This window comes from Pinus tabuliformis, chromosome 4_1 (genome assembly GCF_031772625.1).
Source record: "Pinus tabuliformis cultivar Carrire ecotype Pingquan chromosome 4_1, CPIR1, whole genome shotgun sequence".
Taxonomy (NCBI): domain Eukaryota; kingdom Viridiplantae; phylum Streptophyta; class Pinopsida; order Pinales; family Pinaceae; genus Pinus; species Pinus tabuliformis.
The window spans coordinates 627,000,346-627,072,434 of NC_142303.1; the positions used below are offsets into that span (position 1 = coordinate 627,000,346).

A 72,089-nucleotide genomic window follows, 5' to 3' on the forward strand; every position below is an offset into this window, starting at 1 on the left:
AGCTTTTTATTCAACAAAAGAATTGGGGAGTAGTGATTTAAATGGCATCGGTTACAAGCATTTTAAAATTTTCAAACATTTGGGTTGGGTGATGGAGAGAATGGATGTAAATATATCTATAGGTATAAGTACTGCATTTTCTTATAGACACGGTGGTTAAGGGTTTCATCAAGTTGGGGAGAGATGAGAACATCAAGAAATGGAAGTGATTTTTTATTTTGGGCTTTCATATTAAATTTGGCATGGGGGGATATTGTTACAATGACGAAAAAAATCAACAAAACAAAGCTACGAGGCTAGATGAAAAATGTATTACTAATCATATTTATAAAATTTTGGATAAAAAGAATATCAAAACTTTGTAAACCCTATAAAACCCTTAAGCAATTACTTATAATTGGTAAGAAGAAATCTAATACTATGATTGAGCAAGTTGTTTATCAAATATCATGTTCATGTGGAAAATTATCATGAAATTGGTAGATATTTCAAACCCTAACTAAAGAAGCATATAGTAACACATTCCACAAAGAAATATGTAAATTAGTTATTGTTGAATTCTCTCACTATTTTAAACACCTTATCTACTTTGATCAACCCATAAATATTTCCTCCACGCCTCTTTTCCCTTCTTAAATTATGTAGAAAGTGCTAGAAATTGAATAACCTCCCAACATTTTAAATGATGAAGATATGTATAAACTAAGTTAATCCTGGAAACCCACCATTTATTATTTTATGATCCATCAATTACTAAATGATTTGATTTCATAATATATGACCACATTACATATATTTTTCCACCTAGATACTTGTACATCATAATACATTTACCATTATCTCTAGATACATTACATGTAGGTACCATGAGATTTAGAGACATTATGCCAAATATTTTGAAATTTGACATAATTATTGAAATATATAAGAAGATAATCAAATTATTAATATGGAAAAATATTAAATCTTATATCTGTATGAAGTTTAAAGATAATATTAACATGCTAATAAAATCATTAACAAAGTGGTAGTTTAAACAATTTACTTTTTGACACTTTTTTTTAAATATATTTATCAAAATTTTAGTAAAATAATTAAAATTTGGTATTTTATTATTAAAATTGCACAATTATGATGTAATTCGTGGTTTTTTTTAAAATCAAGTTTATTTATACTTACCCAATATAATTAAAATTTACAATTTTACGAACAATTATGTATTTGAATTTTGGTGACATTTAATTAAAAAATAAAATATTAGAAATATTAAACTTATCCACTAATAAATGAAAATTGAAATAATAAAATTATTTTATAATGCTTAATTCAACTTTATAAAGATATATTAAAAAAATATTACTTAAATTAAGACTTTTGTAATACAAAAGATAGGTAATTAAGATTAGTATCACTATTTGTTAAACTATCCCAAAATCATTTTCGGACAATATATGAATCAAAATTTGTAATGCAACGGAAGATGACGTTGAGGAAGACCAACACCATTTCATTTTATAACTCTATCTTATTTCATAATTATATTGATACCTTCATCACAATGTTTAAAAGTTTATTGTAAAAATGATTTAAGACTTTTAATATCTTGATTAATATAGAGTTTGAGAGGTTGTCAATCTATATATACATTTCCTTCTATTTAAAATGATTCTTATTGAATTTCAATTATTTTAAATGAATGGAAAAAAATATATTTAAAATATAAATTTTAAATATTTATTTTAATTTTATGGTTTTATTTTAAATATTTCATTATTTTTTAAATCTAGATTTTTAAAGTGAAATTAGTGTAAAACATGAAAAATATTTTGCATCTCAAGAGTTTTGATCCCTCTCTATATTTGATCCATGGTTTAAACGCACACACAAAATATTAATAAATGGATTTAGAGTTGGGTTTTCTAAATTGCATAGCTTAAACTTGGACCTCCAACAAATATTTGCTAACAAATTTAACACAAAAACGTAAGTGGAAAAAGTCAAAATATAGAATAGTAAATCTATTTGGAATGTTTTAGCCCCCAACACACACATTTATATATAAATGACATTGTCCACATTAAAATATTTTTTTGTATTAATATATTTTTAAAAACATGTCAGTATTACTTGACTATGCATTTGAAATATTTTATGTATGATCTACAATGCATTTTTTATTAATATTAATATTTTTTAAATGCAACATATCAATTTTATATTAAAAACTGAATGAATTACTTGATTTTTTTAAGTTCCACTTACCCTTTTTTCTTTAAACATTGAAATATTTTATTATAATGTGTTTTAGAATAATTCTCTCTATATAAATAACTATAACTCTCATATCATCTCTGGTAGCATTGCTGGAGAATTCGAAATTAGAAAGTATGTGGTCGATGCAGTTGAGCACCAACTCTATTTGCTCATAACAATTGTCATTGCAGTATTCATCCGTTTCATCGCGAGGAACGTTGAGCGAGCCATTTGGGGACAATCATTTCTCCTTCATTCAATTCAACAACTTGGAAAACTTTCCACAAAGCCTCCATAAAACATTCCAAATAATTTCAAGCATCATAAGAGAAGGGTACATGCGCAATTACATGATCGAAACATTGGATTGTATTCCCTAGTATACATTCCAAATAATTTCAAGAATCATAAGAGAAGGCTACATGCACAGTTACATGATCGAAACATTGGCTTGTATTCCCTTGTATCTTCGGTGGATCACAGACACGAGCATCATTCTCTAGTTTAACATCCTCTATCACAACAATTGATTAGTCTCACATCATTAATCATTTTTAATAATAGTAAGTTTCTTGATTAAGGTATATATTAATTTGTAATTCATCTTTACTAGGGAAATTTTGAGGTATAAAATGGGCCTACTAAGAAAAACGTATAACATAAATAAACTTTATAAGCACTAATAAGATTTAAGATAATGATTCACCATTTTTGGAGTAAAAGTAAAAATATTTAAAAATTATAAAATAATAAAACTACTTTTTCAACTCATATTTTCAACTTATCTCCCTAAATGTTTACTCAAATTTCAAGCGGGAGTACTCATTGGATGCAAAATTTAGTTCCCCATCCAAGAAGTATCCATGTTGCATACTTTCAATGGACACTACTACATAAAAAATGAGAAATACATGAAAAAACATGATTACAATCACATTTTTCATGTATTTCGCATTTTTCATGTAGCAAGTCCCATCGAAAGTATGCAACATGGCTACTCCTTGGATGAGGAATCAAATCCTGCATGCAACGAGTGCTATTGCTCAAAATTTGAGTAAATCCATAGAGAGATAAGTTGAAAATACGAGTGAAAAAATAGTTTTTTCTTTTTTTCCCTCTAAAATTTGATGATGTAATCTAATCTTATTCTATTATTTCCACAATTATTTTATAATTTCTTTAGGAGGCACATTTTATACCTCAAAATTCTCCTAATTGTAGATTCGTGGTATTGAGATTCTTCCTATTGAAATTTTGTATTCGAATCAAGTGTTGTTCTAAATTGGTTCGCCTTTAGAAAAACAAATTAGAAAATCTTATCCAACCCAAAGAAATAAATAGGGGAGTAACCCTAAAATCTTTTTAGATTTTAGGGTTCCTCCCCTATTTATTTGTTGGGCTCCAAATTTGTTCGCAAGATGTGGATTGTCTGAAATGTTTACAATAATATCTCAATAAGATGATTTTCTTATTAATTATTATTATTATTATACAATTTTAAGGTCACCACCAATCCAGACACCAAATTGGTGTATGAGACCCCCTTGTTAGTGGGACAAGGGACCCACCTCTGCACAACCATTTAACTGCTAAGTCTACTAAGGCATACATACTCTATCCCCTATAGTTTCGAACTTGTGATCTCCTAAGAAAAAATGCATGCTCTTAAGCATTAAATCCACTCAAGCTATATAATTTGTTAAATTATATTTTTTACAGATAAATCTTAATAGTTTACAAGCTTCTATAAAAAAAATTATGACTTAAAAATAATACAAATTCTTAAATCCCACTCTGGGGCCATCCAACATTCACCCCCTCACTCCATTAAATGATCAAATACATCATTAAAGATTTCAAAAGAAGCATAAGGAATGTAAAACCTATTACTATTTATGAAGTCAAGTGGTATAGAAAACATATTCAAATTATTTGCAATTCAAATGGTATAAAAAGCTAAATTGAAAAAACATTGAGATAAGTAATGGTACATGCATTCCTCAACTAGCTTTTTTTAAGTAGAGGTTTATTATATATATATATATATATATATATATATATATATATATATATATATATATCAAAACTTTCAAAAAGACACAGCTAATTATAAATCTCTGCTTAAAAATATGTCTCGCACACATGCCTTAATGGGTTCAGAGTGGTAGTTGAATTGCCCCACAACATCTCCTTCAACATAATCGTTGTCTCTTTTGAAGTTTATATATATATATATATATATATATATATAATTCTTTAATGGGTTTAGAGTGGTTGTTGAATTGACTAATGACATTTTTTCAACAGGAAGTTTATAAGTCTTGTGGGTCTTATCTTAATTAGATTATTAATTTTACGAATGTTATTATAATTTAGGTTTTTTTTGTTTTTATTTTTTTGGGTTAATTTTTTTATATATATACCATGTTTTAATGGGTTCAGAATTGTTGTTGAATTAACTGATGACATTTTTTTTAACAGGAAGACTATAAGTCTTGTGGGTCTTATTTTAATTAGATTATTAATTTTACCAACATTATTATAATTTAGGTTTTTTATTTTTTTTTGGGGTTGATTATGTGTATATATATATATATATATATATATATAATATATATATATATATATATATATATATATATATATATATATATATATATCAATATCATGCTTCAATGGGTTCAGAGTCGTTGTTGAATTCACTGATACGACGCAGGTAGCGAAGATGACTAGGGTTTCAGTCTTCTGTTGCGGGTTTCTCTCCATGGATCGGCGCAGAGGAGGGAGCTCCACTCCCTCCTACAAGGAAGCGATGGCCAACAAGGGTAAGAAGCCTCCGAAAAAAGGAAGAAGTGATGCAGAGGAAGGAAGAAAAAATAAAGGGGAGGAATCAAAAAGCACCAAAATGAAGGAGAAGGATGGCACAAAAGGCAAGGAAGAAAATGACAAAATACAAGGAACAAAAGACAAAAATCATAAGGGTCAATGCAAACCCAGAGCTGAAATTACTCCTAGAGTACTTTTAAATGATCCAGTGCTACAAGAGCACAAAGATCACATGTAGACTTACGCAATCATATGCAAATTCATGGGGCTATGGCCCATTGAAAAAGCTTTACAAACATGGATAAGATACCACTGGAAACCCAAAGGAAGCATTGATCTACATCTAGGGTCCAAAGGATTCTTTACTGTGGTGTTCACAAACATTGAAGATAAAGACAAAGTGTTTGAAGGTGGGCCCTACTTCTATGCAGTAGCAGGGCTCTATATGAGGCCATGGATGATGAACTTTGTTTTGGAGCGGGAAACTTTTACTTCAATTCCAGTATGGGTAAGACTATATTCTCTACCTCTTGACTATTAGCAAAATGAATCCCTTGTAGCCATAGGCAATAAATTAGGATGGTTTATCAAAGCCTCTGAAGCCACAAGGAGGGGAAAATACACCTCTTTTGCTAGGATCTGTGTGGAGATGGACCTATCTGGAGCTCTTCCAAGTGAAGTTATCTTGGAGGTTTTTTATGAGGAATGGGTGCAAACAGTTGACTACGAACATATTCCATTTAGATGTCGCAGATGCCATGAACATGGGCACCTTCTCAGAGACTGCCCCCTCAGTAAAGTAGAGAACAAAAGAAAAAAAACACAATGAAAGACACAGATAGCTTTCACAAAGTAGTTCATAAAGGGAAAAGCGCAAAAAAGGGCCAAAGCAACACCAAGCTGAAGGACAAAAGGTTAGTCAGAACCAGTTCCAAGTTCTTGAAGAGGATGAAGAAATATCAGTAGAAGATCAAGCAATGAATGAAGATTACGAGAAGAAGGAAAAGGAAAAAGAAAGAGATCAAACACAGGAAAATCACTACAACAAAACCAGCGATTTGCGCCAGATTTAGCGCCAGATTTTAGTGCATTTTTTTTGTAATTGTGATGAGCAACCTGGTGCTAAATCTGGCTCTATTGTACAATTTTTAAAGCGTCCTTTTTTGCACCCGATTTTGCATCCTTTTTCACGCTAGATTTTGCATCATTTTTTACACCAAACTATGCATCATTTTTTGCGTCAAATTTTGAACCAAGATTTGCATCTTATTTTATGACAGGTTTTGCTTCTAGTTTTGTGTCATTTTTTGCATCTATTTTTCATTCTCTTTTGCTTCCTATTTTGTGTCATTCTTTGCTTCCATTTTTGCACCATCATTTGCATCAAGTTTACACTGTATTTTGAATCCAATTTAACGTCTTTTTATGCATCCATTTTGTGTTAGTTTTTGCATCTAGTCTTACGCCAGGTTTTGTATCTAGTCTTACACTAGTTTTTGCTTCTATTTTTGCACCAGCTTTGGTGCCTATCTTTGCACCATGTGTTGAATTTGATTTAGCACCAAATTTTGCATCCATTTTTGTGCCCATTTTTGCATCTTTTTTTGGACCATTTTTTACATCCACATTTACGTTTGATTTGTCTCCATTTTTTCCATCTCATTTTGCACCATATTTTGCGTCATTTGTTTCATCCAATTTTGCATCATTTTTAACACCATCTCTTGCATCTAATGTTACATCATTTTGAGCATCCAAATTTGCATTTATATTTGCATCTTATGTTGAGTCATGTGTTGTGTCCACCTTTGCATCTTATTTTGTGTCTAATGGTACATTCAATTTAGAGCCTTTTTTTACGTCTACTTCTGTATTTGTTTTTGCACCAAGTTTTGCATCCAATTTTAAGCTATTTTATGCCCCTTTTTGCACCATTTTTTTGTGTCTACTTGTGTCCAATGTTGCACCATTATTTACACCGACTTTTTCATCCAATTTTGCATTTTTTTGGTGTCTAGTTTTACATCGTTTTCACCATCCAAATTTGCATCTTTTTTTGCCTCATTTTGTGTCCACATTTGCATATAATTTTGTGTCTGAGTTCGAGCCTAAATTTGCATGTGATTAGGAATCATTTTTTACATCCAATATGGCATCCTTGGTTTCACCTTTTTTAAGCCCCATTTTGCATCTTGTTTTATGTCTTTTCTTACATCTTTTTTTTTTCCTTTTTTGCACCCAAGTTTGCATCCCAAATTTACACCATTATTTGCATCATCATTTGGCATATTAATTTGTAACGTTTTTTGCTTCTTTTTAACGCTCAACTTTGCATCTTGTTTTATGTCTTTTCTTACATCTTTTTTTTTTCCTTTTTTGCACCCAAGTTTGCATCCCAAATTTACACCATTATTTGCATCATCATTTGGCATATTAATTTGTAACGTTTTTTGCTTCTTTTTAACGCTCAACTTTGCATCTTATTTTACATCTAGTTGTTGTCCTTTTTTGCATCTAATTTGGTGCCCATTTATGTGTCCTTGTTTTTTCCCAATTTGATATCCTTTTGTATGCCATGTTTTGTTCCCTTCTTTGTGTCAACTATTGCACAATTTTTCACTTCTAATTTAAAACACTTTGTATGTCAATTGTTTGCATTTTGTATTAATTCCTAGTTTAACATCCAATTTTACTTTCAATTTTGCATCCATGGTTACATCCGCATTTGACTTCTTATATAGAGTATATTTTTGTTTACATATATGACCCCCTTTATAGATTCATAGTGAAATATATGATAGTTTCTAAATATCATTAAAGCAGATATCACAATTCAAAATCATTTGTAAAGAAATTTAAGAGAAATTGACAACATCCATCCAAAAAAATAACAATGTGTCATTAACAATTTTCAAAACATGTATAAAATAGCAACATAATACTAATAAAATCAGTATTATTTTTAATCAAAACAAGTAAAATTCAAATATGATTAACAAATCAAAATATTTCATGAATATTGTTATTCTACGATAAATTAACAACATACATAAATCAAACTCATCGTATGATTACAAAATCAAAATGTCTCATTGATATAGGGTAAATTCACAACACCCATCTAAACATAACAATGTCATTCTACACAATAATTTCTTCATAAAAAACAATGCATGTGCATGCCTAGCTACCACCACCAAGATCATCCTCATGATCATCTTGACCATCCTCATTACTCTGATCCACATCATCACCAACACCGCAACTATCATCATCATCTCCTCCTTCACCACCATCATCCTCATCCTCATCCTCATCATCTCCTGATATATGTTGAACATAATTTGGATCATCGTCTTGGCAATCATTACCTATAGCATTCTGACAAAAAAAATCAATATTACATGTTAGTATTAATTACATAACACAACGCATGTTTTTGTTATACAATGTTAACCATAAAATGAGGTAAGATATACTAGCATTTGCACCAGATGTTGCAAAGGAAACGCCGTAAGGCATAAATTGAAAAATACAAATACAACAAAAGAATACTTTGATAAAGAATAAAAATATATTGAATGCTCAAATCAATGCCCCATTAACTGGAAGCATTTAGTAGACATATCTATCAACATTAGGATTATACACAATGATCAAGAAATTTTCCATATACAAACAACAACTTCCACAACAACCTGTTGTCACATCCACATTTTAAGAAATGCCTTGGAATGTGATCGGAATCTTCCATATTGCCTTTTTCATTATGCAGATAAATCTTCCATATTGCTATTTTCATCATGAATATTGTTAGTTCATTGTTGTAAAGTGTTAGTGTGTTAAATTCAATACTATAAGTTCGACAAGTGAAAAACATTCCTCAATTAGCATAATATACATTTTTCTCTCACCGTGTATTTTTCAGTCAAAGAGCACAAGTAACATATTAACATGTATTTTCCCTTCATTATTTTCATCATAGAGCCAAGAAATCTACGCCTTATCTATAAAGTAACAAAAACATTTTGAAATAAGTTTAATATTTCAAGCCAGTGTCTAACCTATAAAGTAACAAAAACTTTTTGAAATAAATTTAATATTTTAAGCAATTGACTAACCAACTTTAATAATTGAAAAATTCTCAAAGATGAATTATACTCCATAATAAGAGAGCCAACATTGGAGCCCATACTTTCACTAAAACCAAAAGAAACACAACCACTTGTTAAGAAGAAATTCAAGTAATAATAATAAAACAATAATAAACATTAAAGTATAAAATGGTATTTCCAACACACAAGTATAAATATACATGCTCTATGTCCATTGTTAGATTAAATGGGTGTGGAGAAAATTAGTAGAGAACCCAAAATTGTATTTCTAATTAGGATGGGTGGAGAAATGCTTTAAATGCGGGTTGTTGTCATTCTAATGAAACCCTTTGCAAAGGGGATGTTAAGATTCTGAGAGAAAAGCTAGGCTTGGTAGAGAACACCTTCCTTGTTAAACATTCCCCTACTGTAACCAAAAGGAAAGGGCAAGAGAAACAATAATTAGGTTTTTGTTCACAAGTTGTACAAAATATATAGGTGCTATTGATGTTTGAGTGAATAATGGGAGAGATTATTTATGAAATTGTGATAAGGCGCACCTAGTTTTGTCAGAAAGAGGCATATTAATGACAAGTACATCACATTTAGGTAGCATTTCGTCAAGATTTGTCTCCAATGTTGCTCCAGTTTCCTTTTCCAATTCGGGTCCAATAGAAAGACGGTCGTGGTAAAGAAGCTTACAATTGAAGGGCTGTACAAAGGAACGCAATTCAATTCAACATCATGTAATGTTTATTATTATTAGATTGAAATTTTGAAACAAACAACATGCATGCGTAAGAATTATGGAGCACTGATTTTTGAAAAGAAGTTTGCAACATCATGAAGTAGTACTAGATCCTAAGAATGAATACCTTTAAACACTTAAGTAGTTCTTTGCCAATACGCCCTGCACCAATAGAACCAATAGTTTTCCCTTCTAGATCATATGACCTGTAAGAAATTGCTGCCACTTTCCAATCACCCTCAACAATTTGCTTATATCCAGGCACAAAGTTTCACATCAATATGAGAATGCGCATTAGCTCATCTTCTGCCACGGACACCACATTACTTTCGCTAATCTTCAACCAATGATGATACAAACAAATCAATGGAATTAAAAAATATATCCAATATAAATAAAATGCGTTTAAAAGTAACTCTCAGTTTTATTTACAGGAAAATAAAGAGAGTGTTGGTCTATCTGTGTTTCTCGAGATATAATGCCCCATATACAAAATACGAAAGCTACAGGAGAACAGTTATTACACAGTACAATCTCACCATTACAAAGGAGTCGATAAAAGACCAAATGCATTAAAGCTTTCCAAGAAATTGCAAAAACATACAATAGCACAAGTGAAGATCAAGGTAAATCTGCAGTACATGTTGGATTGGTGATAAAGCCAATATCATAGCATGAGATTGACAATTAAATGAGTTGTAAATAATAATGGAATGATATGGAATTGAATAGCCTACAGGCTGAATATAAACAAGAGAGTTATTATTTCATTGTTATTAATTTATTATAAAATCACATTTTTTAAAACAATAACTATTTTTATTTCAATACCAACCATTAACTAATTTCTAAGAATAATTCTAATTATTGTTGTCCACTTCATCTTCTTTCCATTTCTGTACCATGAGGGAAAAACCCAATACCATTCCTATATCTTAAAATTAACATTAAATATGTCAAAATAGCTCAAGCATATTTTTGCAAGCATATTTTGGAAAACAATCATTACAGACGGATTAAACAAAGAAGAGCGCTTTGAGATCTTCCGCAAATCTTTCAGGAATGTAATAAGAGCAAAATAAAACCCATGGGTAAGTACAGCCAAAAGGATAATGAATCAATCTAGTCACAGTAAATATCAATATGATAATCCAGGTAAGATGTATTGTCACTTTTCCTGATTTCAGCCCTCTTGGCACCGGTAGGTTACCTATATCCTCACCCAAAACCAAAGTAGAAGCAGGCCTGGCTGGGAGACTATCTTTCAAAATTGACAAGGTATTATTTCTATCAATTAGAATGCACATCCTCAGGTGTTCAAGAATAATTAATAGAACAGTCAGCTAGATGAGCAGATCCAATTTAGAGAATCTCACTCAGATCTACTTGACATCACCTCCATGATTTAAATAATGATTGGAGGAGTCTTAATACTCCAGAGTCCATATCACTTAACATAGAGAAACTAAGGCAGCCAAAGAACAATATCCCATCACTCCCATGCCACATATATATGTTTAGGTATAGTTGGAAGGACACATACCTTTCCTGTATCTAATTCAGCAAGGTTGTCATTACAAGTTTTGGGCTATGTTCACTGCCCTGGTATTGAAAGGTATACAGGTTGTTCACCTTAATTACACACATCAATGCATATGTATGTTCAGGGTTTAAGCTCATAGGCCTGTAGCTATTACAACAAAACTACAAGTGTAAATATATAATACAGTGAATTCATTTCTGAGCAAATTCCAAGTCCAGCGTTTTTTCAAGCCAAACAGTCATAAGGTTCTGAGTATCTTATGGTCAAGCATCTCATCAAAAATTCATTCCATCACATTTTATCAATACCCATGCACTATCAAAAGACACGACTCTGTTCCTTCTCCTTGTTATCAAAGGACACGACTTTCTATATGTTAATTTGTACAATCTTAATTCTTATTCTATTCTCTATGTACTTTCTAAATCCTAATCCAACATATCCTAGATCCAACTTTTGCAATATCCAAGGATCTTCATACTTCCACCTTCATACGTTTCTCACAACAAGACCCAAATATAAACCAAGGCTCTGGAGGAGAAACAAGAAGAGAGGAGTGTAGTGACCAACCTGATCTGATCTGCTAATAATACTACAAACTAAAAGATAACTCTCACTTTATTGTTTGTAGCTTCTTGGGGGTGAATGTGACAATGCTATATATATCATAAGGATCTGGAATCTGATATCTCCTCTTTGTTGTGGGCTGCTGGTTCCAGGGTGAGAAAAAGTGGTATAAAAGTCCTCTAAAAACGAAGGTGAAGGGTTTCATAGTGAGGTGGTTTTCCAGTTGCTTGTATCTATATAAACTATAAATGGATCTTTACTATAAAGTATTCTAAATAGTTTCTTCAACTTACTTTAATATCCTTTTAAATTAACTCGTCCTCTTCTCAAAGACCCATATATAAATAAAGCATTGTTCATCTTTTCAAAGCTCATGTCTTAAGCATTCCATTAATACCAATAATAAAAAGAAGGATGATGATTCCGATGTATGTAATTTGTAGTTCTTGTTGCCTATGAAGTCTAAGGAGCTTAATCCCTCAAGAGTAAAATAGTAAAAGGAATTTAAGTCTCGGTCATATTGTTAGTTCCTAATCTCCTACTAACAAAGACATTCCGCTATCTTTTTTCAGGAGTCAAGACTAAACTGTATGTAATCCAAAACATACTTTCTTTGTCCAAGATTTCCCTACTTGTAATAGATTACTACAACCACATATACTACAAAAAGAAACCAATAACTCCTAATTATTATTCTGATGCCTTTACGAGTTACTGATTAGATAATATAAACAAAGGAGTTATTCTTTATTCCAAGTGATACTAAACTAATAAGAAGACTAATCATACTATTCTTGTTTGTATTATCTTTGTATCTTTTCTATCTAAAGTAAATCTAAAGAGGAAGAATTGCTTGTCCTAATCAAGTGGGGTGAGGATCTAGGGCGACCAATGGGAGAGGAAGGCCTAAATGAGGCACACACTTCTTCTGCTGCTAGGGCATGGGTTTTTAATAGGATAACCACAGGGATATGTTGCAAGGACAGGGGAATAATTGGTTCTATGCAATGCCATGATCTTCTTTACAAGAGTCACTGCTAATCCCTTGAATGTATCTTGTTTTTTTTTTTTTTTGCTTCTAGGATGGACCTACTTAGTCCTTCAACAACTAGAAGAAATAAATAAGGAGACAAGGTACAACCTTGTTTTAAGTTTTAACCCTCTTGAAGGTCTTAAGAAATTAGAGGCTGAACCATTTATAAAAAATGCATAAGAAGCTTAAATTACACATCCCATAATCTAATTTACCAGTGGTAAGTTGAAACTAATATGGATAAAAATAAGTATCAGAAAGAGCCAAGACACCCTTTATAAGCCTTGGAGAGGTTCAACTTGATCACCATTATTGTAACATTTTTGACTTGAATAATATGGAGGCCCTCTTGTGCTGAAACAATTGCTTCATGGATCTGACGATCTTCTAGAGAACCAAGCGGTTCTGTTATATGAACTTACAAAGTAGTGCTTTCAATCTGACAGCCAAAACCTTAGCCATTATCTTATAAATACAATTAGACAAAGAAGTGGGTCTAAAAGCATAAAAGACTCAGGTTGATCCACCTTTGGAATGAGTGCAATAGAGGTCCAGATGAAGGAGCCAGGGAGCCTTACTAAAGCTTCTCATTTCTTCCACTACCTGAAGTAAGTTGTCTCCCAACACTTCAACAAATCCCAGGTAGAACTCCACAGTCCACCCATAGGGATTGGGACTCTTGTCCTTATGGAAAGTGGACAAACACATTCAAAAGTGCTTTTCTGGACAGATCACCATTGCTGGAACTTTGTTGACTTGAATAGTGTAGAGACCCTCTTGTGTTGAAACAATTGTGTCATAGATTTGACAAACTGTTCTGGTTAGATGAAGTTAGAAAGTAGTGATTTTAATCTCACAGACAAAACCTTAGCCATTATCTTATAAATCCAATTACATAAAGCAGTGGGTCTAAAAGCATAAAAAATGTTCAGTCTCAAAACTCTGAAGTAAATTTGTAAAGAATGTAGCATTAGCTTTCTTGGCTTAGTGAAATCCCTAATTTTCTATCCTATTTGCCTGTCTGAAAAATCTCACGAAAACCTGTAAAGATTTGCCGTTGTGTACGCTTAGCCTCTAAAAGCCCTCGCTTTCTATCTTCTTCTGTGTAATTTGAATAGAACACCATCAAATACCAGAATTATCAATTCCCATTCTCCAAAACTTTTAAATGTGCGGAACTGAGACAGAAATCATTCAATCAAACCACTCGAAATGCATCTGAATGCTGATCCATTAACTTAAAGAACTTCTTCCCAAACTCTGCCATTTTTTAAACAAAATTTTGAGCACAACCTTGTCTAGTCCATTTATAGAGAGCGTTAGTTTATGAAATCTTGCCTGTAAGCCAAAATAGAGCCAAAATTTTCCATTGAAAGCTCAGAATAACTGAACCAGAAATAACCCTTGTGAAATTTGTTGCTTAAAACATTGTTTTAAGCACGGCCTCTTTCTTCAGATTTATTTTAGATAATACGGTAGCTTATTTAATGAAATATTTCCAGAAAGTTGAAATATGGCAAATTTTTCCAATCAAGAATTCTAAATAATTTCATTAAGACAAGGCGTAGAGGATTCATGACGGCGACAAGAAAATAATGGCGCTTTGCAATTTAAGCACTCTCTTGCAGAAAAATACCTTTTCTGAAATCGTTTTGACCACGAAGAAACGCAGATGAACTGTTGGAAGTCGTGCAGAGAGAGATCTGGTGGCTCGTGGATCGATTCTGGGGCAATGTTTATGCGATTGCAAACCATGATTGTTCATATGCGAGCTACTGAGCTCGTTGAGAGGGATACGCGCAATGGCGCCAAACTACCAAGAGGATTTGAATTTAAAGGCGAGATAGAATATCTACCGTCCGATCATGTTATCGACGGCCATATATTTGTGTTTCAGTAAAACGGATTTTCAAAGAATTTGAAATATTATACATTTTATAGAATTTGAAATATCATACATTCTATTATTTAAGCTGAATAATAGTTTTACTTTGGAAAAATAATTGGGCACATCAAATAAAATATTGATGCGACCGACATAGAACTCCGAAACAATAATGCACCCTTCTCTTACTCCAAAACAATAATGCACCCTTCTCTAGCTGATGTGTCAATGCTTTCTTTGAAGTGGAACTTAAAGAATTAAGTAATTATTCATTATTAAATTGGGATTTTATATAAATTAATTGATTATTTATTAATGTTAATTTCATTTTATAATTTTATAGTAATTTTTAATAGATTTTTGTTAAAGATAATTATTTGAGCTATTATTGTATCAATATTTTTGTTGTGTCTTTTATTATTATATTTTAATCCACTTTAAACATGCTCAAAATATGTTTTCATCTTCATTTGTGGAGATTATCTACTTGCATATTCAAAAAGTTTTGATGTAGTTTTTGCCTTGAAAAATGATTATTGTGATTGTAATGGTGAGAAATTATTCTATAAACAGTGTTAAGTGTTATTTAGAATAAATGAGAAATTCTTTTTGAATATATAAGACTAATCTTTGAGAGAATAGATATATATTCCCTAATTATCACATAAACAAGGGGTTAATCTTGCATTTAGTGCTTTATCTCTGTAGAGTTTCGCTAAACAAAGGGAATACCTCCTCCTGCGTGACTTCGATTGTCCCTCCCTCTTACAGGATTGCAAAGAATTAAGAATTGAATCTTCTTTATTTTAAAGATGTAGTCTTGTCGAATATACCAAAAACATAGTAGGATTCTTTCATTATTGACAAAATCAAGCACATGTGCAAGGGAAGTATTCATCTATGGATGGTTAACAAGTTCATTAATAACTACAAGAAAACGCTTCAAACTATGTATTTAATGATCTGTAGTCATCATCTAAAGAGTTCAAGAATCAAATCAATTCCAACCTAAGTTCTAAGTATATGGTAAACCTCTACTCTAGAGGTTCTATTATTGTAAAATTTCACAACTATGGAAGTTGTGGCAAGGTCTCAAAGGAGGGACTTTCTTTTTGGGGCAAAACTAACCTTTTGTCAAAAGATAGTTTCTATAATTGAATCCATCTTCAATATCCATTTCTTCAACCCCACTGCCGGATTTGAATATTGAATCCCCCCTACTTATTTTGGGATGAGATGATCTTTCAAAAGCCAACATAAATATATTGGGGACTTACAACAATATACAAACTAAGCAAGGAAGGGTATACACACATGTGTTAGAATTTGAATTGAAGTTGACTTGAGCAAAGGTATAACAATGCATATTTAATTAAATATTGGTGATTTTAACAACCACGTCCATTAGATTAAAATAATGATACTTTATGTGTATCTATATGCAAAGACAAAATACTTGAAAGGCACCTTCCCAACAACAAAGGTCATTATAAGAAAAATGGAAAAATAACAAGTTGATGGGTGGTATGATTGAATGAAGAATCAAAGGGCAAGAAAGAAGAGACATCCAAGTTTAGTCCTAATAAAAGATTTTATGGCCCCTTCCAAGGAGTGCGTTATTAAGAGGGACACAAACATGATCATGGAGTCTGTGCTAAAGTCTTATGGGAGAAATAGGAAGCATGTGAATGAGATATTATGGATTTCAAAAGAGAAATCATGTTATTCAATCCAATAGAAGCAAGGGGATTGGTGCTACTTGAGACTCCATAAGCTCTAAATCAATTGGTGAAAGCAAGAAGTCTAAAAGATAAATGCAAAGAAAGGAATATCCATCTATGTACAAATCTACAATAAATAAATTCAAAATTATACAGTGTTTCCATATAGACAATGTTAGGTCCCTATAACATTAGTGATTCCCCCATTACTAGTGTCATTGTGGCCCTTACTGTTATTGTTGTGCCCTTATTGTCCCCATATTGTTATTATTGTGCCCCATAGAAGCCCACTATTGTTATTTTTGTGCCCTTATATTATTATTGTTATGTTGACTTTGATTATATTGTGACCCCTTAGACTCCTATATATAGAAATGAGGCTTTGTCATTTGTATCATCCAATAATTGCTCTTTTGTGTAATGTAAAGGAGGTTGCCCCCTCGAAGAGGCTGATTTCTAAGTTGTTGATCTATCTTTTCTATCTTTTTGTGAGTTGGTTTCATAACAGACAACCTAGGTTCGAACCCTAAAAAGTGTAGGGTCTTTGTGAGTGTTTGTGAGGGAATGTGTTTGACATCACATAATTGGATTCCCTTCATCATCAAAGAGACATGTGTCCCAAAAGTCAATTTGGTTTAAGTGGATGTTAATATGATACATTGTATATTTTCTGAGGGTAGTAGCACAATTGGAAAAAAGCATGTTGGCAAGCCCTTGTGTATCCAAGTGATTGAAATTTCAATCCCCCGGACATATCTCACCAATTGAACTTAAAAAAAATATGATACATTGTATATTGCAAAGCCATTAAGTTAAGTAATGACCTTGGCTAACCCAAATATTTAATTAGAATTTAAGCTCAAACACAACATTAGAAATGAAACCTTCACTCTAGATCTAAGGATATAGGGGTCAACATTGGATATTGGATACAAGACAAGGTGATCAAATGTATCTCTTGGACTAGCATTTTTTACAAAGGAATACAAATTTTAATGCTTATATTAACATGTATGTATAATATAATAATGAAATAGTCACTCTTTAGTTCATGGATAAAAGTGTTGGTGTGGAAGGAAATCTCGAGGGATGTGTCACTATAGTCATAAAAATTGCATTTATTGTGGCACATGGAGAACTTATTAATTGGGTGTAGCTTTAAAAATGGATAGGAGTGTTATCCTCCCCACCTAACTGCAATTCCTACAAATGACATATTTAGTGATTAATGAGTATATTGTTGTAATAATTTTGAACCCTGTGTTAAGAAATCCCTATGCAATCCAATTTAACTTAGGTACCATCCTCAAAATGAGGAGAATTCATTTGTGGGTTTCCTTAGAATGTGTATTTCAAGGAAGAATGTGTACTTTGTCGATATGTTGAAAGGTTTTACGGTCTTTGTGTTTTAGTGTACCATGTCATGTTTGGCATTGAGCGTTGGGTGTGTTGGAAGCCAACTCTTGGTAAACTCAAATACACTTGTCCTAAGGAGGGAGTTGGGGTTTTAAGGTTCTCTGGTTGTAAAAGCTTTCAAAGTCAATGTTTTTCATCCTCTTCTTGCATATTGCAGCCTCAAGGCCATTCGATGAGTTGGTGGTCATGCTTAAGGTTTTCATCCTATTCTTGCATTGTGCTTAAGGTTGATTGATACCTTGCTCCATGAATTATGATCAACTTTGGGTCCTCTTTCAGTAGACACCTCCTAGCCACAGTATTAAAGGCAACATATTGGTTTCCTTTACTAATTTTAGCTTGTAATAAATTTAGATGTAATGGTTGTCACACGCGTTCATATACAACTACCTCATAACAAAGCTAACACAAGCACTTCTACCCATGCCTACATCACATCACAGAGGAGGAATCAATCAATATTATTCAATATCCCACATTCGAGTATCCCTCCTTTGAGGATTCAATCCAACATTTATGGAGATCAGGTCATCCATTTACAATAACTAGCTTTGCCATATAGCATGTTTATATTCCTATTGTCATGGCCGAAAGTACCACCGACATATATCTTATGCAATACGAATAAATAATTAGAACGCCTCAATGGATGCAATTCATCCTATAATGCATAATGCATATATTAGATAACCCGAACCATAGGCTCTACCGTTTCAAAACAAAATCATTTATCATACATAATCAATAATCCGTCTGCCACAGTTGCATGACACGTTAACATGTGTATCTTAGGGATTATGCACAATTAATCAGAAGCGCAGCATTGGATGCATAGCACAAATAACTTGTACCATAGTTTATACAGTCGAGCCTTAACCACAGTTAACAAATTTGCATAGCGGCTCAAGCACGACTATTCACTATCTTAACAAAAGACAGGTTAACACCAATTCTACATAAGATCCACATACTGTGATTGTGATTAGAATTTCATTTATGTGCATCCATAAAATCATCTCATTAACGCCACATGCAGTGCATTTAAAACTCAAGCAAATTCTCTCATATGCTAAGGAATTTATAACATAGAGGGTAAGAAACCAACATACAGAACAATCCACGCAAGTGAGTCAAACTAGATCAAAAGAGAGAATGACACTTGGAAAATAGAGCACCGCTACCCAACCTAGAAATGACTCTTCAGTCCACCACCGAGTCGAGGTTCTTGCCATGGATCAACCGCCTCCAATTGATCTATGCAATGGGTATTTAATACCTTCTTTCATGATATGGTTTCCATTAGCAGTGTCTCGCTTTTATGGATCTTTTTATCCATTTGCGTAGGCTTATCTCATAAAAGCTCACCTTTCTCTCCCATGAGGATTTTCCTCATAGAAGATTGCCTTTCTCTCCCGCACAACTTTTATGTTTTTCTCAATGGATATTTATCTCCAATCCATCCAACTTATCTAGAATTAAATCGAGAAGCTTTACCATGAAAGAATTATCCTTTCCCATTCACCAATGTGATTTGGCAAGAATCTCATCTCTTGGTGTCTTGCTTTTCCAAGTGATTAATTTATTAATAATGTATTTACTTTTTATATTACACATCATACCTAGCTTTTCTTAGCTTAGGCTTGCAAAGTTTGACACACAAGGGAGGGGTGTTACATTTTGGATCCCTCTCTTTCCTTAAGATCCCTCCAACTGCAGCTAGAGTTCTTAGATGACTGTAAGGAGGAAGCCCCTATTGGAAAGGGACAGACAGTTTGAAGGTGTCTATCTTGTTGGTAATTCCTATATCAAAAAGTTGTATTTTCATAGTCCAGGGGTTGGGAATACACAATTCCCATCCACTTGAGCTCAATTTTATCTCGCAAAACTTCATTGCGATCTACCTAAACACATATGCAAACATAGGTGAAAATGCCTTTCAAAAGTCTTTCCATGTCTACTTTGACGAATCTTCCAATAAAATTGCCCACTTTTTCTAAGAGATCTAGATGGGTAAAGTGAATGGGAAAACTGGGAATCTTACCCATACTAGAGTAGTCATCGGCAACATAGTGAGAGGATTGAAGTTGGGAAACCATGGCTTCACTAGAAGACCAACTCATCCCCAAAACCATGGACCTTGGTCAAGGATTTTTTTCTTATCCTCAAGACATTTGAAGATCACCACAAAAAAACATGGGTCTACATCCACCCAAACCGGCGTTCATCCAATCCTATCATAATCGAACAGAAAAACGCTACTTTTTCAATAGAAAATGAGGAATAAAAGTATCACCCAAGGATAATGACCATCGTATCAAGCGCTCAATCATAAGGGAGAAGCAATAATTTGACAATCACACGTCCTTGATTTCTGTTGATTTAACTCTGAACACTCACGTAATATTCTCTTGCTTGGCGAATTAAACACCACTGCATGGAATGGACGAGGATTGAGCCGAACCCTGGATGAAGCCCACTTCATTCTCATCTAAACACAAAACTATATATACGTCAAAGCTATTACAATAGATTCTGACTGTCAACACCTCGAGGTTCTGTTTATATGTGGCTACCTTTTATGGTTACTATTGAATGTGTGATTGGCAATAGTAATGGCAACTTAGGGCTGCCAAATTTCCTTCGATTCCCTCACTACATCCTAACGCAAATAGTTGTTCAATGCCTTGGTTGTCTTTCAAAACTGGTAGGCAGCGTCTTCTTTGATATTTCTCGATGGTTTTAATTCCACTACAATCACAACTTTCATTTACATAAACTTCGTGTTTTCGCACGAGCGACGATTGTTCCAAGGTGAAATGTCACTAGGATGGTTTCAATGTTTTTGACCCATCATAACTAACTAACGGATATGCCCATTACAATTTTATACCACCCCATTATCAATATCAATTATGCATGGGAACCAATTAAAGCAACTTTTCACATTAATTTTATATGAGCATGAGAACATGTGTTAACAAGCAGCCCATAAAGCCTCATTTTGAATGCCATAGTCACTTAGAAGGAATTCCTCTTGTAGTAGCATCCTCCCTACTAAACTTTGCTAGTGCTAACATTAGAACCACCATTACAACAAGATATCTTTCTAGTGTTGACAACACCATTATAGTAAGATACCTCAAGAGAGACAGAAAATTTTAAAAGTATGATAGTAATACGTATCCAGAAGATGGTATTGAAACTAGTAATTGTTCACGAATCCATAAGATTGTAAGGTCATTCTCATTATCATAATCATTGTCATCATCATCACCATCATCCTTGTCATTGTTATTGCCATCATTACATTATCATCATAATCACCATTCATGCCATCATCATCATCATTATGGACATTGTTTGCAATTGTTCATAATTGTAGATGTTGTAAGAAATATCATCAACCCAAAAAATGTGATGAGTGCTAGAAAAGGGTTGTTTAGGACACATTGATATACGTAAGAGAAATAACAACTCTATTTTTGACAGATGATCGATGATGATCACAATCACCACCATTATCATCGTCATTGTCATTTTTATCATCCCCATCATCATCATTAATGTAATTTCTATCGACATTGTTGTAATCATGCATCATCATCATTCATGCCATTATTGTTTTTGATGATGACCTAGATGAAAATGATGATCATGACACCAAAGATAATGCTTATGATTATGACAATGACAACATCTAAAATTGGGAAGATTCGCCAACGTCATTAGCATCGTCATCATCATAATCATTGCCATCATCATCATTGTCATTGTAACCACTATCGTCTTTATCATCATAATCACAATTCATGTCATCGCCATCATCTTCATTTTCATCATTGTCAATATTATTGACATTGTCATCAATTGTTCATAATTGTCAATGCCATAAGGAATATCATAAATGCAGAAAATATGATGAGTGTTGGAAAAGGGATGCAAAAGCGAACATAGAAATGGGGGCAACAATAGAAGTAAAAGTGGATGAAAAGTGGATACAACATAAGTAGATGCACAACAACATGAAAAACCTGACACAAAAGTGGATCCAAAAGAAGATGCAGTTGTCAATGCAAACTTGGATGCAAACATGAAGGCAAAAGTGGAAGCAAACATGGGTCCAATGGTAGGTGTAAAACTTGGCACAAATTGTGGTGAAACAAATGTGGATGCAACAATGGAAACAAAAGTATATGCAAAAATGGATGAAACAAAAGTGGATGCAATAGGGGATGCAAACGTGGAAGCAAATGTGGTTGCAATGGTAGGCGCAAGATATGGTGCAACAAAAGTGGATGTAACAATAGACAAAAAATATGCAAAATAAGATGCAAAAATGGATGTAAAAGTGGAAGCAAACATTGATGCAACAGGCAAAACAAAATTGGATGCAAAAAATGGATATAATGTAAGTAGATGCAAAAGTAGATACAAAACGAGATGCAAAACCCAATGCATAAACCTGACATAAAAGTGGATGCAAAAATAGATGCAATATTTGATGCAAAAGAGGATGTGAACATGGATGCAAAATTGGAAGCAAACGTGGATACAACAGTGAGTGCAAAACATGGTGCAAATTGTGGCATAACAAAAGTGGATGTAATGATAGATGCAAAAAAAGAATCAAAGTATGATGCAAATGAAGATGTAAAAAGGGATGCAAAAAGTGAAATTTAAAATGGGTGCAACAGTGGATGCAAAATTGTGTGCAAAAGTGGATGCAATAGAAGTCGATGCAAAAGTAGATGCAAAACGAGACACAAAACCCGATGCAAATCCCAGTCCAAAATTGGATACAAAAAGGGATGCAAAAATAGATGTAGTAGTTGATGAAAACCTAGACGCAAATGAGGATGCAAACGTGGATGCAAAATTATAATCAAAAGTGGGTGCAAAAGGAGGTGCCAAAATAGGCGCTAATTGTGGCACAAAAATATTAGATGCAATAGTGGGTACAATAATAGATGCAAAAGAGGATGTAAATATGGATGCCAAACAAGAGGGAAAAGTGGATGCAACAAAAGTAGATGCAAAATTTTATGCAAAACTAGACACAAAACACGATGTAAAACTTGGCGCAAAAGGGATGCACAAATGGATGAAAAAATGGATGCAAAAAATGATTTAAAAAAGGATGCAAAAAAGGATGCAAAAGTCGATGCAAAAGTTGATGCAAGTGTAGGTGCAAAAAGTGGATGCAAACGAGGATGCAAAAGTATGTCAAACAAAATTAGGTGCCAAACTTGATGCAAAACCTGGTGTAAAGGATGACACAAAACTTGGCATAAAATTTGGTGCAAAACGTGGTGCAAAACCTATTGCAATACCTAGTGCTAAACTTGGTGTAAGATTTGGTGCAAAACTTGATGCAAATTTTGTGTCAAGTTTTGCACCATATTTGATAAATGGATGCAAATAGCACCAAAAATGGGCTCTAGATGCAAAAAAAGAAGTAAAAAGGGACGCTAATCGCTGGTTTTGTTGTAGTGAATGAAAAACAGAAGGGGATCATGCTGAATGAATCAGAGCTAGAAATGGATCAGGAAATGACCCAAAGTGAAATGGATATGGAGGACAATGAGCTACAGGAGATTCTTGACAGAGAAAACCTGGATCTAGAAGGGTTCTTGGCTCAGGGAACAACTGGCAGGGTAGAATCACTACCACAAGAAGAGCTCAATCGAATACATCAATTATTCTTATGGAAAATCCATGAAAAGGGTTTGGAGGGAGTAAACAACATTGAAAGACAGAGCAATGAAGGGGTGAAAGTAGTAAAAATGACTCCGGGGTTAGCACCGAGAAATCCATGGGGAAAGAGAGGTAGGAAAAAACAAAACGAGCTACTGATGGAATGTGGAAAGCTTATAGTGGACTCAGGTAAGATGAAAGACCTAACCAATTACTCCTTTACCAATCTTTAATTATGAAGTTCACAACTTGGAATATTATAGGTCTTGGTAGTAAGAGAAAACATAGAATGGTGAATAATAGAATGAAACAGGGAGCTCCGGATATAATTTTTGTCCAAGAGACAAAATTCTCCATTCAAAAATTAAGGCAAATCCATAGTAAATGGCTCAGTAGATTTGAGTTTCTAGAAGTTAAAGAAGAAAATACAGCAGGGGGTATCCTCACTCTCTGGAATCCCCAAAAAATTGGAATAATTGACGTAGAGGCATCAAGGTATTATTTATTAGTTGTTATACAGCCAGTAGGAGATAGGGACACTTATCTAGTTATGAATGTTTATGGCCCTCAAAGGTTAGATGAAAAAATCAGGTTCATAGATTCCTTGGTGGATCTATGAGTTAGAAATGCATGACTACCTTGGGTCCTAGGAGGAGATTATGATCAGATCTCTCTCAGAGAAAAAAGGGGGTACAAGAGCACTAAATAAAGATTCCTTAGCCTTCCAAATCTTTTCAGAAAGCATGAAGCTTGTTGATATTGAGACAAACAATGGCCTCTGTACATGGAACAATAAAAGAGGAGGGGACTCACAGGTAGCCTCCAAGTCAGATAGATTCATGATCTCTGAGGATCTCATGCTTCTAAACAAGGAAATAATAGCAGGAATTCTTCCCTTTGAAGGTTCAGATCACTAGCTAGTTCAAATGGAAATCAAGGGCATAGGTACCCTACGAAATAGACCTTTCAGATTTGAAAATATGTGGCTTTCTCACCCAGAATTCATCAGCAACATTGAAGAATGGTGGGCAGAGGATTTGCAAACTCAAGGATCAACAATGTTCCTGCTTCACAAAAGATTAAAGCACATCAAGCTGAAGCTTAAAGCTTGGAACAAGAATGAATTTGGTAATATTTTTGTAGGAAAGAAAGTTGTGGAAAATAAAATTATGGAGCTCAACCAAGCTTTGATCAAGGAAGGCTTTGATAAGGACAAAAATCACCAAGTAGAGAAACATCACCAAGAATGGGAAAAGTTGTGCAATCAAGAGGAAATTTTTTGGAAACAAAAATCAAGAGCTCAATGGCTAAAAGAAGGAGAGTGAAATACCAAATTTTTCCATAAATCCACAATAGAAAATAGGACTGACAACAGGATCTCTTCCATCAAGGACGTAGATGGGCAAAGACATCAATCTCATGAGGAGATAGAAGCAATGTTAGTTAAGCACTTCCGAGGTATTGCTCAGGAAAACACTTTAGACAGGGTTCCTTTCATCAAGGACCTCATTAAGCATATCCCCAAGTTGGTATCCAGAGAGGATAACTGTAATCTCAACAGACCTGTAACTGAAAAGGAGGTCAGTGAGGTCCTCAAGGAAATGCAAAATGGTAAGGCTCCAGGTCCGGATGGATTCAATGTAGATTTCTTCAAAGCTTGTTGGAATATTGTCAAAGAGGATATTATAAGGGTAGTGGAAGACTCCAGGCTGAACAGAACTATTTTGAAAGCTCTCAATACCTCCTTTATCTCCCTAATTCCAAAGCAGGATAATGCCCAAACACCAGAGAGGTATAGACCCATCACTTTATGCAATGTAGTTTATAAGATAATTTCCAAGGTTGTGGCCAATAGACTCAAACCTTTGCTACCTTCGCTAGTTTCGGGGGAACAATCAGGTTATGTGGAAGGCAGACAAATTCTAGATAACATCATACAAGCTCACGAGGTGGTCCACTCGTTAACTAGTGAAAGGAAATCGGGTATGATCATGCAATTGGACATAGCCAAAGCATATGATAAAGTGAATTGGACATATATCAAGAAAGTGCTTGCCGCATTTGGTTTTGATCATAATTGGATCAGATGGGTCATGGCCCTGGTGACTTCCTCTAGCTTTTCAATTTTAATTAATGGCTCTCCCTCTGAAATTTTTCTTCCTTCTAGAGGACTCAAACAGGGAGATCCACTCTCTCCTTTTCTCTTCATCCTCATGATGGAAGGGCTGGGGTGGTCCATTAAGCATGCTAGAGCAACCGGAAAAATTCAAGGACTCCAACTTTCAGAGAATGGTCAAGTTTTAACTCATCAATAGTTTGTAGATGATACCATGCTACAGGGAATTCCCACAGTCAAGGAAGCACTAGCATACAAACAGATTTTGAAGGAATTTGCTTTGGCATTAGGTATGGAAGTTAATCTTTCCAAATCAAAAATATTCTTCTTTAATACCCATATAGCCATCCAGAGAAATGTCTCCAGAATCCTTGGATTTCAAAGAGAATCTCTCCCCTCTAAGTATTTGGGAGTTCCTCTGATAGATAAACCTATGCTCAAAAGCATATGGGAACCGTTAATCATTAAGATGTAAGATAAGGTTAGGAAATGGGAAATTAGGTCTCTAAATCTGGTAGGTAGATTGGTTCTCACAAAGGCAATGCTCCAAGCTATCCCTGTCTTCATGTTATCATCTCTCCCAGCTCCAAAAGGAGTATTACAGTAATTTAGAAACATACAAACAAATTTTCTCTGGGGCAAAGAGGAAACAAGGAAAAAATGGGCTTTAGTCTCATGGGAAAAGATTTTCAAACCCAAGAACCAAGGAGGCCTAGGGTTGCATGATATAGAGATTCTTAGTAAGGTTCTAGGGGCCAAACTTTGGTGGAGGTGGGTTAAGGATCCTAAGGCTCAATGGGTAAACATATGGAAGGAAAAATATGCGAGTGCCTGGATTTCTCATGATATCATAAGAATGTCTGGAAATATAAAGGGCTCTCCCATATGGAACAAGGCCAGGGAGAACAGAGAGGTTGTTCAAAAAAAAAGTTTCTGGGAAATCAGAGATGGAGATCTGGCACTATTCGGGGAGGAAAAATGGCAACAAGAACCAACTCTTTTGAAAGAGGAATTTTTGGGCCTTAAACAGGAGACAGACAACCAAGGAATAGTGAAAGTAAAGGACTTTTGGGAGCATTCTCACAATACAGAAAAATGGAGAACATGGAAAAAATTAGATGGCAAAGAGAACAGGACCTTGGACAGTAGAGCAGAGACCCTTAAGAGGTTGTTGGATCAGAGGATGATTTTATTTATTGAAGGTCAGGATCAACTAAGATGGGGCAGTAACAAAGAGGGCAACTTTAACATTAAGGAAGCAAAAGGTATTCTCCTTGGGCTGGAATCCCAAGCTACGGATAGAACTTCGCAGAAGCTATGGAGGCACAAGGGCTGGATGAAGATCAAACTCTTTATGTGGCTGGTTCACCATAGGAAAATATTAACCTGGGATAATATCAGGAAGAGAGGTATGCTGGGACCCTCTAGATGCCAACTCTGTGAAGTCCAAGAGGAGACCATTGAACATCTTCTCAATAGCTGCATTTTCACCTCTAGGTTATGGGATTTTTTTGCCACCATCTTCAAACAGTCTGATAGAGACAAAGGAAGCATCACTAAAACCCTAAACAATTGGAGGAATAATTTTTTGGAGTATGAAGTTCTTAACTCTGCTTGGTGTTGCCAAGTTTCATCATATGGAATGTGTGGAAAGAGAGAGACAGAAGAATCTTCAAAGAAGAGAAGAATTCCTCTCTTCGTTTGTTGGAGCAAATCTCAAAATAGCTTAAGGAGACGGTTAGAACTACAGTAAGGGATCTCCCAAAAAATCCTCCCTCACAAGCAGAGTTATCAATTCTCAAGCAGTTAGGCATGCAGGGCCTTATTCCACAAGGTATAGACAAGAAAATAAACATGAGGGAGCTGGTTAAAGATTTCTGGAATCCTCCCCCGAAAGGATTTTTAAAGTATAATATCGATGGGGCTTCAAAGGGAAACCCTGGCATGGCAGGCTTAGGAGGGGTTCTTAGGGATTAAAACGGAAGCATCATCTCCCTATTTTATGGTCATCAGGAAAAGCCACCAACAACATGGCGGAATTAATGGCATTGGAACAAGGTTTAGAATTTCTGAAATAGAACAATTGCCAAAATGTAATAATAGAAGTTCATTCAGAGTTAGTCATCAACGCGGCCAAGAGAATCAGTCATGGAACAGGGCCAGAGAAAGTTACAAAACGTTGGAGGTTATGACGAGTTCTCCATAAAATTCACGGACATCTTCAGGGACTACGCACACTTAGATTTATCCATGTGCATCAAAAGGCCAACAAGTTGGCAAATATTCTTTCCATCCAAGGTGTCAGCTGTAAGGACAACAGATTTTCGATGGATTGGCTCGCAATGTCGCCGAGCAACCTAAAATAACTTTGCCAAAACTAGGAGGAAGAGGACAAAGAAGTGTATAAGAACAAAACTAAGGAAGCTAATTCACAATGAGAAGATTACGACAAGATTCACTTTCATGGTTTGACAAGCCTACGGTGGAAGACGGGTTAGGGTTAGCCTCTGCAACTATGGGAATCACTTCCCTGAATATCTTCGGAGTCAGGAGCAAGGTTATCTCGGTGAGAAGGGAGGTGGAAAGTAACAAATGACGACACCTGTTGTGGCGGCACCATTTCTCAATTTTTAGTGGTGGGAGACAAAACCGCTTCCAAAGTGGTTTTGGTGCGATCGCATGCTTTCAAGCTAAAGGCGGTATTAAATTTTGGGCAGCGATTCCATTCAAATCTTGACGCGTGGTTGAGGGTCCTTAAAACCACCCTCATCTCACATTAAAGTTCATTCACTTCGGCCGCATGATTTGCAACTCTGCCGTCTGATGGGATTAGGCCGATCAACAATCTGGATTGAATGAGCAGATTGGTGGGGTTCAGGGGTTATCCATCTTGCTTCTTCATGGTGCGAAAAGGATCTCAAGTGTCATATTTCATAAGAAGATTGGACGGTAGAGTTTTAGAGGCATGTTAGGTTTTTGATGGCACAGATTTATGCGGGGAGGGTCCTCGGACCCTGTGATTCCCGTTGGTTATTTTTGTATGTACTCATTTGGTTTGAGAGTGTATTTTTTTGGGGTTTGAGGGCTTAGTTTCGATTGATCACGCTTCTAGCAAGCCTAAGACCAAACAGTTTGGTGGCTTGGTGTAAATTTTGTAAATTATGCTTGATTTAATGAAATAGGAGGCACGACTCTTGCTTAAGCAAAAAAAAAGGAATTGACTGATACATTATTTTCAACAGGAAGAAGTCTTGTGGGTCTTATTTTAATTAGATTGTTATTTTTACCAACATTATTATAATTTAGGTTTTTTTGTTTTTATTTTTTATTATTTTGGGTTGATATATATGTATACATATATATCATGCTTTAATGGGTTCAAAGTCATTGTTGAATTGACTAATGACATTTTTTCCAACAGGAAGTTTATAAGGTCTTGTGGGTCTTATTTTAATTAGATTATTAATTTTACCAACATTATTATAATTTAGGTTTTTTTTTTTTGGTTTGAATATATATATATATATATAATGCTTTAATGGGTTCAGAGTGGTTGTTGAATTGATTGATGACTTTTTTCAATAGGAAGTTTATAAGTCTTGTGGGTCTTATTTTAATTAGATTATTCATTTTACCAACATTATTATAATTTAGGTTTTTTTTTGTTTTTATTTTTTATTTTGTGTGGGTTGATTTTTTTTATTTTTTTTTCCATTGATACATTTTTCTTTCTTCTCCTTAACTTTTATTTATTGCTTCAATATAAAGTGGATGTGTAAGTGTAATGTAAAAAGGTTTGTAAATATTTTTAGATGTCTACTTAATAGGTTGAATTTAGATTAATATATTCAATTTATAAGATGTAAAAGATTTGTAAAAAATTAATAAGAGCTTACAAAGTAATTTATAAGATGTCAAGGATTTCTAAAAATTTAATAAAAGCTTAAAATAATATAGAATAAAAAAAATAAAAAAATAAAAAAATTCAATTTGTTATATTGTAATTTTGTTTAGAATAATTTTTAGATAAAATGAAATAATAATATACAATTCACATTAAAATATATAACATATAAGTAGTAGCTATAAACTAAGATCTATTTTACATGATAAATTAAAATAATGATTATTTAACCATATTTAAATTAAATTAATAAGCATATAAAAATTTTAATACTTATAATAAACTTACCATATAACAATATTTTTAATCATGGATATTCACGCCAACTTTCCCATAGATATTATTAGTTGTAAATAGGATTTGTTACAATACCATGGCTCATCAATACCACATGCCCAAAGATCACCTCTCATTAAACAATGAAAATATTTTATTTGAATTTAATCTATAATATTTTTCAATTAAATCTGAAATCAAAAAGATTATAATTACTTTTGAGATATATATAAACCCTCTATCACACTAAGATATACAAGATAGAAAAAGTAGCTATAAATTACGATCTATTTTACCATATAAATTAAAATAATAATTTTGTAACCACATTTAAATTTCATTAATAAGCACCTAAAAACTTAATACTTACAATATAAAAAAACTTTTAACCATGGATATTGACCCCATCTTTACCATGGATATTGTTAACTTTGTTACAATACCATGGCTCAAATACCACATGCCAAAACACCATCTTTAATTTTACAATTAAAATATGTTACAAATGTATTTTTTTTAAGTTAATTTTATGGTATTTTTGGTGGACTCGTCAAATTATATAAAAATAAAAATAAAAAATATACAAAGATTTGATTTTAAATTTAGAAATAGTATTATTTAATACTTAATTTAAAGCATCATTATTTAATACTGAATTTATTAAAGTTAACCATTTAAAAAATAAATGATTATCTTTTAATTTTAAATTTAAAAAATATGATTATTATTTAATACTTAATTTATTAAAGAGTTTATCTATCCCACCATGTTTGTCATGGACAACCTATTTGACATTAGTGAAATATTAATAATAGTATCCTTATTTTGATAAAATATTTCTAAACTTTTTAAATTTAATGTTTGGAAAAAAAATTAATAATAAAAATTTGATTTTAAATTTAGAAATATTATTATTTAATGCTTAATTTAAAAATATCATCATTTAATACTTAATTTATTAAAATTAACCATTTAGAAAATAAATGGTTATCATTTAATTTTAAATTTAAAAAAATATGATTATATTTAATATTTAATTCATTAAAGAGTTTATCTATCCTCACCATGTTTTTCATGGTCATTGACATTGTTTTTCATGGTCATTGACATTTACAACCAATCTGACATTAGTGAAATATAAATTATAGTATCCTTATTTTGATGAAATATTTTTAAACATTTTAAACTTAATGTTTAAACTTAATAATTGTAATCTTAAATATACGATTAATTTTATTTTAATAATATATAATTTAATAAAATACATTAATTTATATTTAAAAATTTTAATAAAAATATTATCCATAAATATAATTTGAATTTTAAAATATTTTATAATTTATTTTTTAACTTTTTGAATCTAAAATATATATTTGTATATTTGTCCTTATCTAAAATTTTAATCTCCTCACTGTGCTTTTCACTTTTCTATAATGTATGATATAATATGAAATCTTAAAATGTATGGAGGTAGTGGTTATGAACGTAGATTTACAGAAGGTGGTTTATGATTGTGTGGACTAATCCTTGGTACTTGTAACGCCCCTAGTAAATCGATAATGTTTTAAGTAAGGCAGTAAAATTTAACTGTTGACTAAGGCTATGTTTGGTGAAATTAAAATAACGATGTTGCTACTGCTGCTAATTAATTATGTTAATTAATTGTTGCTACTACTGTTTCATTAAGTATGTTGATTAATTATTGTTAGTAGCTATTGAGGTGGTTGGAAAAAGAAAACCTGACTACCTTCATGAGACGGTTGAGACCCGATAGGAAAAGGGGGAAAGTTATGCCAAGTCTGGTAGAGACCAGATGGCAGAAAGGGGATAGAAAAAAAAGAAAGGAGAGTTACTCTTTTGGGAAAAAGAAAAAAAATGCTATGTCTGGTAAAGATCAGATGGCATGTGCTTGGAAGGTGGAAACTTCCTGAACCGCTACATCTGGTAAGGACCAGATAGCGTGACTCTGGTATAGCCAGAGAGTTTGCAGACAGTGAGGATCTGCAGAAGTGCTTAGGGGTGGAAGATCGAGGAGGATCTTCCTAAGGTCGGGTGGTTGACCAGCGCAATAAAGAGGTTTGTCTCTGTTCAGGTATGGATTAACTAAGAAACTTAATAGTTATTAAGGGTTTATGTATACTATGAAATTAATTAAGGTCTATGACAGGCTTAAAATTGTGTATGGCATTGGAAGAATTTTTGTAATTATGCAGGCATTAGTAGAGATGGAAAATGTAAACACATTGATGACATTTAGGAACGAATTTCTGTGCGACTGACAGAAGGAAGAAAAGATTAAACTAGATTTTAATTAAAGATCATAGATTTCCATCCTAGAACAATTCCTGTAGCATAAGTGACAGTTAAATGGAAAACAGAATACTGTGTATATTTATTTCAGCCTACGCAGATAAATTGAAAACAATATAAATATTTGCATTCAAAGATCCCAAGAATGCTACTGAGGAAATAAAGAAAACTGTAACAAGTCAAAAAAATTGAATCAATACGTGTACTCTCTAGACCAAACAACTAATCGAAGATCGCAGGATCACCATCTTAACAGTGTGATTTAAGAATGAATAATTCGGTAACGAAAAACACTCCAGTGCTTGAAAAACAAAGGAAGGGCAGGACCCACATCATAAACATAAATAAACGATAACAGACATTCCAAAAAAATCAAGAACGAGCCTGTAAAAAGAAAACGTCCTTAACCTGTATGAGTATGATCGGGCAGCCAGTGAGGGCTTCTAAAGTCGAAGCCAGCAACCCATATTCTTCGAACAAGAAATAGTAACAGTAAACAAAACCATAGAGATATGTTCCTCTTAATTGAAATTTACAGGAAAAACCTCTGAAGAGATAAGCATATCACTGTACACAACAAATAATAAAAACTTCAAACTCAGGCGAGATTCTGTTCATGATAAACCAGCAATCTTTAAAAACACTGAACCGTAAAACGATTCTATGGAGAAGCACACAATACATTATCCAACCAAACTTCGATTAATAATAATAACTAAAACTTTATACAATTATTCGTCGTAGGGTGTAACCCTCGGCTCTGAAACAAATTATATAGTAAAGGACAGGTATTAAAGACAACCCAACTAGGGTTTCCGCCTGATCTGCTTGGCGCAGAACCCATATAGTTCACAAAGCAACAGAGGCGGGGAAAACCGTTAATTTTTCCACATTGAAGGAAAACCCATGAAACAGTGATAGACTCCCATGCTCAAGCACAGCTCAGATAGCCTGCCAAGAAGGACAACGTCTCAGTCCGTTACCCAGGGTCTTTTCCTCAATTGTTAAACCACGGGAGTAAATGTCTCTTACCTGGAACATGGAGTGAGTAAGGAAGACAGAACGGGTCCTCCATCGAGCGCTGGCCATGGAAACGAGACTCCGCACCTGAGACAAAGGGATCATTCAAAGAAAACAGTATAAAATTCAAATCTGTGAAAAGAAATTAAAAAAAGAAGATTTTGAACTGTAAAACAAGGTGACATTCACCAGGGTGAGGGAGCACCAGCTTACCATGACCGAGGATGGGAGGCAGAGTTCCTTTCGCACCACGGACCGCTTGATTGAGAGGTCTCCTGTGCAATAATGCAAAAGCACCAGAGACCTGTGAACGACAGAGGATTACACTAACAATGAACTGCTAAAGAATTTCCAAACGCATTGAAAGGCTTTCAAGTCATACCACCCACACCTGGATCGACTTCAACCGTCGATCTGGACGGTCTCATCTCCACCGTAGGAATGGGCATAGAAACCCGGGAAGCAGCCATCGTATGGTAATTTCGAGATATGTATCAGAAAACATTAACTCCTGGAGTCCTGAGCACGCTATATCACATGGTGTCGACAGGCCGATCGTTCATCGTGCCAGATGGACGATGTGGGGAAGGCCAGTTGGACAAGCGCTAGTTGCCCGAGCGATTCTCAGAAACACTCATTTCCAGGCCAGACTTTTAGCCGTAAAGCATTAACTCAATTAAGAAATTACTAATAGCTATTCATTCCCATGGTACCAACGACCAATATTATATAATATCCATTGTGCCGTATAGATTATCATTGTCAGCCGATTGTTGGTTATCGAGAATGAATCAGAGTTACATTATTAATGTTATGTGCTATGGTTAGCATAGATATAACTTAGCAATAATACGTTTCCCATGATATGTAAATAAATTAAAAATCCATTATTGCATTTGAATTCTTAATGTTAAGTTCTATTATTATTAAGGTAAAAAAAAAAAAAAAAATTACTCCTGTACTGTAGTGTTACAAGTGGTATCAGAGCCCAGGTTACAACTCTGTGACCTCGGGTTAATCATAATAGAGACAACAATACATAAATAACCAAATTAACAAGCAAGCAGGGGTTATTCCAATATATTGCACATCATATCTGTTGAAATGAACTAATCTCTGTTCAGGTGACAGCAGAATGAGGAGAACGAGCAGCGCTCCTCATGGAAATATGAATCGACCAGACAACTTTACTCACCCCCATGGAAATCCTGAGATATGGGTACAGCTGGGGGAGGAAGCTCACAACACTAATTTGACTATACTAGAGACAGTCCAGGAACTGAAGAACGAGATGGCCCGTTTGCGTGAGGACAATGCCAGATTAACCATGGAACAAGAAAGGATCATGAAAAGTTTATTAGATAAACAAAACCAGCACCAGCCTCATCCTAGCCCTGAGCAAACGCGAGTATCAGATGAACAGGGCTATCACACCGAACAGGAAGAAACAGAGGAAAGAGCGGAGGTTCGAGGAGAGAAATCTGATAACGCCTCTGAACATCAAACCCCAAAAAGACAGTGGATAGAACTGCAAGGGGAGTTTCGGAAGATCAAGCCACCACATTTTGACGGGGAATCTGAGGAGGCCGCAGAAGCTTGGTTAATCAACATGAACAAATATTTCCAAGTCTATGAGTATGATCACCATCTTAAGGCACGACTGGCTATTTTCCAGCTGCAGGCTAAGGCTACATTATGGTGGGAGGAAGTCAAGATGGTGTGGGGGGTGAGTGAGCAAGATGTAACTTGGGAAACTTTTCAAAGACACTTCAAGGAGAAATACTTGACTGAACGCTTCTATGATGAAAAAGCACGGGAATTTCATGATCTGCAGCTTGGGTAGCAGACCATGGATGCATTACTAAATTTACATCTCTGCTTCGCTATGTACCGTATATTCGGGAGGGAAAGGCAAAAGTGCAGCGGTTCGTTAGCAGCCTACCCCAGGCAATGCAGGAAAGGATCGAATTTGATAATCCGAAGACCATGGACGAAGCGATACGGAAAGCTAGAATATGTTATCAGTAGAATAAACAAAAAGGAGAAAATTCTGGGAAGCGCTGGGTAGATAAAAAAGGCAGCAGAATGACTGTGGGAGTTAAGGGAGCTCGTAGCAATTTCAATAAGGGATTCTCCAAAGGGGCCAGCAATAGAAACCAATCTAGAAATCAGTTCAGATTAAAGCCACCTAATGAATCTAAATACAGTGAGTAGCTGGGTAGAGTTGATAATGAGGGATCAGCTAGGCCCCCAGTGCAGTGCTGGGGTTGTGGCGGCCACACTATATTAAAAATTGCCCTCACCGAAAGGAAACTGATCAGGTGTCCCAGGTTTATGAAGCCTCCACAGTGGGAGACGTGGCTCAATCCATACCCAGAATAAATGCTGCCCTCGAGGATCGTCAAGCTGATTACCAGCCAACGATGATAGAATTTGAAGGTAAGATCTTTGATCGAACTGTTTCCATTTTAGTAGACCCAGGAGCTACATTAAGCTATGTTAGTCCCAAAGTTGTGGAAAATTGTAATTTGAAATCCATTAAGTTTAAGAATCCATGGTTAGTACAGCTTGCAACCGGGGCAAAAAGACGAGTGCTGGCTAAGGTCAGCAACTGCCCATTGAGGATAGCCGGACAGACAGTGATGACAGAATTGAATGTACTCCCTCTCGGTTCGTATGATGTGCTGATCGGGATGGATTGGCTGGAAAGGCGGTGGTCTATAATAAACTACAAGACAAAAACAATTTCTTATCAGGACGAACTGGGAAATGAAAAGGAAATTCAAGGTATCCTGAAACCAGTGCAGATCCGACCAATTACTGCCTCACAGCTAGCTAAAAGCATCAGGAAAAAATGTCAAATATATGAAGTGCAAGTAGGTTATGCCAAATCTGAAGATAAAATTGCTGCTATGGGAAGCATACCAGTAGTGCGAGAATTTACAGATGTATTTCCCGAAGAAGTACCAGGGCTGCTGCCCAAAAGAGATTTAGATTTTACCATAGAATTGATACCCGGTGCAGCCCCAGTGTCCCGAGCACCATACTGGATGAGTGTGCCAGAATTAACAGAATTAAAAATGCAGCTGCAAGAGTTGTTAGACAAGAAGTATATCCGTCCCAGCGTATCCCCTTGGGGAGCCCCTGTACTGTTTGTTAGAAAAAAGGACGGAACCCTCCGTATGTGCATAGATTATAGACAGCTGAATAAATTGAAAGTTAAAAATAAATATCCACTACCCCGCATCGATGAACTGTTTGATCAAGTGAAAGGGGCGACAATATTTTCAAAGATCGATTTGAGGTCTAGTTATCATCAAATCAGAATTAAGGACGAGGACATAGCCAAAACAGCCTTTCGAACCCGTTATGGGCATTACGAGTTTGTGGTACTGCCTTTCGGGTTGACCAATGCACCTGCGACATTTATGTGCCTGATGAATAGTGTATTTCATCAGTACTTGGACAAATTCGTATTAATTTTTATTGATGATATACTTATATACTCCCAGAATATTAAAGAGCATGAGGAGCACCTCAGACTCGTGTTACAGACACTGCGGGAACATCAGCTATATGGTAAATTTAGCAAATGCGATTTTTATAAAGAGCAGATCCAGTATTTGGGGCATATCATCACCAAGGAAGGCATTGCTGTGGACCCTGAAAAGATCAAAACCATAATGGAATTGCCAACACCAAAGGACGTGGCAGATATCAGGTCTTACATGGGGCTGGCTGGATATTATAGGCGGTTTGTGGAAGGTTTCTCTAGGGTTGCATACCCTATCACCTCCTTGCAGAAGAAAGGAAAAATATTTAAGTGGACAGCGGAATGTCAATGGAGCTTGAACAGCTCAAATATCTGCTCACCACTGCACCTGTGCAGAGTATTGCAGACCCGAAAAAAGATTACGTAGTCTGCACAGATGCAAGCAAAGAGGGTGTAGGTTGGGTGCTGATGCAAGAAGGGAAAGTGATCGCGTACGAATCTAGAAAATTGAAAGAACATGAGCAGAAGTATTCTGCCTATGATCTGGAACTAAATGCTGTAGTACATGCACTAAAAATGTGGCGCCATTATTTGGTGGGAAGAAAATTTTTATTGATGACAGATCACCATAGCTTAACTAGCTACTTTAGTCAACCAACTTTAAACGCTAGGCAAGCTAGGTGGGTGGACCTCTTGGGCGGTTTTGATTTTGAAATCAAACACCTAAAAGGAAAAGAAAACCAAGTGGCAGATGCACTAAGCCGAAAGGTGCATTGTCTCCATGAAATTGGCATTAGTGAAGGACAATCTACCCTTGGCAAAGAAATTAAAGAGGCTGCTGAACAAGATCAAATCTACCAGTAAAAGAAACAACTAGTGCAGAACTTAAACATCCACATAATGCAACAAGGTTATGAATTGAATGCAGCAAGCATTTTATGCTACCAGAAAATAATATATGTACCCAATCAGGGCAATATTAAGGAAAAGATTCTGGATGAATAACATAAAAGTCCTTACGTGGGACATCCGGGTTATCAAAAGTTAATCACTTCGCTTCGGAGGGAATATCACTGGCCAGGCATGAAAAGAGATGTAATAGAATATCTGGCACGATGCTTAGAATGTCAATAGGTTAAGGCTAAACATCAACACCCTGCGGGTTTACTACAGCCATTACCTATACCAGAATGGAAGTGGGAGATTATCACCATGGACTTTATTACAGGGTTACCGAAGTCCAAGAGGAATAATGACTCTATTATGGTTGTAGCGGACAAACTCAGTAAGTCATCCCACTTCATACCAGTTCAATCTACGTATCGTGCAGCACAAATTGCAAATGTTTTTACGCAGAACATATTTAAGCTCCATGGGTTGCCAAAAACTATAATATCCGATCGCGATGTTAAAATCACATCAGCCTTTTGGAAGACCTTGTTTGAAGGTCTGGGGACTCAATTGAATTTTAGCACCGCATATCATCCGCAGACTGACGGACAGACTGAGCGGGTGAATCAAGTGGTGGAGGACATGTTGAGGTCATATGTGATGCAACAACCCACTCGATGGGAAGAGTATTTACACCTTATAGAGTTTGTCTGTAACAATGGATATCATGCATCCTTGTGGATGAGCCCATTCGAAGTACTTTACGGCCGAAAATGCCGCACGCCATCCAGCTGGGGTGGACCAGAAGACAGACTCATGCTGGGTCCTGAAATGTTAAAAGAGATGGAAGCAATGGTTAAGAGAGTGCGGGCTAATTTAAAAGTAGCTCAGGACAAACAAAAAAGTTTTGTAGATCGGAAAAGGACCTTTAGGGAATACCAAGTGGGTGAACATGTATATGTCAGAATTCGGGCAAGGAGAAGTACTCTACAATGGAATGGTTGTGCCAAATTGGCACCCCGCTTTTGTGGGCCCTTCCAGATTTTAGCACGAGAGGGGCCGGTAGCTTATCAGCTAGCCCTACCTAGCCACATCCTGGTCCATAATGTTTTCCACGTGTCCATTTTAAAGAAATATGTTTATGACCCTAGACACATAATAAGTTGGCAGGACATTCAAGTGGAACCGGAAGGAGAATTCCTGGTCGAGCCAGTGAACATACTAGATCGGAGAAGGGTCGAGCTACGGAAAAGAGTCATCACCCAGGTTAAAGTGCAATGGCAGCACTTTGGGCCAGATGAGGCCACCTAGGAAGATGAGCAGAGCATGAAAGAAGCCTATCCCGAATTGTTTCTGAGTGAACAACATCGGGACGATGTTGAACTTCAGGAGGGGGAGATGTAACGCCCCTAGTAAATCGATAATGTTTTAAGTAAGGCAGTAAAATTTAACTGTTGACTAAGGTTATGTTTGGTGAAATTAAAATAACTATGTTGCTACTGCTACTAATTAATTATGTTAATTAATTGTTGCTACTACTGTTTCATTAAGTATGTTGATTAATTGTTGTTCGTAGCTATTGAGGTGGTTGGAAAAAGAAAACCTAACTACCTTCATGAGACAGTTGAGACCCCATAGGAAAAGGGGGAAAGTTATGCCAAGTCTGGTAGAGACCAGATGGCAGAAAGGGGATAGAAAAAAAAAAGGAGAGTTACTCTTTTGGGAAAAAGAAAAAAAATGCTATGTCTGGTAAAGATCAGATGGCATGTGCTTGGAAGGCAGAAGCTTCCTAAACCGCTACGTCTAGTAAGGACCAGATAGTGTGACTCTGGTATAGCCAAAGAGTTTGCAGACAGTGAGGATCTGCAGAAGTGCTTAGGGGTGGAAGATCGAGGAGGATATTCCTAAGTTCGGGTGGTTGACGAGCGCAATAAAGAGGTTTGTCTCTGTTCAGGTATGGATTAACTAAGAAACTTAATAGTTATTAAGGGTTTATGTATACTATGAAATTAATTAAGGTCTATGACAGGCTTAAAACTGTGTATGGCATTGGAAGAATTTCTGTAATTATGCAGGCATTGGTAGAGATGGAAAATGTAAACACATTGATGACATTTAAGAACAAATTTCTGTGCGACTGACAGAAGGAAGAAAAGATTAAACTAGATTTTAATTAAAGATCATAGATTTCCATACTGGAACAATTCCTGTAGCATAAGTGACAGTTAAATGGAAAACAGAATACTGTGTATATTTATTTCAGCCTACGCAGATAAATTGAAAACAATATAAATATTTGCATTCAAAGATCCCAAGAATGCTACTGAGGAAATAAAGAAAACTGTAACAGGTCAAAAACTGAGTCAATACGTGTACTCTCTAGACCAAACAACTAATCGAAGATCGCAGGATTACCATCTTAATAGTGTGATTTAAGAATGAATAATTCGGTAACGAAAAAAACTCCAGTGCTTGAAAAACAAAGGAAGGGCAGCGCCCACATCATAAACATAAATAAACGATAACAGACATTCCAAAAAAATCAAGAACGAGCCTGTAAAAAGAAAACGACCGTAACCTGTATGAGTATGATCGGGCAGCCAGCGAGGGCTTCCGAAGTCGAAGCCGGCAACCCATATTCTTCGAACAGGAAATAGTAACAGTAAACAAAACCATAGAGATATGTTCCTCTTAATTGAAATTTATAGGAAAAACCTCTGAAAAGATAAGCGTATCAGTGTACACAGCAAATAATAAAAACTTCAAACTCAGGCGAGATTTTGTTCATGATAAACCAGCAATCTTTAAAAATACTGAACCGTAAAACGATTCTATGGAGAAGCACACAATACATTATCCATCCAAAGTTCGATTAACAATAATAACTGAAACTTTATACAATTATTCGCCGTAGGGTGTAACCCTCGACTCTGAAACAAATTATACAGTAAAGGACAGGTATTAAACACAACCCAACTAGGGTTTCCGCCTGATCTGCTTGGCGCAGAACCCATATAGTTCACAAAGCAACAAAGGCAGGGAAAACCGTTAATTTTTCCACATTGAAGGAAAACCCATGAAACAGTGATAGACTCCCATGCTCAAGCACAGTTCAAATAGCTTGCCAAGAAGGACAACAGCTCAGTCCATTACCCAGGGTCTTTTCCTCAATTGTTAAACCACGTGAGTAAACGTCTCTTACCCGGAACATGGAGTGAGTAAGGAAGACAGAACGGGTCCTCCATCGAGCGCTGGCCACGGCAACGAGACTCCGCACTTGAGACAAAGGGGTCATTCAAAGAAAACAATATAAAATTCAAATCTGTGAAAAGAAATTAAAAAAAAAAGAAAACGAACTGTAAAACAAGGTGACATTCACCAGGGTGAGGGAGCACCGGCTTACCATGACCGAGGATGGGAGACAGAGTTCCTTTCGCACCACGGACCACTTGATGGAGAGGTCTCCTGTGCAATAATGCAAAAGCGCCAGAGACCTGTGAATGACAGAGGATTACACTAACAATGAACTGCTAAATAATTTCCAAACGCATTGAAAGTCTTTCAAGTCATACCACCCACACCTAGATCGACTTCGACCGTCGATCTGTAGGGTCTCATCTCCACCATAGGAATGGGCATAGAAACCCGGGAAGCAGCCATCGTATGGTAATTTCGAGATATGTATCAGAAAACATTAACTCTTTGAGTCCTGAGCACGCTATATCACATGGTGTCGACAGGTCGATCGTTCATCGTGCTAGATGGACGATGTGGGGAAGGCCAGTTGGACAAGCGCCAGTTGCCTGAGTGATTCTCGGCAACACTCATTTCCAGGCCAGACTTTTAGGCGTAAAGCATTAACTCAATTAAGAAATTACTAATAGCTATTCATTCCCGTGGTACCAACGACCAATATTATATAATATCCATTGTACCGTATAGATTATCATTGTCAGCTGAATGTTGGTTCTCGAGAATGAATCAGAGTTACATTATTAATGTTATGTGCTATGGTTAGCATAGATATAACTTAGCAATAATACGTTTCCCATGATATGTAAATAAATTAAAAATCCATTATTGCATTTGAATTCTTATTGTAAGTTCTATTATTATTAAGGTAAAAAAAAAATTTTTTTTACTCCTGTATTGTAGTGTTACAGTACTTCAGAATTATTCTGAAAAAAATTGGTTGGATGTACACAATGTGGATTGGATAATGGTTTGCATATCCACTGTGTATTTATTGTTTTGATAAATAGATATCCAACAAAAATATTTGGACGGGTAGAGGTTTGAGACATGGCTGCTCTCTTTCACTCTACTCTTCATTCTTGTTATGGATGGCATAAGTCTGAACATTAATGTGACTAAACCATAAGAATTTCAGTTGCATAAGGCTGACAAACGAAGTAAACATATCTCACTTGTTTTTCTTAGATGACATTCTAATCTTTGGGAGGGTATCTAGAACACAATGGATGGTTCTTCATTACATTCTTTTACGATTTGGGGAGGCCTCTCGGTTGGTCGCTAATGGTCATAAATCATTTCTTTTTTTCTCAAATAGAGACAAGCTGGAGATTGATTTCATTGCAGGTATATTTTGGGTTGGTTCTAGTCCCCACTTACCTGGTATTCAAACTTAAGCCAAATAATTACATAGTGACAGATTGGCAATGGCCATTGGACAATCTCCAAAATAAATTAAAGAGTATTGGAGAATCTCCAAAATAAATTAAAAAGTTGGACTCACCGATGGCTTTCTTTCGGAGGAAGATATACCTTGGTTCAAGTAACAAATGTCGTATACTGGGGGGCCCATTATTTTGTCCTCCCTTTATATATCATTTCAAGAATTCAGAATTCCCATTATTTTGTCCTCCCTTTATATATCATTTCAAGAATTTAGAATTCATTTTATTTGTAGCAACCTTGGTTAAAAATCCATGTAAAAATATATAAGGCCACAATGCTTGGAGACATATTCCAAGCTTAATGGTGTGGGAAACATCCTAGTGGGTGTTCATTCAGTTTATTATGGTAAGGAAATGGCAAAGGCTTTGAAAATGAAAAGAGGCATTAATTGGCATTTTATTTATGAAAATAATGGAAATTAGGAGAAAAATGATGGAAAATAAAGAGAGTAGAGGTCTCATTAATAAAAAGGCTTCTAAGGATCAGTGGAAAACACTCAGTTCAATTTTGGAGCTCTCTCATTATTCTCTCTACTCTTGGATACTTAGAGTTTTCTTTCTCTCTCTCTCAGACTCTTGGATACTTAGAGTTTTCTTGGAGCGCTCTTGGAAGGTGTGGTATACTAGTTTTGGAGCAAGAAGGCAAAGGAAGAGCAAGAAAGCAAAAGAGGGCAATGGTATCAGCAACTACAACAAGTTTTGCTTTCACATATAGAGTTGCATGTATGTTTTCCTCACTAGTTTTGACATGCATGTGGTTTCTTGGCTATGATATGTCGCTCAGGTGGAGGATTACACTAGATTTTCCTAGCCTTGCTATGTATATTTAGATGTATGATGAACAATACCTATAAATAGATATGTTTTTTCTACTAGGATATGTCAATTGCTATATATATTTGTATGTTTGTCAAATAATACTTATAAGGGTTATAATAATATCTCTCTCACTGGGACGAAGAATGGATCCAACCCTTGGACTATGAACATGTGCCATTCCGGTGCAGAAGGTGCCATGCTCTAGGACATCTCTTCCGTGACTGCCCCTTGAATGCCAAAGCTACTGACCCTTCTGCCTCTGATGCCCAGGATGGCTTCACAAAAGCCCCAAGTCGAAGACGTGCGCACAGGAAACCCCCAAATGGGCAAAAGCCCCAGCATTACAGCTCCAGTGGTCCGGCATCCAAGAATAGTTTTGAAATCCTAGCTCAATCTTCCGAGGAACCGCCCCCAACTACTGAAGCTAACCCATCCCATCCCTCATCTTCATCCCACCCTCCCCCTTACACCTCTTCCCCCACTCGCCATTCCCCCACCCGCTTCAATGATCCCCCCTCTGGGGATTCGAAGGATCAGGCAAAGAACGACAAGGAAGAAGAAATGGAAGACAAATCAGATGCTCCTCCTAATGGAAAACAGATTGAGGAAGAAGACACGCAGGCGCAACCAATGGAAGAGGAACCGGAAAGCGTAGACCTGCAGGGCCTGGATATCCAAGAACTGGAACTTGCATGCAAAGCGCAGGCTTACGATAGCATCTCAGAAGCCCAACTCAGCAAGTTGGAAGTGGTCATCTCACGAGCATACCAGCAGAAGCAACTTGGGATTCAACCAGGCAGTCAGTGGGACGGAAGCCAACCTCCAAAAGAATCAAAAAAGAGGGGACGAAAAACAGATCTACAAAGAACGATTGAGGTAGGGAAAATCCTGGTTGACTCAGGCAGGTATGCGAAACTGACAAAGTACTACAAACCCTCTCCAATTGGTTGAACCATGAAGCTGGTTTCATGGAATTTAAGAGGGCTCAACAGCCCAGGTAAACTTAGAATGCTAAAAAACATGATTAAAGCGGAGAAGCCACAAATTTGTCTACTCCAGGAAACCAAATGCAACGGCACCACTTTGGGCAACATCCTCACAAAAGCTTGGCCAGGATGCCGCTCAGTAGCAGTAGATGCATCAGGAGCGTCAGGAGGACTCGCCATAGCATGGAATACTCAAGCAATAGATCTCTCAGAGTTCCATGCCTCTCATCACCTCATACAGGCAGTCTTCCACATTTTGGGCACGAATGTACATGGTAACCTCTCGAATGTATACTTCCCGCAGGACACAGGGAACAAAATAGCACTTCTTGACACCATTGAAGCTCTGAATAACACCAGAAGGTACCCTCTCTGGATTATTGGAGGAGATTTCAACATGATCACTAAGCTAGAGGAAAAAATAGGAGGACGAAATAGGCTGGAGCAGGAAAATACTCATTTCAAGAACTTCATTCAAAGTGCCTCCCTTATAGACATGCCCTTCTGCAATGGTACATTCACATGGAGTAACCGCAGAGCAGGCAAACACCAAATTGCTTCCAAGCTAGATCGCTTCCTCATCTCAGATAATGCGATCCATCTTGGAGGAGATTTCTCAGCCGCCATTCTCCCGCATACAGGCTCGGACCACTGGCCAATAGCTCTCCAATGGCAATGCCCCGGAAACCAGACCCGAAGACCCTTTCGTTTCGAAAGTTTCTGGCTCTCGCACCCTGAGTTCAAAGACTTTGTTAAAGCCACCTGGTCCTCCTTCACCCCTCCAGAAGGATCCAAGATGTACAAATTCCAACAGAAGCTCCGATTCCTAAAATTCCACCTAAAGCGATGGAACAGAGAAACCTTTGGAGACATATTCAAAGCACAGCAAGAGCTCAATCGGGAACTAGCGGATCTCCATCAAAAAGTCATCACTGAGGGACACACAGAAGGGACACTAGAACAGGAAAGGCACCTTCACAGGCAGATTGAGGACAGACAGAAGCAGGAGGAAATCTACTGGAAACAAAAGTCCAGAATCAGATGGTTAAAGGAGGGTGAACGCAACACTAAATTCTTCCACAGAATGCAAATCCCAAGAGAATGAATGCAAGGTTAAATGGGAAAGAATGTTGCTGCTCAGGGCTCAGAGAGCCAAGCCAGCAACACAGAGTTCTGAGGGCAGAAGGAACGCATCTGAGGCGGGAGGTGAAGGCGTTCACCTGGGCGACGTTTGCTTCTTGCTGGCTCATCCTGTGCGTGGTACCTGGGCAATTGAACTCGGCTTTGTTTGGAGTTGGGGACAGCACTCAGGCAGCATAAAGAGTTGGGATTTCAAACCCACAAGTTCGTTCTGGGAGCAATTTGAAGGAATCGTGGAAATTATGGTGCGACTGCGGGAGAGACAGCTGAGCAGAAGGGGACCTGGTCGCGGGACATCTTCTCGCACCCCTGCAGCAGATGAACACCATCACTGCTGCTGCTGCTACTGCTACAGGAGGGCGGGAGCCTTACCAGTTCCGGCCAATCAGTTCTTGGAGGTGGGCAGCTCCAGTGAAGGTGAGCCCGTGCTTCCAGCTTTCGGCTCAGTTGTTTTCACATTGGGCAGCTCGCAGGGAAACACAGGCATCAATGCGCATCTATCAGTCCTCTTTACGAAGGTTCCGGAGGAGAACAACAAGGGAAAGCAACCGGTTTCGGCTGAGATGCCTCCTGAGGGCAATAGCGAGGATAGTCCAGTGTTGCAGCCTCCAATTGAAAAGGGCAATTCAGGGAAGAAGCCGCAGCAAGCCCTCCTCAGCCTCCAGAGCAGATTCCACCGGCCACTGAGAAGGATCCCTGGGCAATGTGGGCTGGTGTTCCTGAAGGCCAAGGATGGTGTTATATCATTGAGGAAGAGCCTGAAGACTAATCCTCAGAGGCACTCTCTGGTTTACTTCTCTCGCTATGTTTGTATGCTTTTAGTTCTTTTTCATACTCTATGTCCATTTGTTATGAGTCATGGCAAGGTCCACTATGAGTCTTTTTGCTGGACGCCCCTGCGCGGGCTGCTAAACTACTGTCTAAGTTCAAGTCTGTGTCAGATGTTTTGGTTTATCATGGAGGTGATGCCCCTGCGTGGGCAAATTCTGTGTCAAACAAGGTCTTCCAAGGTGCCACAGTTGGCCCTGGACAAACTGTTTTTCTGCATGTAATGTTACCTGTATATAATATAATCGATTAGCTAGTTTTACTGAGAAAAAAAAAGATATGAAATCCAGTCGCAAATAAACATGAATATTAGATTTATATAAAGATTCTTTCATATAATTATGTACTAATGATATAAACATTCTTTCATGTAATTATATACTAATAATAGTTGGAAGATTAGATCTTCATCTTTATCTAAATTACACAATGTATTACATATTACAAGTTTATCATAATTATAAAAAAATTATTACATATTATTAAACATTCTCAACATGGTAAACTGGACATAAAATAATATACTCCGCTTTTGAATGGGTGTACACGATAATACCGGACCCGACTCAATGTTTTTCTTTAGTGGTTTCCAGGAAACTTAATTGATGCGCTCAGCGTAACACACATCACGAGACCGACTATCAATTCTATCGCCCTCTGTTTATCAACGAAGAGAAAATAAGAAAAAGGCCGCCCAGGGAGATTCGACCTCGCGGCCTCTTCCGCAAGAATGGCAGTGGCTTCTCCATCAACGCCAAATTCATGCTCAACGGCCGTCCGAACTCCTTTCACAGCGACGCTCGCCCGACGCTAGAGCAAGTGCTGAAAGAAATAAGGGAAACACAGTGGCAAGTAAATAGTCACAAGGGGCCGTTCCGCGTGGCTTTCCAGGGCGTCCCTGGCGCGTACAGCGCAGAGGCGGCTATTGTAAGCGGTGCCTCCTGCCACTGATCGGCCACATAAGACGAGCATCGTGATTGGCCATGACGATGGTTCTGTGAATTTTCTCTTCATACTTCTCTCCATTTTTTTTTCTCGGGGGATTAATTTGAGTAAGCTGGAGAGAAGTCCAGGCCCCGGTCGGAAGGAGATGACTAATCCGCTGCGGGGAGAAATGGGGTTAAATGTTAAGCTTTTTGAGCATGTTTTTTCCATAAATTTTGAAGCTTCTGTGGTAGAGACTCGTGTACAGAACGGATTGGCGGAACTGCAGGAGTTTACCAATTTTATGAGGCTCCTTGGCAGTTATCCTGCCAATCCCAAAGACCAAGAAATTTGACCAGCTGTTTAGAAGAGAATATGCAAAATAAGAGATAAATCTTTAAATAACTAAATTTATGGTTTATATTTTATCTTCTATGTTTGTTCAACAAATTTGTTGGATTTACCCAACTTAACATCGCTCAAACATACTTAGATTCAAAGTTCAAAGTTCACATTAACATATATTATTATATATAATATATGGTATGTTTTTTTAATGTTTTAGTGGTCTAATAATTAAGAGCATGTGTTTTTTTTATATTATTTAATGTTTAAGTGGGTTTAATGGATAAGAGTATTTGTTTTTTTTAAGAGATAAATATTTAAATAACTAAATTTATGATTTTATATTTTATCTTCTATGTTTGTTCAACAAATTTGTTGGATGTACCCCACTTAACATCAGTCCAATAGAGTTGTTTTGTTCTATAGTGATTGTGACATACTAAGAGTTAAAGTTCAAAGTCCACATTATCTTGCTTTCCACTATGTAATGTTACATATAATACATGGTATGTCTTTTAGTAATATATGGTATGTTTTTTAATGTTTGAGTGGGTCTAGTGATTAAGAGCATGTATTTTTTCTATGTTTTTTAATATTTAAGTGGGCTTAATGGTTAAAAGTATGTGTTTCTTTCTAAGAGTTATAAGTTCAAAATCAAAAGTAAAATATGTATGCTTGCATAAACTTAACTCTCAAATCTCTATCAAAATAGATCCCTTGTCCCACAAACAAAAATATCTTATATACCAACTTAATATCTAACTTAACTTTAACATTTTCAATTAAATACCTTCTCCTTACATTTTGCCATAACCCAGGAAGCTTCCATATTGTCTTGGATTATATTACTTCTACTTTTTGAATTGATGTTAAATGGATAATTTAACATCATAATTGGAAGTATAAAAGCTCCAAATACATTAAATTTTGCCATTAATACATACGTTGTTAACCCAGGTAGCTTCTATATTCTCTTTGATATGTTACTTCTGCTTTTTGAGTTGATGTTAAATGGATGATTTAACATCTAGTTGGAATTATGTAAGTATTGTTGAGCCATGAAATCCCCTGCTATTTTAAAAGTCCCAAATGCATTACATTTTGCCATTAATACATACCTTGTCAACCCAGGAGGCTTCCATATTGTCTTGAATTATGTTACTTCTACTTTTTGAGTTGATGTTAAATTATAGAGTATTAAATAGGCCTAGTGCTTTTTTCATTTTTTATATTTTCCAATCTCATGGGTAACTTTGTATGTTCATCTTTTCCAATTTTGGAGCCAACTTTTAAGCATTTTAGTTTGCTTTGCAGTTAAAATATTATAGTATTTTAAAAAAATTGAAATTTAGAAGCTTAAATTCAAACAAAATATAAAATAACATGAAATATGAAATCTTTTAAGTATCTTAGTTTGCTTTGTAATTAAAATGTTATAAATTTTTAAGAAATTGAAATTTAAATATTTAAATTCAAACACAACATAAAATAAGATGAAATATGAAATGAAATGAGGTGTGATTTTAATTAGATTTAATTTATTTTTATTAATTATGTTAGGATTATATGTAAGGTGTTAGATGAGTTCTATTACCGTAATGAATGTGATATATTAATCAATATAGATTGAAAATTAAGAAGAATCAAATCTTTTGAGGTGTATTAAGACTCAATAATTATTTTCAAATTTTCACCAAAAATTTAGGGGCCTTTTTACTAAAATTTCATTTTAAGAAATTATTTTATGAATTTGCAAGATCTTTTAAGTGTTTTCTTCTTTCAAAATAATTTTTTTATTAGGAAATTCTTTTATCCTATGATTAGTACAATGTAAATAATAAATACCCCAAAATTCATTAAAAAAATAAAAAAAATTCAACAAAACTCTAAATTTCCTCATTCTTTGTGTTTTCTTTGTTTTGTTTTGAAACCTCAAATATTGATGCATAGTGGAATATCAGACCTTGGCCTTTTCTTCCTGCTTATTTGTGAAACTCCCCGAAGTATTAATATTTTGAGGATAATAGGGTTTTATTTTAACTAATGAATGATTTCACATTAGTAAATAACAATATTGAATGTCACGATATCTCAATATAAAATATTGAAACCTTTCGTAAATCACTCAAATCCTCAACATGCCAAGTTGTTGATAGTCTAATATGGTCTAGTTTCTGATACTCTAATATGGACACGTTGTTGGTTTGATGATATGGTCAATAACCTAGTGTTACAACAATCGCTTGTAGATAATTTTTTATAGCTAAAACTCCACAAAAATATAATGTATTGATGTGTCGATACGCCAAATCAATGTGGCACCCCAACCATTGATGACCAATCATGTTGTTACACATTGGACATGTTGATGCGACATTTGAAATGTCTGCTAACATTACATTTGACATGTAGCTATTGTGGCATTTGACATGTACATTGATGTGGCATTTGACATGTTAATTGACATGGCATTTGTTGTGTTAGCTAACATGGTATCTGATGTGTCCACTAGCACATGACATTCATTATCGAATATTTTGTGGGCTTCAAATGACAAATCTACTTGAAATGTGTCCTCCATAGGGCATTGGTATGTCATCATTTGTAACAAATGTCTTACACATGTCATCACCTATGGCATAACTTTTAGCAAGATTTCAAATTTGCTTTTTAATGAAATCTCCAACACATGAGATATATTCACATAGACACAAATTTTGGCATCGGAGGTGTAACGCCCTCTTCTTTTAACTTCTAAGATATTCACAAAAGCACAAATTTTTTCTTTTATTTCCTCAAGGATTTCTAAATCCCCAATTTATTTAGATAACACACCCACACTGGTGCAGCCATAAAATTTTCTTTGTCTAGACTGTAATGCTCTTCATCAAATCTCATGAACAACCTAGCATTGTTGAAAAAATGAGGGTTTCTTTTTAGGGTCTTAGCTAGGTCCTCTCGATTCTTAAAGATAACTATGAAGAAACCCTTAACCCCTAATTCTAGGTCAACATGACTTTTAGGTTGCCATTTTTCTAGATCCAACTAACTAAGCCCTTTTTAGTGGGCCAAATGTTGATGAATTTGTAGGGAAGTGCATGGTATTTCATATACTAGATGTAGTCGTCAATTTTGGTGGATATTACATTGCATTTAGGATCATTCACTACTTTTGGAAAGCATTTTCTCTTGAAATAGGTTTACCATTATGCTCCCAATGGGGTATTGATAGGTTTCTTCATCTCGATGCATCATCCTTGATTTTCATTTCCCAAAGCAGGTTATAATACATTGTAACATGAAACCATATTATGGTAGGAGAGTCTCAGACCCCTCCCTCCATGGGTGCCTATTCACAAATTTCAGAGATTAAGAGTTAGGGGAGATTGTGACTATCACGAATGAGGGAAGTTGCTACAAGTAGGTGAACTAAAATGATAAGAAAAAAGCATATAACATTCAAAGTATTTATCATACATTTACCATACATCATAACATAGAAAATTGAGAAGGGGAAACATACACATTGTCCTTTCTTATTCAATTACATAAGATAAGTCCAGACATAACTCCTTATGGCTCCTTATCATTGATGATGACTAAGAAAGGCTGTAAGGATAAAAAAAACATAACATAGTGCTTTTAAACATCAAATCATGTAAAAACTACAATAGACATTACTTTTTTATTTCGAAAATAACTTATTTAAATATTTTAAAAGGGACACGTACCATCTTGAGGTCGAGAATGAAAAAAATTACAAATCTCTCTCATAGATGCAAGATGCACCTATTTGATTTTAATAAAAAGAGGATAAAAGGACATAAAAATGAATTAAAAGAGTTAAAAGGAATATTGTGCAAGATAATGAATGGTGGGTTGATAGGATTGATTTAGTTTATAACAATTTTCCCTATTGAAATTATTGTGATGTTTTTTCTCATTTTCCAATGCTTTTAGACTAGTGCAAGTTGAATGAAAGGGTATTGAGGTAGTACTTCTAGTTCTATAGAAGTAAATAAATCTCTCATAAAGTAAATAAATGTTTAGAATTGTTAAAAATTTCAATGATATCTGACCTAGAGATGTGGCTCTCGAATGTGTTATCTATATGCTCATTGAGTTGAGCTTTGAAATATTTATCATTTTAGCCAATGTATAATTTTTCGCATGAGCACAGTATTTGGTAAACCCTTTATGAAATAATATAAGTGTATCCTTAGTAGAACTTCTAAATAAATATCTAAGCATTATGTGGGGTTTAAAAGAGGTTTTATGTTATTTTTAACCAAAATATGAGAAATCCTAAAATTATGATCAATGATAATTTGGATATAGGGTAGTGAAATAAGATCTAGAGGCATGGAGGAGGGGATGGGGATTTTGGATTTACAAAAGAGATATGAATGGAAAACATTATTAATTTGAGTGATAGAGTAACCATTGGACACAAGGACCTTACTAAATTGGGTTTTTTCTTCAACTAGGAATTACGGAGTAGCGATTTAAATCGCATGGGTTATGAGCATATTAAAAATGATAAGCCCTTGTGTTGGGAAATGGAGATAATGGGTGTAAATATATCTATCTCTATGAGTATTTTTTTCCTATAGACATGGTGGGTAAGGGTTCCATCAGCCTTGGGGTGAGATGCGAACATCAAGGCACGAGAGCGATTTTTCAGGTTGGGTTTTCATATTAAATTTGATGTGAGGGGGAATATTGTTAAGATAGTCAAATAACAAATTCAACAAGTAAAAGTCGTGTGGCTAGATGAGAAAGGTATCACTAATCATATTTATAAAATTTTGGATAAAAATAATATCAAAACTCTTTCTAAAACCTATAATACCCTTAAACAATTACTTAGAATTGCTAATGATAAATCTAATACTATGCTTGAGCAAGGATATACATTAAACATCATCTCTAGATACATTACATGTAGGTACCTTGAGATTTAGAGAAATCATGCTAAATATTTTGAGGTTTGACTTAATTATTGAAATTTATAAGAAGATAATAAAATGATTAATATGGAAAATATTAAATTTTATATCTATATGAAGTTTAAATATAAAATTAACATGCTAGTAAAATCATCATAAAGTATTAATTTAAACAATTTATGTGTTGATTTTTTTCAAACATATTTATCAAAAATATGATTAAAATTACATATTTATTTACTGAAATTACACAAATTAAATGGAATATGTGTTTTGTTAGAGAATTGAATTTATCTATACATTACAAAATATAATCTAAATAATAAAAAATTACAATTTCCCTAACAATTATATATCTATATCTAGATTTTAATGATATTTAATTAAAAATAAAATAAAATAAACTTATCCATTAATAAAATAAATTTGAAATAATAATTTTTTTTTATAAAACTTGATTTAGCTTTTTAAAACTATAGTCCAACGTTAAAAGTCTATGGAAAAAATAAATATTACTAAAATTAATACCAATTCTTGATACAAAGGATCACCAATTAGGATTAATATTACATATGTTAACTCTCAGAATCATCGTACGATAAACATATTAATAGAATTTGTAACGCGATGGAAGATGAAATTGAGGAGGACAAGTACCATTTCATTTTTTAGTTTTCCCATAACTTTACCCTATTTCATAATGAAATTGATACCTTCATTTTTATGATATATCCATAATGTTTGAAATTAGAAATGACATTTTAAAGGTAAATTTTGTGGTAATAATTTTTTTATTAAAATCATAATTTTGGACGGTAATATTATTGTTTTTATTCTAAAAATGATTTAATATTCTTTAATATTCTGATCAGACGAATTTGAGATGTTTTATATATAGATAGATTGTTCCATTCAAAAATATTTTTATTGAATTATAAGAAAAAGAAAGCTAATTCTTTAGGGTTTTGATTTGTTTTTATGTTTGGTTCATCGTTTTAAAAACACAAATATCATATTAAATAAATTGATTTGACACAAATATCATATTAAATAAATTGATTTGAATATTTTTTTTGAATATTTAGATTGTGTAAATTATATAGTTTAAATTTGGATTTTCAATAAATATTTGTATTTGTTAACACAAAAATGTAAGTGAAAAAATCCAAAATATAGCATAATAATGATATTTCAAAAGTTTTTACCATTATATATGTGACACATTGTCTATACTAAAATATTTTTTATATTAATATATTTTTAAAAACATGTCAATATTACCTAACCATGCATTCATTTTTTTTATTAGATATATCAATTTTATCATTAAAAAAGAATAAATTACACTTCTCCCTTTTATAAGAAGTAATGATTTTTTTTAGTTTCAATTATTTTTTTAACTTGAGCATTGAAATATTTTATTATAATCAATTTTAAAATAATTTTCTTTCTATTTCTCGGGGCTTAATAGATCCCAAGTTGATATGGATCTAGGTGTTTATTACAATATTTATGATTTACTAGATATTAAATCTAACTATATAAATATTTATGTAAACACTTATTTCATAGTTTTTATTGTGTTGGATGTTGAAATGTAAAATTACTTTTTATTCTAGGCAAAATAACTAATTACAATGTAAGATTAGTCAAGCTCATGTCTTGACTTAAAAACTAATTACAATGTAAGATTAGTCAAGCTCATGTCTTGACTTAAAATTGTTTGGTAATTAATGAAGATGTTTATGATGGAAGTAAACATTGTTAAATTATATCCAGTTTGCTAATGAATTTAAGGTTAGTGGAGGCTCTAACTCTCTAATTCCTCTCATATAGAATAAACGATATTCTTACTTCAGTTTATGTAAAATGAAAATGAGAAATAATCATTCAAGAAAAAAATAGAAGGTTGTATAAGAATAATTCAGATTTTCCTCATACTAATTAAACATATTAAAGAAATATTTAAAAATTCCAAAACGTTATTATTTAAAAATTAAAAAAAAATACTTTTCAAAATTAAATTAATTTTCATTGTATAAATTGAATTAGGCCTCAACATGAAAATGTAACTCTAAGTTGACCTCATGCACTCAAAAATAAAGGGTTGAGCTTATGTGAGTTATGATCACACTAGAGACTTTGGTTGAATCTTTGTTAATTATGATTTCACTTCAACCTTTTTTCAAGTTGTCTCTTGCATATCTAAACAAGGGTTAAACCTTATGATTACTCAACCATTTTATTCAAATCTTAAACTAAAAATACTATTATGTGAGCCTATTTATTATGACCCTTTGTCCATCCTCCACACAAATTTCTAGCCTTGTTTAAATGTAGTGTGAGTGCTCAATCTTATCAATTGTCAATAACTTTCTATAAATATAAACCAAGTCCTCAATATTATCAATTGTCAAGATGCATAGAAACCAATAACCTTCTATAAATATAAACCAAGTCCTCAATATTATTAATTGTTAAGATGCATAGAAACCAAGAAATACAACTTACTTGCCATGTGAATGATAGCGTGTAAACATAGCATCAGGGTGGTTTAAGTAAACTTGAATCATAATAAGTTTTTTTAACTCACTGGACACAATATTTGACTAAAAAATTTAAATCATATAATGCACACCAGATGTAACTGGAAAATCCCATTTGGGGAAAATACTGGACACAATATTTAACTAAAAATTGTAACTTAGTGTAAACATAGTGTTAGGGTGGTTTAAGAAGTTCTTTTAAGTTACTGGACACAACATTTAACTAAGAAATTTAACTCAATATTTGACTAAAATTTTTAAATCATATAATGCACACAATATTTAACTGGAAAATCCCGTGGGGGGGAAATACTGGACCTAATATTTAATTAAAAAGTGTAACTTAGTGTAAACATAGGGTTAGGGTGGTTTAAGAAGTTCTTTTAACTTAATGGACACAACATTTAACTAAGAAATTTAACTCACATAATCCACTATTTATTTTTCATTGGTCGCCTATTTATTTACACCCCTTTAAAAAATAGATTTCATTACAATATCACGGGCCCAACATCATGGGATAATGATGCAGGAGCATCCAGCTAGGGCACCATGACCGGGTAATGCCTCTATTAGGTTGGAAAGTTGATTTAGCATTTGGATTGTCTTTCGTGTTTAGTTTATCAAAGCAGGAGGTAGGATTTCATTTTTTTTCTTTTAATTGTTGTATTAGTCAAAAGTTAGTTGGTTGGTTAGGGTTGTTACGTATCTGACCTTAATAAACAACAGATTAGTAATTGTTCTATCAACTTAAAAAGAAAAGAAAAGAAAAGAATTTCTAAATGTAAATCTTGTCATGAAAACAGAACCGATAATTTAGTAGTTATACAACTATACTGCCTATAACTGAAAGTAACTACTGTTTCATTAACTATAAACGAAGATGTATAAATGTAACAATGGAACACATGTAAAAGGTTCAACATTTCTAGATACGAGGAATAAAAAAAAAGAGACAGAACGCAAATTTTTTCTATCATCCATCTGTATCATTGCCTATGTGCTGTTGTAGGAATTTACAGGGTAAGTTCCTCAGACAGAACACCAAAGGACTCCGCTCACAAATAGATCACAGATCAATACACCAGTATTTTGACGTGGTTAAAACCCTCAAAGAGGGAAACAGTCCATAGCCTGAGCCAACGCAGCCACTTCAGGCAATTTATTAATAAAAGAATGAAAATTTACATATGCTTCTCTCATAGATGGATTATACTACAAATGACCTTCCATGCGCTTTAAATAGAGATCATGGACCAATCGGGTGTTAAGCCACGGATCAAGTGTCGGCAATACCGAGGAGAGAATGAACCGTCAGATCACTACATATCGTGACCGTCGGATTGTAAGTTACAAAATGTACAAGGTAAAGAAACACACTTTACCTAACTCTATACCTAACTCTATACTAGACCAATTTGTACTTAACTATTTCCTATGTGTCGGAATATCCTAACATCCCCCCTTAGGAATAACTTGGGATAGGATTGAAGGATTTACAAATATGACACAATAGGAGAAGGAAGGAGGCACTAGAGCCTATCCCCCCTTAGTGACAACTTCCTGAACTCCAACCATAAATCGAAGTTTAGTGAACTTCGCCTATGTGAGAGCCTTTGTAAAGATGTCTGCAACTTGATCATCTGTTGAACAATATTGCACTTCAAGAACATGGTCATGAATGAGCTTTCTGATGAAGTGCATGTGCAGTTCAATGTGTTTGCTGCGCTGATGTTGGACTGGATCTTTGCATAGCTGAATGACACTTTGATTATCACACCAAAGTGTAGTCGGATGCTGCTACTGAAAGCCAAACTCTAACAGGATCTGATGAAGCCACAAGGCTTCCTTACTAGCTTCTACGGCACCACGATATTCTACTTCTGCTAAAGAAAGAGAAATGGCACCTTGTTTCTTGCAAGCCCATGTAATAGGTCCTGAACCAAGAGTGAACACATAACCTGCAGTAGACTTCCGATCATCAGGGTCACCAGCCCAATCGGAATCAGTGAAACCAACCAATAGAGGAGATGCTTCGGCACTGTAATGAATCCCAAACTGAACTGTACCTCGAACATAACGAAGTATTCTTTTAACTGCTTTCCAATGAATTTCATGTGGGTTTTGCATAAACCAAGCAATAGGGCCAATAGCAAAGGAAAGGTTAGGACGAGTATGGGTTAGATACAAAAGTTTTCCTACAAGTTGACGGTATAAGGTAGCATCAACTTCAGGAGAAGTACAAGTGACTGAAAGTTTGACTCCAGACTAAAAGGGAGAAGGGGCTGGCTTACAGTCTTCCATGTGAAAGTGGCGTAGAATATCACAGGCATACTTGCACTGAGAAAGGGAAATACCTTCCTTGGATTGCAAGACTTGAAGACTGAGAAAATAATGTAAGTGTCCTAAGTCTGTCATTTCAAACTTCCTTTTAAGGCTAGACTTCACATGGTTTATAAGGTTGGGATCACTACCAGTCAGGATAAGATCATCAACATAAAGAACAAGAATGATAAGAGAGTTGCCCACTTTCTTGGTGTAGACAGTATTGTCAGAATGACACCTAGAGAAGCCAGATTCTAAAAGAAAGTTATCCATTTTGGCATACCAAGCTCGAGGAGCTTGCTTGAGACCATAAAGGGATTTCTTAAGCCGACATACAAGGCTGGAGTCTGTTTGTATAAAGCCAATAGGTTGTTCCATATATATTTCTTCATGCAAGTCCCCATGCAAGAAGGCGGATTTAACATCCATCTGATGGACTTCCCATTTGAAAGAGGCAGCAAGGGAAAGAACAAGGTGGATAGAGTTCATTTTGGCAACAGGGAGAAGGTTTTAGTATAGTCAATTCCTTCAACTTGTGAAAAACCCTTAGCAACAAGACGAGCTTTATGTTTATCAACTTTCCCATCTGGTCCATACTTCGTTCTGTAAACCCATTTGCATCTAACAAGTTTTCGTCCCTTTGGTAGAGGAACAAGATCCCATGTATCATTTGCCAATAATGAATGATATTCTTCATTCATAGCTGCTTCCCAATCTGGATGGCCTAAAGCTTCTGCAAAGGTGTCAGGATCATAATTCATTGAAGCTTGAGCCAGTAAAGAAGAGGCTCTCTCGAACTAAGAACGTGTACGTCGCTGATCTGTAGGATCACCGGCAAGATCACCTACTGCATCCCGAGTAGCACGGACCCATTTTGGAAGCTGAGGAGCTGAAGGAGGATCCTGAGAAGGTGGGGGAGGATTTTCATCCTCGCTTTCATCATCTGAAGAAGAAATATTTTCAAAAGTAGAAGAGATAGGGAGATGTGGCACATCCGCCGAACTAGGCTCGCAGGCCGATATATTTTAATCAAACTTTACATCTCTTCTAATGATAACATTTTTGGACTTAAGTGGAATAAATCTATATCCTTTGACATCTTCAGAATATCCAACAAAAATACATTTTTCACTCTTAGGTTCTAAAGCTTTATGTTTCTCATCTGGAATATGGACCCATGCTTCACTTCCAAAAACACGAAAGTGACTTACATCTGGTTTGATTGAGCTCCATGCTTCTTCTGGAGTGATATTCTTTAAAACCTTAGTAGGAGTGCGATTTATTATGTAATTTGCACAGTTAATTGCTTCTGCCCAATAATTAAGACTAAGTCCTTTAGATTGAAGCATACAATTAGCCATTTCCTTTAAGGTGCGATTCTTCCTTTCAGCTACACCATTTTGTGGTGGAGTATATGGAACAGTATGTTGCATTTGAATTCCATTCTCAGTGCAAAAGTTGATGAATGTGTTTTTAACATATTCTCCGCCATTATCAGATCTTAGCTTAAGAATTTGATGTCCAGATTGTTTTTCAACAAAGGCCATAAAGGCCAAGAACATGTTAAATACTTCACTCTTGAGTTTTAATAAGTATACCCAAGTGTGTCTGGAGAAATCATCCATGAAAGTTAAGAAATACTTGTAGCTAGAGAATGAAGCAACTGGAAGTGGACCACATAAATCACTATGCACGAGCTGTAAAGGGGCTGAGGCGTGCCAAGAGGCACGTTTTTCGAAACTGTCCCGATGATGTTTTCCGAGTACACATCCAGAACAAACACCATCTCTGCAAGATACCATTGGAAGACCTGTCACCACATTTTCTTTACATAGATTCTGAAGAGAGCGATAGTTTAAGTGACCAAATCGCTCATGCCAAAGTTTGCTCACTTCATCATTATGAGCAACAAATACAGAGGGAAGATTTGATGACCCAAAGTTGTGAAACTTATACAACCTTATAGAATCATCAGCAATGCCAGTAGCTAAAATCTGTCTAGGATCTCTTAGGTCCTTAATTACAACATCGTGAGGTGAAAATTCAACGATTTTACCTTCACCTGAATGAGTTATCTGATATACAGATAGAAGGTTGCAGGATAAGGTTGGAACACATAATACATCATTAAACTAACCATTGTCTAGATGAACAGTTCCAGTCCCTACAACACTAAGAGATCTATCATCACCAACATATATATTTTTGGTGTTACAATCATTTAAAGAAGAAAACATGGCTTTGTTTTTGGCCATGTGATAAGAAGCTCCAGAATCAATGAGCCACTCATGAGAATGAGAAGAAGAAGATACATTTAGTGCATAGCCAGACCGAGATGCTTGACAACCACATGCAGAAAGTGCCATTCCTGAAGATGAAGTTGAAGTTGAAGATTGCTCCAAATGGATGCTATGCTTCTTCATTGCTGCTTCCAAGGCTTCAATCTGCTTAAAGCATTTGGATTCTAAGTGGCCATCTTGATTACAAAAGTTGCAATGTCTATCAGTCTTCTTCCCTTTGTTTTTATTTGTCTTATCATTTTGTTGAAATGATTTTTCATTTTGAGGCTGAAATTGCTTAGGACCCTTGTTTGGTTTAGGACCATTCCTTTTAGGATACAACTTCTTAGGATTCTTTGGATTTGGTTGTTGCTGGGCGACTAACGCTTTCTTAGAAGAGTTTCCAAGATGAAGAAGACCAAGGTGTAAGTGTTTTTCTTGTTCTCTTATTAAAGAATCACAAAAGGAATCAAAGGAAGGGGGCTTGTAGGTTTTTCCTTGAGAAATGAAGGCTTCTCTTGTAGAATGTAAGGTGGAAACAAACACAGAATAGGTTGGTCCCAACTTAGTAAGAATGGAGTAGATAAGGCTACTATCTTCTTTCTTAACCTTAACACCTTCCAAGAGAAGTCTAAGGGTCTTGAATTTGGACAAAAAATCTTCAATGCAAGAAAAATTATTGGGGTCCAATGTAAGCAATTCATTTTCAAGTTGATGGGCTTTAAGTTCATTTTTAATTCCAAATACTTTAGTAATTTGTTGCAGTGCTTCATCAGGAGTATCAAGTTCTGCAATATGGAATCTAAGATCTGGAGAAATAGACATCCCTATCAACCCACGTGCTTGGTCTTGTCTATTTTCCCATTTAGCTGCCTTGTCTTCATCTTTCGGTTTGGTCTCTTGGCCTGTGGCTATTCTATAAAGACCTTTACTTCTAACTAAATCCACAATATAGGACCACCATTGGAAGTAGTTAGTGCTATCAAGAATGACTTGGCATGGACTTTCCATTTTTAACAAAAATTGAAGCTGTAGATGCTAAAACTAAGTGTACCAATGGAAAGATCTCGAAAAATTAGGCCGTTTCAAAAAAAACGGTTCTGAAAACGGCTTCCGGATGAAGAAGTTATGGCTTTTTGAAAAACAATTGATGAAGTCGCCGACGAAGTGCGGGAATGTGCGGAAATGAAAAAATTCGCCCCCAAAAAATGGAGACTTGAACCCAAGACCTCTACTCTCATAAATTAGCTTTGCACCAAGTGAGCTATACAAAAAGTTTGAGAGAGAGGGGGGGGGGGGGTTGATGCTTTGGGTTGCATGCTTGCTTTGAGAAGGTTCTTTTTCCCTACAAAACAAAAAACACAAAACCCAACACGGACATACAAAAAAACAAACCTTGTAGCATGAAGTTAGCTTTAGCCGAAAAACTAAATATTTTCAAAAATGAACCTTGCGGCTCAAAGTTAGCTTTAGTCAAAAAATAAATATTTTCCTCAATGTTTCTGATTTTCCGAGATCACACTAAGGTGCAGCGGAAAAGAGCATACGCATGAAAAAAATCCTTCCTTTCTGTTTCTGGTTTTCCCAGATCGCACAGAGTCGCAGGGCAAAGAGCATACACAAAAATGAAAGGTATAGATCCGGTAATTAAAAAAAGCTAAATAAACCGAAACCGAAATAAACAGAGAGAAAATAACTGTAAACTACAAATAAACACCGTATACCTCCAGATCTTAAAAATGATGCAGCTAGGGCTACCGGAAACCTTTTCGTGTGAAACAAAAGGGGTTCATCACTGGAACATATGCTCCCAACACAAAAGAGCAGTCCTCTCGGCCCGAAAGCAGTCAGAAACAGTAGATCTAGGAAACGACAGTCGGATGCAGTTCTACCGGCTTCAGATTTGGATCACCAATAGACGCGCCCTCAAATAGCTCTGATACCATGTAGGAATTTACAGGGTAAGTTCCTCAGATAGAACACCAAAGGACACCGCTCACAAACATATCACAGATCAATACACCAGTATTTTGACGTGGTTAAAACCCTCAAAGAGGGAAACAGTCCACGGCCTGAGCCAACACGGCCACTTCAGGCAATTTATTAATAAAAGAATGAAAATTTACATATGCTTCTCTCATAGACAGATTACACTACAAATGACCCTCCATGCGCTTTAAATAGAAATCATGGACCAATCGGGTGTTAAGCCACGGATCAAGTGTCGGTAATACCGAGGAGAGAATGAACCGTCGAATCACTACATAGCGTGACCGTTGGATTGTAAGTTACAAAATGTACAAGGTAAAGAAACACACTTTACCTAACTCTATACTAGACCAAGTTGTACTTAACTATTTCCTATGTGTCAGAATATCCTAACAGCTGTGCCATTATGTTTTATCTATTAACTAGTTGAACTCAGTGATAACAGACAGAGTACGGGCCTACTACTATAGGTTGTGTTTTTTCTTCCTCTCTTGACAGAAAGCAACATTGTAACACGCATATAAATCCCATAACTAGAGCGAACGAGCAAGCAAATTGAATTCACAACTAGAAGAGTGACATACAATAAACCAAACGAAAGGAGAATACAGAAACAAAGCACCGGAGAAACGAATTGCAACAAAGGTAATTTTTGGACAAACTTTCACACTTTTTCATAAACAAACAGAGACAGATAATTTATATTTACATTGTCGTTGTTCCATTTAAATTAAGTATTACATTGCGTTGGCATTATGATACAAGTGTTGTCCTTGATGGCAACTCACACAGATGACAGATCATAGTGCAGCAGGTTAGTAACAAAGAATTGATGATCAAACTACAAAGAATGAAGAAAGAAAAGTATATATGCAGGTTCACTATATACCAAGTCATGTACACACGCAGGTTCACTATATACCAAGTCACGTATATACGCAGGTTCGCTATATACCAAGTAGTGTATACATGCAGGTTATACACGTAGGTTCACTATATACAAAGGCGCGTATACACGCAAGATTGCTGATCAAAAGTCGCGTATGCGTATGCACGCACTTTCATGCACGGAAAAGGGTGCGCATGTGGGAAAGATTATTTTTTGGTCCGTGGTATTTAGACCTATGGTTTTGGACCTTGGTATTGCATCCAAAGTGTTGAACCCAGGTATTAGGTCCCTAGTATTGGTTCTAAATGGTTTTGGACCATGGTATTGAGTAAGGCCTAACACTATAAAAGGAGAAGAAGATCATTAGGCAAAGGCATTCAGAAAATTTTGAATATCTGATGAAGTATGAGATCTAGTATGCAGGTTATGGGTTCATGATGCTTTGCTTGATCTGAGTGATGAGCCCCAATTTTGGTACAATTTGGGCTCATTTTGGCCTATTCTACTTGCTCAAACCATTCATTTTTTACTGCTTATGCATGCATTTCTTAGTTTATTCATGTTGTTTGTAGGAAGAAGGGTAGGCACTCTATCTACGTGACTAATGCATTGTGATTCCAGGTTTTGGCATTAAAAGGGAGCAAAAGACAACGAAAAGGAGACAAGGAGACAATGAGGTGGCACTGCTGACTTTTAGGAGAGGATGTCCACGGTCTTGGGGACATTCCTCGTGATTCCCACCAAGAACTCTGAGCTCCAATCCATCTCCCCTCCGAGCTTAGAAGCAGCCAGCTGTTCTACAGGAACAGCAGTTATAAACTGCTCTACAGGAACAGCAGTTATGACCGTCCTACAGGATCAGCAGTTAAACTCTAGTTGGACAGCCGAGCTCCTAAAATCAAGGACACTTGTTGGATCATCGTTTTTGTATAAGTGTAGAGGCCTTAGCCTTGGATAGGTTGTTGAAACTCTCGTCTTGCTATTGTAATTTTCGAGCACAGCTCAGTTTTTGTTCCTTTTTGTAAGCCAATTTGGCATGATATCAGATTATGAATAAAGAAGGCAGATTCTGATCTAGTTCTGAGTTTTCTTAAGGAGAGCCATAGATCCCCTCTGCTGTAGTGTTGTTTCCATTTCATTTCAGCACTTTGAGCTTTTCATTTGCACATGCAATTCGAATTACAGGTTGTTAAGTTGGTCTTTTTCATGAGTTAGATAGGAGTTGCTTATGATGACTTTGTTTCCACTTGCTTAGTGTAGCAGAGGATAGATATAATCGATTGGAGCTCCAACAAAAAGGTTGTTAAGGCTCACTGCCGTCTCATCTGGGATTGGAGTGCAGTCCATGACTAGCCACCAAAAATACGCATTTCTTTGTTCCATGATTGCTGCAAACACAGTCACGTTATGTTAGATGCTTCCACATGATTCACACCTGCACCACACTCCTTTACCACAGCTTCATGCACATTCTCCTTCGCGTTTAGATTGCTGTTCATTGAATTTATAAGCACAGGTAGTCTAAGTTAATGCATTTTCGGTTTGGTGTTAGTCACAAGCATTTGTTCCATTTACACTGCTTTCTCTCATTCCATTACTTCGTCCTCCATCTTGATCACACATGCAACCACATCTTTGACCTCTGCTCCACTCTGTTATCTCCCAAAGTCTTTCACTCCTCACGTACTTCCATTCTCTAGCCCTTTCATTGACCTAGCCCTCTATCTTCCAACCTACTCCCTACATTCACTCCCTATCCTATTCCTCCACTTCTACAGCCATCACCAGCCCCAATACAACACTCCCCCTACCATTTCATCACTCCTCCATCACGCCAAACACTCACGGTAGGTCATCTTGTAGCCGTTTGTAGACATCCTGTAGAAACCAGAGTATCCTGTAGGATCCCCTGCAGACTTCCTGTAGGAGGCCACTCACTCGGTTGCCGAGCTTCTGAATGCGAGGAACCTCTGTGGATGGATGCTAAGGATCCCTAGGGACCTCTCCTAGCCTCCCCAACCTGTCCCACGCTTTCCTTCCTTCTCCATCCCATCTGCACAATCAAACCCTAGTTAGCACAAAGTCACAATCATTCCACACACTTAAGGGAAAAATACAAAAACATATCTTTCATGATGCAAGTAGTTTAGATCCATGCATTTGTACTTATTAGAGGTAACAGCAGCATTGGTAGAAGTTTCATTCACATTTCTTGCATTGTAGAGGTTAGACTAGTTAAATTAGGGTTTCCTAGGTTTACATGCTTTGATTTGCTTTCAGTCCATTTTGTCAAGTAGAGTAGTTTTCCTTTGAGAATAGCTTTCGTCCATCAATTAGCAAGCTTCTTCTGAGAGCCTATAGAAGTTGGCTTGAGCCCTAGCGGACTTGTGCCAGTTGACCAAGTGACAGCTGCGACAAGAGCTAGTACTTGTGCATATAGCACCGTCGCTTCCAAGTTTGTACGAACTACCGGGTTGATAAAATGAGAGACAGGAAGCCCCAGGAGTTGTAGCATTATTGCTACAATACTGGAGCTCACCATCTTTTTGGCGCCGTTGCCGGGGAAGCGTCAGAGTATTAGTAATTGTTGCTTTTCTTCTACTTTCGTACTCTTACTTCTTCTCAGTAGTTTATTTCATTTCCATTCTGCAAAAGTAGCTTAGCATTTCCTGCTTTCCTAGAATAGCATTTCCTGCTTTCCTAGATTAGCATTTCCTGCTTTCCTAGATTAATATTTCTTGCTTTCCTAGAGTAATTTTTCTTGCTTTCCTAGATTAGCTTTCCAATTCTGCAATTTCATTTGAGCAATATAGTTAGTTGTAGATCACTTTGTTTCAGTTTTGCAGGTACCAAAGAAAAAGCAAAAGCACTCAAAAAAGAAAAGTCCTTTCCATTTCATGCCTCGTAGGAACCGAGATAGATCAGGCAAATTCCTACCAAACACCCCCACCACATCACTGAGTCACCCTTCTCTCTTCTTTGGTGACAGTGACCCAGAGGAACCTATAGGTGAACGTCCTGAGATATACCAAGACCCTATAGAAGAAGAAGAGTTAGAGACCACTCCATCTGAAGCCATGGCTGATAATAGGAGAGAAGATGAGAGAATAGAAGGAGCTTTCCCCATCCAAGAGACCAATGGAGATATGAAAATGAAAAACATTAGCCTCTCCGCCTTGCCTCACTTCCATGGACTGACCACTGAGGATCCTGATACCTTCTTGTTTGAGTTTGCTGTCCTTTGTAGAACCTATGACTATACTGAAGATGAGCAAAAGCTGAAGCTTTTCCCTTCCACTCTTAAGGATGCAGCACTACGCTGGTTCATGGGATTACCTGGGAATAGCATCGCTACTTGGGCTCAGATGCAGCAAGCCTTCAATACCAAGTATAGGGATTATTGTAGGTCCAAGGAAACCAAGGGAGAGATCTTTCGAATGACCATGGGGAATGATGAGTCTTTAGAGGATTATGAGGAGAGGTTCCAACTTAGCTATAAACGGGCCAGGTGCACACTTGACCCTGAATCCCTCAAGTTGGTTCTACTCCGAGGAGTCCCTGAAGATCTCTTAGACACCCTTCACATGTTAGCTGGGGGGGACATTTACCAACTGCCTTATGAGGACATCAAGACTGTGTTTCGAAATCATTCCAGGGCAGCTAGAAAACGAGGTAGAGGAAATCTCCTCTCCATCGGTGTCCCTTTCTCCAAACATGAGTTTACAAACCAATTAGAAAATCTTAAGAGTGAGGTGAGACAGACCATTGCCATGCAGCTGGACACATTCAGGATCCAGCAGAAGAAAGAAGAAGCTGAGAGAGCCTTGGCTGTCTTCTGTCCTAGGTGCACCAGAAGACACCCTAAGAACGAATGTCCATTGCATTCGGTTGAAGTGTGTTTCGTTTGTGAGGAGGACCACCCAACAAATCAGTGTCCAACCTTACCTGGGTTTAAAGCCATGTACCAAGGAACCGAAGCCCCCACTGAACCTCTCTACTTCATCAACCAAAGGAGGCCTCAAGGATCTAGACCTTATCAGCAGGGGATGCAAGGGGCATCTCAAGCTTATTACAACCCCAACCACTCAACTCCATGCCTTCCTGGGGTCCCCCTGCTCATCCTTCTTGGTCCATGCCTCCTCCATGGTCTTATCCACCTCAGTACCCTACTCAACCTACTTCTCATCCATATCACTCACATACCCAGTCGCAGCCTCAATGGAGTGCTCCTCAGTCGGGGTGGAGGCCCCAATACAACACTCCTCCTGCCATTTTGCCTCCACCACCAGTTCAACCTCAGCCTTTACCTCCTGCTCCTCCAAGGCAACCTCAGATGCCTGCTCAAACGAACCCGAACCCCAACAATAGACAGGCTCAGCAGGTATATACTGGGGAGACCTCATGCCCTACCTATGCTGTGGAGATCCAGGAGATCAATCTTAGATCTGGAAAGACTCTTCCAGATCGCCAACCTCCTCCCCCAGAGGATGAGGAAAACCATCAGGAGAGTGAACCAAAGCCTATTCCACCCTTTCCTGAGAGACTAACAGCCACCACACAACCTAACCCAGAAGAAGATGAGCTTTTGGGTGAGCTCAAGCAGTTGTGTGTAAAAATCCCACTTCTCCAAGCCATCAAGGATGTGCCAATATATAACAAGCTGGTTAAGGAGAAGTGTTTCAAACACCCAAGCAGATGGAAGAAAGATGCCTCAACTATCAATGTCATAGGACAGTTGTCTGACCTTATGCTAGGACAAGTCATCTGCCCAAAGTACCTAGATCCTGGAAGTCCTGTAGTAGATGTTCACATCAATGGCACCATTATCCCCCACACCTTGATTGATCTGGGGGCGGCCATCAATGTGATGACCAGGGATACCATGCTTAAACTCAATCTTCAGGATTCCTTGAGGAAGACCTCGACAGTACTGCAATTAGCAGATCGCTCCACCGTGACTCCCGAAGGGATTGTGGAGGATGTCTTGGTCTCTATCGATTCTTGGGAATACCCTGCAGACTTCCTGGTTCTGCAACCAAAGGCCAAGCTTACTGGATATCCTCTCATCTTGGGAAGGCCTTGGTTAGCTACTGCAGATGCTTACATAAGTTGTCGGGCAGGAAACATGACCATCAAAAATGGTCCCATGTCCAAGCAACTAGTCCTATACCCTCCTGCCCAACCTTCTTTAGAGCATGATTTACCACTCTGGTTGGAGGAAGGAGAAGAAGACGAGGTGTATTCAGCACCTCTGTGTACCCTAGATACCACTAGAAAAAATCCCCCAACCGAGGATGATTTGATTGAGACCCTGATCCAGAATCCACCTTCCAGTGCACTATCTTTAGAGAAGTTGGTGGAGGATGCCCAAGCTAGCACCTTAGTGGACCTTTGTACAACCAGCCCTGTCACTCCCAGAGTCAAAAGTGTGGAGTTCGGCCCTGAGAGAGCATTAAAGATCAGCTCCTCCCTATCTCCTTCCCAGGAGAAGGAGTTGTGTAGCCTATTGGCCAGCCACTTAGATGCTTTTGCTTGGAGCTATAAGGAGATGAAAGGAGTCCATCCCTCGGTCTGTAACCATCATATATACATCAAAGAGGATTGTAAACCAGTTAGGCAACCCCAGAGGAGAATGAATCCAGCCCTTAAGGACATTGTCAAGGAAGGATTGCAGAAACTGTTGGATGCCGGATTCATCTACCCCATCTCAGATAGTGAATGGGTGTCCCCTCTAGTGTTGGTTCCCAAGAAGAATGGGAAGTGGAGGATCTGTGTAGATTACTGTGAGCTGAACAAAGCTACCAAAAAAGACCATTTCCCTCTACCTTTCATAGATCAAGTGTTGGATGGACTGGCAGGAAAGAAGTTCTTCTCTTTCCTGGATGGGTTTAGCGGGTACAATCAAATCCAAATCAGCCCGGAAGACCAAGATAAGACCACCTTCACTTGTCCTTGGGGTACCTTTGCCTACCGAGTCCTTCCCTTTGGGCTATGCAATGCTCCTGCTACTTTTCAGAGAGCTGTCTTAAGCATCTTCTCGGAGTTGGTCCATGATGCAGTGGAAATATACATGGATGACTTTACTCCTTATGGGGCCAACTTCCAGGAAGCATTGTCCAACCTGGGAAAGTCCTAACCAAATGCACCGAGATGAACTTGTCCCTCAGCCCTGAAAAATGTGAATTCCTAATGACTGAAGGGACCGTGCTAGGCCATACCATTTCTTCCCAAGGATTGCAGGTGGATCCTAACAAAATTGCTCTCATCAAGAGGGTTCCACCTCCTCAAAAAGTAAGGGATGTCCGGAGTTTCTTGGGATTAGCAGGATACTACCGGAGATTCATTAAGGACTTCAGCAAGTTAGCCTCACCATTGTTTGGTCTGTTGGCAAAAGATGTGGAGTTTAAGTGGACTGACGATTGTCAGAGGAGTTTGAATGAGTTAAAGGACAAGTTGGTGTCAGCACCAATCTTGAGAGGTCCAAACTGGGCCCTACCTTTCCACATCCACACTGATGCCTCGAACAAAGCCATAGGTGCAGCCTTAGGACAAGTTGAGCAAAAACTTCCATATGCCATTTACTTCGTTAGCAAAAACTTGTCCAAATCAGAGCTGAATTACACTGTAACCGAGAAGGAATTCTTAGCTGTGGTCCATGCACTGAACAAGTTCCGACATTATATTACTGGTTACCAGACTTTTGTACATACTGACCATGCTGCTATTAGATATTTGATGAATAAATCTGGTGTGAATGCTCGTATTATTAGATGGTTACTTTTATTGCAGCAGTTTGATCTAACCATTGTTGATAAACCAGGAAGAGAAAATGTTGTTGCTGACTTCTTGTCTAGATTGGATTTGTCTGCAGATGAAGATGGGACGATGGATGACCAGATGCCTGATGAGCATCTGTTTGCTATCTCAGTACTCTCTCCATGGTTTGCTGATATAGCAAACTACCTTGTTTCAGCTCAGTTCCCTTCGCACCTCTCTTCAAAAGAGAAGAGCAAAATCATCAGAAAGAGTGCCTCATTTACTTGGATCGGGGGCAACCTGTTCAAGCTTGGCCCCGATCAGATATTAAGGCGTTGTGTAAGGGAGGAGGAAGTCTTCGACATCCTCCTCACCTGTCATGACGGGCCTTGTGGAGGACATTTTGCAGCAAAGAGAACTGCCTTCAAGATCCTGCAGGCAGGCTACTATTGGCCCACACTTCATCAAGATGTCAGAAGATATGTCAGCCAGTGTGACCAATGCCAAAGAATGGGGAAACCGACCCAAAGGGATGAGATGCCTCTCCAACCTCAAGTGACTCTTGAGCCATTTGAGAAGTGGGGCATGGACTTTGTGGGTCCAATCAATCCCTCTTCGAGGCAGAGATCCTACATCATTGTGTGTACTGACTACTTGACAAAGTGGGCAGAGACTAAAGCAATCAAAGCAACAACAGAAGAGAAGGTGGTCGAGTTCTTAAGAGAGAACATCTTCTACAAGTTTGGCTACCCAAGAGAGCTGGTGACCGATCAAGGGAGCCAGTTCACATCCAACTTGGTTGAAGATCTACTAGCTCATCACAAGATCAAGCATAGGACTTCCACCCCCTATCATCCTCAAGCAAATGGGCAGGTGGAAGTCACCAATAGAGCATTAGAAGGGATCTTGACTAAAGTGGTGAGCAGCAGCAGAAAGGACTGGGCAGATCGCCTGGTTGAAGCCACATGGGCTTACAACACCACTTGGAAGACCACCACCGGCTTCACACCTTATGAGCTGGTCTATGGGAAGAAAGCGTTGCTGTCCATTGAGTTTGAGTATAACACTTTGAGGATGGCAGCTCAGCTGGACCTAGATCTCAGCCATGCACAGCAAGAAAGGTTATTGCAGCTGAATGGACTGGATGAGCACCGCATGCAGGCCCTCCTTCACTCAGAAGTGGTTCAACTTCAGAGGAAGGTGTGGCATGACCAACATCTCCATGACAAGCAATTTCAGCCGGGAGATTGGGCTTTGTTGTATGATTCTAGATACAAAGATTTCAAGGGGAAGTTGAGAACCAGATGGCTAGGACCATATTCAGTGGAAAAGTGTCATGACAATGGATCTGTCCTCATTCGAACCATTGATGAGGAAGCCATTCCCATGCTTGTCAATGGGCATCGATTGAAGATCTACAGGAAGCCTCCCTCAAGACAAGAGTTCATCAAAACTATGGAGAAAGCAGTATTGGTCATAGAGAAGGGTCCTGCCCCTGCTTTGGGCACACCCTGAAGAATCTAAAAAAAAAAAAAAAAAAGAAAAAGAAAAAAAAGAGAAAAATAATAAAGATCCTTGGGTGAAAACCTTCCTGAGGCGCCCAAGGCAGGTGGTAGGGGTGAAAACCTCATCTGAGGCGCCCCTGCTATCTTTCAAAAAAAAAGAAAAGAAATAAAGATCCTTGAGTGAAAACCTCTCTGAGGCGCTTAAGGCAGGTGGTAAGGGTGAAAACCTCATTGAGGCACCCCTACTATCTTTCAAAAAAAAAAAAAAAAAAAAAAACAAAAAGAAAAAAACAAGATCAATAAGTCATTATGTGAAATTTGCATGCAGATTGCAGGTGTTCTATGGAGGAGAGGAAGCCTCTCAAGTCAAAGTCAAAGGTCCTTCTCATGCAACCAGGACACCTCACAAGCTCCTCCTCCAAGAACGCTTATGTTTTTCAAGGTATGTGCAATTTTATCATGGTTTGAATCTTCTACAGGAAACTGCTGTCTTTCTACAGGAAGGCACAGTTTTTCTACAGGAAGGTGCAAATTTCTACCGGAAGAGCTGCCTGTCTACAGGAAGCTCTGTACCTCTACAGGAAACTTCCTGTAGAATCTCAGAACGAGCCAGAATGCGTTTCATGAGCAAATCTGATGACTACGGGTTGGTGTGGACGCATGCAAGCCTCTTTTATGCACGACGCTGATACCTTGCTCCACCATCCTCGTCACCATGCAACTAAGATCCCTGCACCAGCAAACCAGATCAATGAGTTCTCGTGGAAAAATCTGTTGTCAGAGAAAAATGAACACCGAGAGCTCATACCACGTCCATGTCGAGCATCAGAAGCTTCGGGAGCGCGATTAGCAGGTCACCTCCATTGTCAAGTAGCATGCACCCAAGGAGGTGAGACTGTTACAAGGCACCCCGCGGGAATCCTATAGCAGTCAAACCTGCAGGAGTGGATACCATTCATCGCCCAGCCATCTGCAACCAACACACGGGCGCATGCAACCAGAGCGTCTACTACAGCGCCAACATCCTGTAACCACGAGCCTCCGGGACTGTGTAAGCCACAGGCAGCAGGTAGATCCGTTGTCCAAAAACTGGAAATCATGTGCAGACGCGCGCAGGTAAGTGTTCTAATCCTTCCTTCCATCAAATCGCATGAGTATTACTTTGATTTGTTTGCATGGCGTAGAAATGAATGGTTGAACGGCCGTAAGGCCAGTTGACTGGCCACGTTGACTAGTGAAGGGATAGTCAGATAATGGGTGGCAGCCACGACAAAGGGAACACGCAGCACGCACGTGAAGATCAGTCCCGTCAACCGAGAAAC

At 36.6% G+C, this 72,089-nt stretch overlaps 2 protein-coding genes across 2 annotated transcripts; one reads left to right on the forward strand and one right to left on the reverse strand.

Annotated features, from left to right (window-relative positions):
• Positions 1-8,045: 8,045 nt before the first annotated feature.
• LOC149177587 (uncharacterized) lies at positions 8,046-14,863 on the reverse strand. The gene is made up of 2 exons (XM_089423430.1): positions 14,701-14,863; positions 8,046-8,460 (listed from the first exon to the last, which is right to left on the reverse strand). The coding sequence occupies exons 1-2, from the start codon at positions 14,827-14,829 to the stop codon at positions 8,263-8,265; spliced, it is 327 nt and encodes a 108-aa protein (XP_089279556.1). The 5' UTR covers positions 14,830-14,863; the 3' UTR covers positions 8,046-8,262.
• A 29,397-nt stretch (positions 14,864-44,260) lies between these two features.
• LOC149177588 (uncharacterized) lies at positions 44,261-45,397 on the forward strand. Its single transcript, XM_089421801.1, has one exon. The coding sequence runs from the start codon at positions 44,261-44,263 to the stop codon at positions 45,395-45,397; it is 1,137 nt and encodes a 378-aa protein (XP_089277927.1).
• Positions 45,398-72,089: the final 26,692 nt, after the last annotated feature.

Bases quoted from the DNA above. Each gene is read 5' to 3' on its own strand.
- LOC149177587 (XM_089423430.1), bottom strand. From the start codon at position 14,829: ATGAACAATCATGGTTTGCAATCGCATAAACATTGCCCCAGAATCGAT. The intron at 8,461-14,700 runs GTATTTTTCTGC...TTTTTTTGTCAG, and splicing joins TCAAAACGATTTCAGAAAAG to AATGCTATAGGTAATGATTG.
- LOC149177588 (XM_089421801.1), top strand. From the start codon at position 44,261: ATGAAGCTGGTTTCATGGAATTTAAGAGGGCTCAACAGCCCAGGTAAA.